The sequence below is a fragment of the Macrotis lagotis genome, chromosome 4, assembly GCF_037893015.1.
Source record: "Macrotis lagotis isolate mMagLag1 chromosome 4, bilby.v1.9.chrom.fasta, whole genome shotgun sequence".
Taxonomy (NCBI): Eukaryota; Metazoa; Chordata; class Mammalia; order Peramelemorphia; family Peramelidae; genus Macrotis; species Macrotis lagotis.
In genome coordinates, this window is record NC_133661.1 from 270,613,995 (window position 1) to 270,678,393 (window position 64,399).

At 35.6% G+C, this 64,399-nt stretch overlaps 1 protein-coding gene across 1 annotated transcript; it reads left to right on the forward strand.

Moving 5' to 3' along the window:
* Positions 1–27,324: 27,324 nt before the first annotated feature.
* On the forward strand, positions 27,325–60,690 carry LOC141522511 (glia maturation factor beta). The gene is made up of 7 exons (XM_074236004.1): positions 27,325–27,459; positions 36,853–36,949; positions 38,875–38,924; positions 40,568–40,617; positions 40,966–41,048; positions 54,201–54,274; positions 55,363–60,690. Exons 1-7 carry the CDS (start codon positions 27,325–27,327, stop codon positions 55,432–55,434), a joined length of 561 nt encoding a protein of 186 aa, XP_074092105.1. The 3' UTR covers positions 55,435–60,690.
* Positions 60,691–64,399: the final 3,709 nt, after the last annotated feature.

Below are 64,399 nucleotides of genomic sequence, written 5' to 3' on the forward strand. Positions count from 1 at the left end.
ATTGGAATATGCATGTAACTTATTGAAAATAAGAACTTATATAAAATAACTTATTCTCCAACTCCCTCCCAGACCTTTTATCCTTAATTGACATCTGGAAAAAATAAACTATATAAAAATATATTTATGTTTCAAGACAGTGGAAGCCTTTTTTGATCATTAAATGAATCAAATGGAAATATTTGAAGTAAAAGATAAGTTTTCTAGAGCTTTTAAATCTTGTATATAGGAAAGTTAAATCCAGGGGGAAAGATCTCATAAATAAACAAATATTTAGAGTAGCAATGTTGTCATAGTAAAATAAATTAGTAACAAATTAGGTACTTATCAATTAGAGGAAAGACTGAACAAGTTGTGGTATATGAACATATTCAAATCAACATAATCTCATTGATCTGAAAGTTCTCCCCAGAGATGCAAATCATGACCCATTCTTTCCTGCCAATCCTATGCAATTCTTGTCCATGTCTTTTCATAAGTATGCCATAAAGGTTCACCTAAAATGCTGGGGATTTCTACTTTTCTTCTCATATCATGAGGAAGTAAATGGAATACTTCTATCTTACCATGTGACCAATCTATCTTCTCTTCCTCTAATTCCTATAATAAAGCATTTAAAGGAATGAATATAAAGAATTCAAAGAAATTAAGCAAAATTTGTGTAAACTGAAGCAAAGGAAAACAATTCAATCAATTTAAATAATGACCATAATGATGCAAAGAAAACAATGATAAAAAAAAAAATTGATTCAAGAAAACTGAAAATGGAATAGCTCTTTCCTCCCAAGAGAGAACTGGATGGAACTGGACTCCAACATGTGAATGACCTGAGTCAAACAGAGCAGGCTTGAACCAGGAGAGTCAGGAATTAACAAAATTTTAAATTCAAAGTGAGGGAAATGATTGCAAGCAAAGAGATGTAAATATGTTGGAGCAGCCTCTAGTAGGGGGGACCTGCTTTAATATAACTAATACTTGACCTGTTTTAGTGTTACTAATCCTTGATACTTATACCTATAATGACAAAGTGAGTTGTAGTCTTGACAGTGAAGGGTAACAATAATGAGTCAAGTTTGATTGATAGCAAGGTTTCATGATCAGAATTTGTCCAAATGTTTATCACTAAATGAGGATATAAAAAGGAAAAACCTCGATCCTAATTTATTAAAATTGGTTATTAATAGAAAAAATAGTCATTTTTCTCACTATTGTAAAAAGAGAAAGAGGTTACATTATTGTGAAAAGTCAGTGCTATAAAAAGAAAAGCATGAATAAGTATTTTTTAAGTTGGATAGAGGAAAAATGAACCAGAGAAAATATTAGTGAAAACCTCCATTTGTTGGTTCTTGTCCTTCCTTATTAAAGGAGACCAAAATGATATAACTATGTCTGAGTTAAATTACAATGTGTTCAGCTTTGGATGATCAGACCAATACAAGCTTGGAATGATCTACCACAGATAGGGCACAAATAGTCCATGTGAACACCCTGAGGTGCTTACTCTAAACTTATATATGTTATATTTCCTTTGAGCTGCTTCAATTCTGCCTTCTTTATAGAGCACAGCATCCTCTCTGATGAGAGCATGCCATACTGGGTGATCCTGTGCCAGTTTCTTTCATTCTGTCCAATCATAGTTCTGTAGTTCTTTTTTTTAATTTTTAAATTTTATTTATTTAAGGTAATGGGGTTAAGTGACTTGCCCAAGATCACAAAGCTAGGTAATTATAAAGTGTCTGAGGTTGCATTTGAACTCAGGTCCTCCTGATTCCAGGGCCAGTGCTCTATCCACTATACCACCTAGCTGCTCCTCTATGATTGTTAAGAGAGAGCTTCAAGGTGTCCCTATATCACCTCTTCTGACCTTCTTGTGAGTGCTTGCCCTGTGTGAGTTCACCATAAAATAGCCTTTCTGGCATGTTAACTTCTGACATTCCAACAATGTGCCCAGCCCATCATAGCTGTGTTCTCTGTAGTAGGAGTGCTTGGTAGTTTAGTTCAAGAAAAGACCTCAATTTCTAGTAGCTTCTCCTGACAGGTGATCTTCAAAATCTTCCTGAGACAGTTTAAATGGAAAGGATTCAGTTTCCTGACATGGCACTGATAGACTGTCCAGGTTTCACAGACATACAGCAATAAGGTCAGTACAATGAATCTGTAGATCTTTAGTTGGTAGTCTAATACTTCTCTCCCACACTTTTTTGGAGCCTCCCAAATACTGAGCTAGCTCTGGTAATTGTGTGTCAACCTCATTGTCAATGTGTACCTCCCTGGAAAGGAACTTACCTCCCAAGGTAAGTCCACAGAACTCGAAACTTCTCCATTTACTGTAACTGATGGTTATACATGTAGATGGTGTAGTGCTGGCTGATGGAACAGCTATGTTTTCTTGGCTTTAATTGTTAGGCCAAAATTAGCACAAGCAGGAGAGAAATCAATCCATATTTTATTGTATTTATTGTAGCTTAAGAGGCTGCTTTGAGTGTACAATCATCTACAAAGAGAAGATCATACACCAGCACTCCCTTCACTTTGGTCATGGCTTGTAGACTTTTCAAGTTGAAGATCAGTGTAGTAGCTGACCTTGATGTTGTGTTCATCCTCAGTGAAGAGATTTGATAACATGACTGAAAATATCATGCTAAGAACGTAGGAGCAAGGACACATCCTTGTTTCACTCCATTGGTGACAAGGCACACCAACATGAAATTGACATACAATACTGTTGAACTTCTTTGAGAAACCAAATTTTGACATAATTTTCCATAAACCCTCATGAATGAAAGAATCAAAGGCCTTGATCAGATCTACAAACATTGTATACAGACCTCTGTTCTATTCCTGGCATTTTTCCTGGAGATGTTGGACAGCAAATACCATATCAACTATTCTTTGATCCTTTCTGAATTCACACTGGCTCTCAGGAAGGTGACCATCTTCCAGGTGAAGGATGTCCCTATGGTTAATCAGCACTGAGTAGATGAGATGCACCACAGGTCTTTGGCCCACAGACTTCAGAGCATCATAAAAGAACTTTGGTTTGTTACTATCTTCATAAAACTGAATTTCATTTTCCTTCTTACTTAGTCAAGAGTCTTTTACTACATCTCTCTAAGCTTCACTTAAGTACTTTATTTTTGATGGAATTAAATACTGTGGATGAACTATCCTGCTAGTAAACCCTATGATGTTCTCATTTTTCATTTGGCAACTTCTGTATTTCTCCATCATTTTCACAAATCAGTCTTGATGTTTGTAATTTCTCTGACTCAGATGAGCAAATGCAGTGCAGTACACCAGATCTCTGAAAATTGCCCACTTTTTCTGCTCCACTGTTGCCAACTAGTTTTTTGGCTCAGTTTTCCCTCCAAGTTAGAAACAAATTTTGTCTTGAGATCACCACTTCAGTTGAAAGTTGTTGTGTTCCTGCTGGCTAACTTATCCTTTACTCAGATTAACATTGAAGAGACTGGAGACAAATATAGAAAGTTCTCCATTTATTCAACCCCAAGCAAGTGCTTAAATACCCTTTTTCACTCCCAATCATGAGGCATTCTCTAATTACAGGTCAAAAAAGCCCTGGACAGCAGGTATTAAAAGTTTACTTAGTACTCCTACACACAACAGTCCCTTACAAATCCCCACTTTTATTTTTGAAGCAAATTTCCTGTAAGCCATCTGCAGGAGGGAGAATTATTTTCAGCATTACTGATACACCATGCATGGGGAAGATCCAAATCATTGTAGGGCTTGGAAGTTTATCAAACCCATCAACAATATCCTACACAGCATGATCATGAGGGAAGCAATATGAATTTCACTTGCTATTTATCCCCAAATCAACCAAATTCAAAACCCAAACCTAAAACAGTAACATTTAATGTAAATAATTATATCAATTTTAACATCAAAACAGATCAGATTACAAAATTTAGTACAAATATCTCTTTCCCAAAAGAAATCAGTAAATTATAGGATCCAATATTCCCAAATTCCTAGAAATACAATTTATCCCAATATAATTTCCTTCTGAATTACACACACACACACACACACACACACACACACACACACACACAAACACACAGGCACAAACAGAAACAGTACCTGGCCAGCACCAGATTTCAGAATATAGAAACATTTTCCCACCTCTCCAGGCCAGTGGAGAAATATCAAATGTCCTAAAGATGTTTAAATACACATATACACACACATATATTTTTGAACACACCGATTAAGACCAGTGAAGAAAAATAACTTTTGGAATCAATCAGAATTTTTGAGGAACCTCATTTATATTCATGAAAATCTTGAAATAGCTAATCAAAAAAAATTTGAATACATCCTTGAGCAACTGCACAAAAATTCAAAGTTAGCTACTCTTCTACAGAGATATTAGCCATAGGCACAGGCTTCATTCAAAAGATAAAAATCTAAATTTCCCAGTCCCAGAAAAAAAAAAGTCTTCTTCCCCTTTTTTCTTGACTAATTGACCACGAAGCTTCCCAATTAATAGCCTAAGAAAAACATGGTCATTTCACAAACTCCCCTCTCCTCCCCAAACCAGGAAAAAGGCATAGGGGTCCCTTGATTTTTAAAATAAACTTTTTTACTTTTGGGGGGTCCTTGCCCTTCCTGCATCAAAGCATGCATACCTTCTGAGACATAGGTTTGAGTTTCAAAGTTCTAAAAAGGAAGATTTCCCTTCTCCCTCCCCCCTCCCTCTGTAGAGGGTGGGAGCAGCAGAGAATGAGAGAGAGCATTTGAAAGTTGCTGCATTTTGTGAACAGTAGCCAGCACCATTACAAATTGTCCAATAGCATGTGACATTTTTGCTCTCAACACAGGAAGTGCAGTTAGTGTATACTTCACGGATTTCTGGTGCAGGAGCAAAGGTAGTGGTGTGCTTGGTTGTAGGCTAGAGAGTGGAATCTGCTGTGGCTTCAGGAATGGAATTTATCATGGGCACTAGAGTGAATATCAGGGTCAGCAGCATCAACAACAGAGTCTCTGAAGTTGACCGTAGGTTTAGGGGTTTGGGTCGTGCTTAGCACACAGAGTGCAGCCAGGCAGGCAGTGGTGGCCAAAAGGAGTGGCCAGCAGGTCCCCATTCATGGAAATGGTGCTCGGTCAATGGACTGCTGCTGAGGAAGAAGCTCTGTCCCCCTGTGGTGCCACCTCAGAGACTTCACTTCCCAACTCAACAGCAGCCCCAATCAAAGAATCTGTGCTAATTTTTGCCCCTAATTGATGCAATATATCTCTTGCCATACTATTGTAGGGAGTCCTTCAACTATGAAAGGAGTGGCAGTCCCTGCTTTATCTTCTTTTCTCCATTTCAAGGGTTGAGAGGAAATTTCTGTTTCCTATCGACCCCCAAGGCTTATTAGATTAGTATAGGCAGTTTGTTTGGGCAAAGCTTATAGCCAGTTCTGCATGGGGAACATAGTCCAATCTGCCCCAGTGTCAGTCAAGTGTAGGAAGGCAATTCCTTCTACTTGGATAACACAAAGAGGTTTTTCTGAAGAAATCATAGTTGTAAACATAGTTTCATTGTTGTTTCTCAGTTTTGGCCATTTTATCAGCTCCCTTTCCTTCCAATTTATACCAGATGCTGAAAAAACATGTAACTGAGCTATACATTGTTTTCTCATTTATGTAGCTATCATCATTGTTAGCATTAACTATTGCAATAGAGAAAATTTCCCCACTTATGTGCTTTACCAAAGGTATAATGTGAGTGTACTCTGGATTTGGTGGAGCCAAAATGATTTCAAATTCCTTATCTGTTAATCGTAAGGGGTGAATAGGTACTTCAGTAGAAACATGTAGAGGCACCCTAAATTTCCCAGCACTTTTGACCACCAGTAGTTTGATATGGGTCAGCGTGCTGCCAAAGCTGCATACTGGTTTTTCCATTCCATTCTCTTCCTGGTCCTGAAGTGTCATACCCTATGATTGTTTTTTAGGGGCCCCTGGGAGAGGTCCCCTTTCTTCATTTAAATTTCCTTGTCTACATTCTGATGCCCAGTGTCCTGCCTTTTTACACTTTAGGCACAGAGTTTTAGGATGATTGTCCTGACCTTTCTGGGTTTAGTTCCTTGGGTACTCCAAAAAATTTTATTTAAATGTCCAGGTTTTCCACAAACAAAACAAGTTCATTTCTCTTTATTTTCCATGTTCATATTATCAAATGCCTCTGCCATTAATTCCATATGCTACACCTGAGAACCTACCCTGTCACATTTTTGAATCATTTCCTCAATGATGGCATCCTTTCTTAAGCCAGTCATTGCTTTCTGACAATCAGCATTTGCATTAGCCCATGCTAATTGTTTTATTAATACATATATTCCTGCTGCATCTCCTAAAGTTCTTCCTGCTGCCTCCTGTAACCAGGCAAAGAAATCTACAAAAGCATCATCATTTCTTTGTCTGATTAAGTGCAAATGGTTCTGTCCCCAAGCATTCTTTACACAGGTAGAAATTCTTTCATATGTTTCTAACTCATAATATATTTGGTCTGAATTGTTGAGAACCTGACCTGTGCCACTTAATTGTTCATAATATGTGGCAGCATTGGGACCTTGTGCATGCCTCAAAGGCATCTGTCTACATTGTTCTATAAACTCCATCATTCAAAAGACACATTATCCAGGGGATAAATATGCCCTAACTATCTGCTTCCAATTGTCAATATGGAGTATGCAAGAGTATCCAATTATAGCTGGACAGAAGGTGATCTTGTCCCATATTCCTAAAGTGCCTTCTTTAAATCTCTGACTGCTTTTATATTTACTGGCTCATGTCTTCACTTAAGGTTTCCTGAATTAAAAGGATCTGGCTCCTCAATAACAGGATATGACTGAAACTCAGCTCCTAGATCCCCCAAATTTTCTCCCTGGTCTTTTGCCCTTTCAGTGGCCTTTTGTAATACTGAAGTTTCTTCACTAAGTTCTGTAGGACCAATCCTAGACTTTTCTTGATAATACTTATTTATTTCTTCTGCCTTAGGCCATGGAGATGAATACACTTTCCCTTTACCTTCCATTTCCTCCACACCTCCTTGTTCCAACTTCCTTAATATCTGCCCCATGGTAACTTGTTACTGCTCTAAAGTCTTTTGCTCTGGGATGTGACCTGGAAGCTTTTTTCCTTGATTTTATCTGCTGGTCCTTATCCTGGACTCCAATCAGATAGCCCCAAAATCAGCTTTTTTTCTTGCCTTCGTGTCCCTGTTTGGCCACCATTTGTTTTGTTCCTGCCAGCTAGCTTATCCTTTACTCAGATGAACTTTGAAGAGGTGGGACACAAAGATGAAAAGTTCTCCATTTATTCAACCCCAAGCAAATGCTTAAATACCCTTTTTCACTCCCAATCCCGAGGCATTCTCTAATTACAAGTCAAATAATACCTCACTGGGGTGGTTAGGTGGTGTAGTGGATAAAGCACTGGCCCTGGAGTCAGGAGTACCTGGGTTCAAATCTGGTCTCAGACACTTAATAATTACCTAGCTGTGTGGCCTTGGGCAAGCCACTTAACCCCATTTGCCTTGCAAAAACCTAAAAAAATAAAATAAAATAATGCCCCAGTGCTTGCAGACAGCAGGTTACTTAGTACTCCCACACACAAAACTCCCTTACAGAATGTGAATATTTAGCTTGGAGAGGATGAATCTGTAATCAGTCCAGCACTCTGCACCACACATTGCCTTTGTCACTCTCACATCCTGTCTCTCTCTTTTCCTTATAATCACATAGTCTATTAGATGCCAGTATTTGCTATGTGGGTACATCCAGGAAGTTTTATTGCATTTAAGTAAACAGAAGACAGTGTTTGTGATGAGAAGGTCATGAGATGTCTTCAGTAGTAAGTGATCATTCCTGTTGTTGTTTCCAAATCCATTCCTCCCAAGGACTCCTGCCTTGTCTGGTAGTCTGAGACTACTCACATTAAAGTCACCCAAGAATAATAAGCTCATCCTCTTTTGGATTCATTGATGATAAGGGTCTCCAGGTCTTCATAAAATTTTTCTTTGACTTCATCAAGGTTCATCATATGGGGAGCATATTCACTGATGATGATGATTTGGTGTTTTCCTGGAAGTAGCAATCTCATTGTCATGAACTGGTCATTCACTCCTTTAAGTAGGCATTCAAATTGGTTAACTAGATTTGTTTTGATTGCAAAACCTACTGAGTTTCACAGTGTTCCCTGTCACTGTGGCCACTCCAGAAAAACATGTATCTAGCCCTGACTTCAGTAAGCTGACCTTCATTTGCCACCCTTGTTTCACTCAGGGTTACTATTTGGATAGGATATCTACCTGAGTTCTGTTCCAAGAGTTGTTTGTCTTTCTGGTCTATTGAATTTTGTATTATCTATGAATTTGTATATATTCCACACTCCAATGGTGAATGGAATCTTCTTTGAAGAAGTTTTTGTAGATTTTTTTTGTATCTCAATGGATGGCACTGTGGGATCCCCACCTGTCATGGTAATCAGGTCAGGGTTGGGTAAGCAGATAATTTTTAGGGCACCATTTCTAGCCCCTTCCTCTCATCAGGAGGTGAGCAGTGCAATCCTTAAAAATGTTTCTCAGTCAACCAGGGGTCTGCTGAATTCCATTGCTGTTTTCAGTGTGGAAACAACCCTATGGTCTGGACCACCTATGTGCAGGGTTGTGACTATAGCTCCCAGTGTATCCCCTCCTGCAGCTTTGTCACTTGTATGTTGATACAGGACTATGAGGAAAGATAAAGTATTATGGGTGTCTTTTGATGTCTGCACAAACTGAATTTAAGTGGAGTTGCACAAAGTCATCAGTCTCACTCTTGCTTCATAATCCAGTGGTAAGACAGAGTCAAGACAACTGTGATTGCTCTAGATGTCTAACCAGGCTCTAAACACTCAATAGCACCTGCTTCAGCTGCCTTCATGGTCCTCAACAGAGGAAGACTCCACATGCTTGGGGTAGCTAGTCCCAACAACTCACCACTGAGTTTGGGAATCCCTCAATTACCCTGAACCTAGTTTAGCCTGTCTTGCTAAAACAGTTTTCTGGGTTGTGACTACACTGTGCATTCTATAGTTTCTTGGAGTCATAGGTAAGAGTTAGGAGATTCAGGTAGACATCAAAGGTAAGCAGCCCTCAAAAGGGCTCAGCAGCCCTCACATGAGAGATACTAGTCTTCCTTGAGCACACCCTAAACCTAGTATGGCTGTCAGCTTTGTATGCATACCAAAGTTACATTTACTGCTTATTTTTCAAATTTTTGTCAAACCCTCCAGAACATAATCCTTCTTATTCCCTTCAAGACTTAACTGCATTTTTTTGATTGAGTTAAGTAACCTTTTCAAGAGATAGTTATAAAGAAGTTCTGATCTAATGTAGTAAATTGGGAAACAATCTTTACAACTAATGATTCTGACAAAGGACTCATTTCTAAAATATACAGAGAACTGAGCCATATTTTTAAAACAAAAAGCCATTCCCCAATTGACAAATGGTCAAAGGATATGCAAAGGCAATTTATAGATGAGGAGGTCAAAGCAATCCATAACCATATGAAAAAATGCTCTAAATCATTAATTATTAGAGAAATACAAATTAAAGCTTCTCTGAGGTACCACCTCACACCTCTCAGATTGGCCAATATGACCAGAAAAGGATAATGATCATTGTTGGAAGGGTTGTGGGAAATTTGGGACACTATTACACTGTTGGTGGAGCTGTAAACTCATCCAACCTTTCTGGAGAGCTATTTGGAACTACGCACAAAGGGCAACAAAAATGTGCATACCCTTTGACCCAGCAATACCACTACTGGGTCTATATTGTGAAGAGATGATGAAAAAGGGTAAAAACATCACTTGTACAAAAATATTTATAGCAGCCCTGTTTGTGGTGGCAAAGGGATCTGCATGAACTAATGCTGAATGAGACAAGCAGAACCAGAAAAACACTGTATACCCTAACAGCAACATGGGAGTGATGATTAACCTTGAAGGACTCACTCATTCCATCAATGCAACAAGTGGGAACAATTTTGGGCTGTCTGCAAAGGAGAATGCCATCTGTATCCAGATAAGGAGATGTGGAGTTTGAACAAAGTTCAAGGACTATTCCCTTTAATTTAGAAAAAACAGGAATCTAATTGTCTGATCTTGTTACCTCTTAGACTTCTTGTCTCTTCTTTAAGGATATGATTTCTCTCTCATCACATTCAATTTGGATCAAGGTACAACATGGAAACAAAGTAAAGACTGATAGATTGCTTTCTGTGGGGTAGGTGGGGGAAGGGAAGTAAGATGGGGGGAAAATTGTAAAACTCAAATAATATCTTTAATAAAAATAAATTAAAAAAAGTTCTGATCTCATAATAACTCTACAGGTTTTTTTCTTCTTTCTCTCCTGAATATTTGGAAAATATTTACACTGAAAATCACAATGGAGATGTAATTGTATCTTATTAGGCACAAAATGCACAGAAATAAATATTTTGGAACAAAGATCCTAGAAGGCTGTGTATAAAGATTATAGTGATTAGCTTGGGAAGAGACATGATGAAAGGTTGAAGGAAAAGTCATTTGAAATTAGATAAAAATGTCCTTTATCTTGAGAATGGGAAAAATGCTGGTGCCCAGATTTGCCTCAGATCTTTCATTCTAGAGTCTGTGACAATGATGAATCCATTTGCCATTTCTCTCTGATTAATACCTAGGGTGAAAAACAATGAGGCATTCCAATTCTAAATGGACTAAGATCAATGAGACTGTCCCTTTATAGATATTTTCCCTTCTCTCACCCTCACTCATAATTCCCAAAGTTAACTGTTTATTCTACAGAATCTAAGGAAAATTATTTCCTACTCTTGCAGTCAGCAAATTAGCTATATGGTAGTTGTTGTATCCCCAGTGAATAATGCTACTTAGTACTTTAGCACTCTTACTAGCACTAATCTATATTTTAATTGTTATTTGGGAACTATAGAGATGGAAGGGAAGAGTTATTACAGATATTTAGAATAAATTTATAGACTCTTCTAGCATCTTCTATGTCGCTAGAAAATGAGAAGGCAACTAAGTCTTCTTCTAAGCAGTTACCACCCAAATCTGATGCTTAAAAGAAAGCCTTTAGCCACTCCAAGGTGCTAAGTAGAAGGATTTAGTCAAGGACAAATGTCAAGGACAAAAGGAGATAGTGGTAAGGAGAGCAATTACCTCTTAGTGGGCTATCCTGGGTTCCTTGACTCCCAGTATTTAAATATGTGTAATTTTTATTTGTAAAACTACTAGGGGTGGGGGCATTAGAGCTTGTCAATTAATTCAATCAATTGATCTACCCCCACTTAAGGCAACCAATAAGATTTTGCTCCCTGATGCTTTTGTTGGGTAAGAACTCTTACATTAAGAAAATAAATCTATAATTACCTGGGAACACATCTTAACTGATATCTATCTATCTAATCATTCAAAAGCTTTAAAGTAGGAACAACAGTAATTATAATAGAAGTCCTGGAAAGTATAGAAGGAAAGGAAATGAATCCAAATTGTATAAAATCAGCAAGTTCATTTCAAACTGAAATGTTTATTATCTGGCAGCTTAGTTATGGAAGCTGCTCTAGCCAAGTCCCTAAGAAGAAATTGTTTGGGGTAAAAGTACAAAGGAGAAAAATACCTTGGCCTTTCCTCCTAGACCAGTGGAAGTCTTTGTTTCAGTTGGAAAGTCATACCATTTGAATTTTTCATCAGAAAACTAGCAGCACCCCTGGAAGTACAAGGACCACCAGTGGTTTCTGCATTGTAATTTGGTCCTGACTCTTCACAACCCCATTTGGGGTTTTCCTGGCAAAGAGTGGTTTGCCATTTCCTTCTCCAGTTCATTTTACAAGTAAAGAGCTTGAGACAAACAAGGTTAAGAGTCTTGTTCAGAGTCACACAACTAGTAATTGTCTGAGGTCACATTTGAACTCAGAAAGATGAGTCTTCCCTACTCCAGGCTCAGCACTCAATCAACTTCCTTCACCACCTAGCTACCTACAGTGTTTTTGTAGCTAAAGACAAATAATAAACATTAAAGAAAGTAGTTTCATGACATTACAAGTAGTCTAACAGAAAAGTTGCACATGAAGAGATCATAAGGTTCATACTGTTCAGATTTCATAGGCATACAACAATGAAATCAAGACAGTGAATCTGTAAACCTTCAATTTGGTAGATGGCATAATACTTTGTCTTTCACACTTTCAGTCTGAGCCTTCCAAACAATGAGGTAGCTCTGGAAATATGTACCTCAATATCTTCATCCATGTGTACATCCCTGGAAAGTATATTGCTAAGGTAAGTGAACTTATCCACAGCATTCAAAATTTTTCCATTTGCTGTACTCATGTTTCCATGTATAGTTAATGTGGTGCTGGTTGGTATAATGCAGGTTGGTGGGGATCCTCTGTTTTCTTGGTATTAAAGCAAAGAACACAGAACTGATCCATATTCTGCTGCATCTTATCTTCAGATGCTACACTGATGCATGATCAATTTTGAACAAAAAGTCAACTTTAGTTGACTCCACTTTAGTCTTGGCTTATAGCCTTTTTAAGTTAAATAATTTACCATCAGTACAGTTGCTGAACTTGATGCTGGTTTTAGCCTTGTTGAAACATCTGACAACACTGATGAAAACATCATGTTAAAAAGATAACATTAGGGGCGGCTAGGTGGCATAGTGGATAAAGCACCGGCCTTGAAGTCAGGAGTACCTGGGTTCAAATATGGTCTCAGACACTTAATAATTACCTAGCTGTGTGGCCTTGGGCAAGCCACTTAACCCCATTTGCCTTGCAAAAAAAAAAACCCTAAAAAAAAGATAACATTAAATTTGGGAACCTCAGTAACTGAAAGGATGGTGGTGCTCTCAAAAAAAGTGGGGTTTTGAAGTCTATTTTAGACTTGTGAGTCTGAAGTGCTCACCTGTCAACCTGTTAAAGAGATCTAATAGACATTAAAACAAAATTGGAATTCAGAAATTTTATTATAAATTTGGAAATTATCTACATGGTTGATAGTTGAATACACAAGACCAATGAAATCACCTACAGAGATAACATAAAAAGAAAAGAATTTGTGAGATTCAAAGAATAGGGGAGCTAACTTTGAATAATCCAAGTCTGGAAGTCTAGGAATATAAGTGCATTGTGGATTTTGCAACAGCCCAGAATTGATACCCTGTGTCACAACTCAGTTGTAGCTTGGATAAGGGCTCATAAAGCATTCATTTGGACATAACTGATGCTATATAAAAATAGTGCCAAGTGAGACCACTTTCTCTAGAGCCTGGAGTGGTATAGGGTGGTATATGCACCCAAGGTGTTGAAGAAAAAAATGTTTGTACTTTTGTTATTGCTTATCTTTGAAGTAACTCTCCTTTTGTAAAAGTTATTAAAAGAAAAAGTGAAGAAAAAAGGATCAAGGACAGCATACTAGGGTAGAATCATGAAAAGAGAACTAAGGAAATAAAATAAAATAAAATGTGTTTTTAAGTATGTTTATGTAGGGCTAAGCTAAGATGGCTACTTGAAGGCAGCATTTTCCAGGAAACTCCTTCTCCCCAAAACTCCAAAATCCAACAAATTATGACTCTAGCCAAAATTTAGAGTGGCAGAACCCACAGAAAGACTGAGTGATACATTTTCCCAGTCCAAGATAACTTAGGAGTTCTGCGGGAAAGGTGTGTTTCACCAGGACCAGGAATTTGAAAAAGCTGGTTGCAGCACAGCCCCAGAATGGCTTGAAGGGGCAGGGAGAGAATTCTGCTACACCAGAATGAGTATGGAGTGAAGGAGCATCAGCCGCAGAACCCCCCAGAGCATAGCCCACAGACAGTAAAGGGGTCAGGGAAGACTGCAGAAATTTCTCTGCTCTCTCTCAGGTTTGTCCCCCCCAAAAAAACCCAAAGCCTTGGAAGTACTGTAAATTAGTCTTGGGCTGAGGAAATGAGTAAACAACAGAAAAAGAAGAATCTGACCATAGAGAAATACTTTAGTCCCATGGAAGATCAAAACACACAGTCAGATGACAACAAAATCAAAGCTTCCATATCCAAAACCTCCAAGAGAAATAGAAAATGGGGTTGGACTATGGATGAGCTCAAAAAAGACTGAAAAGCAGTTAAGGGGGTTAGAGGAAAAATTGGGAAGCAATGCAGAAAAATCATGAAAACCAAATCAACAGTTTGGTGGAAAAAATACAAAAAAAAATACTGAAGAAAATAATATGTTAAAAACCAGCTTAGGCCTAATGAAAAAAAAAGCAAAACAAAAGGCAAATGAGGAGAAGAATGCCTTAAAAAGAAGAATTGACCAGCTAGAAAAGGAGATAAAAACAGATCTCTGAAGAAAATAACTCCTTCAAATGCAAAATGAAACTAAAGGAAGATGATGACTTTCCAAGAAATCAGAAAGAAATAAAACTCTTCCAAAAAAGCCAAAAATTAGAAGAAAATGGGAAATATCTCATTAGAAAAACAACCAACCTCAAAAACAGATCCAGAAGAAATAATTTAAAAATTATTGGATTATCTGAAAGCCATGATCAAGAAAAGAGCCTAGACTTCATTTTTCAAGAAATAATACAGCAAAATTGCCCTGAGATCCTAGAAGCAGAGGGTAAAATGGAAATTGAGGGAATTCATGGGTCACTTCCTGAAAGAGATCCCAAAAGAAAATCTTCCAGGAATATTATAGCTAAATTCCAAAACTCCCAAATCAAAGAGAAAATTGTAAAAGCTGCCAGAAACAAACAATTCAACTGCTGAGGCTCCATCTGGCAGCATCTACATTAAGGGCTCGTAGGGCTTGGAATATGATATTCCAGAAGGCAAAAAATCTTGGTTTACAAGTGAGAATCAGCTACTCAGAAAAACTGAACATCTTCTTTCAGGGGAATAAATGGACTTTCAATGAAACAGGGGATTTTCAAACTTTCCTACTGAAACAACCAGAGCTGAACAGAAAGTTTGATCTCCAAAGTATAGGACTCTGGTAAACCAAAGAGGAGGTGGATGAGAAGGACTAACTATGAGAAACTTAATGATATTGAACTGTTTGTTTTCCTGCATGGGAAGAAGATATTGATAATTCCTATGAATTTTCTCATTTATAAGAGCTGTTAGAAGGAGCATATATAAACAGGACACAGGAAGGAGTGGAATATAATGGTATAATATAATAAAAAGATGGAGCCAATGGGTGATAAAGGAAAGTACTGGGAGGAAAGGAAAGGGGATGAAGAAGAAGCTAAGAAATTTCACATAAGATTCAAGAAAAAGCTTTTTCAATGGAGTGGAAAGGGGGAAGGCAAGGGGGAATGAGTGAGCCTTCATTCTCATCAGAAATGGCTCAGAGGAAATAACATACACACTTAATAGGGTGAGGAAATCTACCTTACCTAGAGAAAAATGAGGATGGGATAAGGGGGAATGGGGGGGGAGGGAAGGGGGGAATAGATGATAGAAGAGAGGGAAGATTAAAGGAGAGGGTACTCAGATATAACACACTTTTGGACAGGGCCAGAATAAAAGGAGAGAGAGAATAGCATAAATGAGAGTGGGGAGGAATAGAGTAGAGGTACAGCTAGTAATAGCAATTGTGGGTAAAAATATTGAAGCAACTTCTCTGGTGGACTTATGAAAAAGAAAGCAACTCACCCAAGAGACAGAGCTACTGTTCTTGAGGTTTCTCATCTTCTTGGGGAGGAGGGGGTTTTATGTTTACTCTTATAACAAAATTATTGTAATAATAGTAATAATAAATTAACATTCGCTTGCAAAAAAAGAAAAAAGTATGTTTATGTAGAAGAAACAAGAAAATATTTTATAAAGTAATGTATGATTTCAAATAACTTTTCTAAATGTGTAATATAAGGGGCGGCTAGGTGGCGTAGTGGATAAAGCACCAGCCCTGCAGTCAGGAGTACCTGTGTTCAAATCTGGTCTCAGACATTTAATAATTACCTAGTTGTGTGGCCTTGGGCAAGCCACTTAACCCCGTTTGCCTTGCAAAAACCAATAAATATGTAATATAAATCATTAAAATTAATGTTTCCATCACATAAAGACATGAGAAAACTTATTTTAAAAGTCTACTTTTCTTATATATATCTTCAAAGATGCCAGATCAAAAAATTATTTTTTTAAATACAAAAAGAAACAATAGTAAGCACATTCATCTAACCCAAGACTACACAAAAAATCAGCCAGAACATTGAGGGCTTTGATAGTTAGTGCCTGACAGTAAAACTAACAATGGTAAATAGATCTGAAACCTTAAAGTGTAGGGATACTACAAGAGCTCCTGAAATCTGCAGCACTCTGTTGAGGAGAAGAAAACTTAAAGCCAGTCTGATCACAGATATTTTAGGGGAAATAGAAGAGCACAACTGGGATACTCCAAGGGGACCTGAAGACTGCAAAGTTCTGACCCTGGATGATGCAGAGAAGTCTGATACTTGACAACATTAAGTGCAAACACACCAGGAGAAGTAGAAGTCAGTGGCAAGAACTCAAGAAAGTGAGGGTCAAAGAAAGCCTGACTATCCATCCAAGTGTTGGGGAAGGGAGGAGTGTGGTCTTGGCATAAAAGACCAACATCAAGAATGGAAAAAAAAACAATAAATGCTGAGAAGAGAAGAATTCTACAACTACAAATAAAACTTCAAAGAAAAAAAATGTCTGCCACAAGGACTCCAAGAATAATAAAGCAAGAAACAAAAAAGTGAAAAAAGAGTTCTGGAGGGAAAAAAAGTGAAAGAAAATATAATGCTTAGAACAAAGCTTAGAAACTTAAGGATAAGAGAAAAATTTATGAATGAATGGGATAGAGAACATTGTGAGATAATGTAAAGTGGATAATTTTGATTATATTAAACAAATAAAACCAATGTATCAAGGAAAAGCAGAAAGAAAAGCAGAAAATTGGGGGAAAATTTATAGACAATTTCTCAATTAAAGGTGTCATTTTATATATATATATATATGTGTATGTGTGTGTGTGTGTGTATGTATGTATAAAATTTGTCAAATTTATAAAAATCTGTGTCATTCCCTAATTGCTAAATGGTCAAATGAACAGGCAGTTTTTCAATGAAGAAATCAAAACTATAGAAAGTCATATGAAAAAATGTTCTAAATCCTGTGTGGCCTTGGGCAAGCCACTTAATCCCATTTGCCTTGCAAAAACCTAAAAAAAAATGTTCTAAATCATTACTGATTAGAGAAATGTAAACCAAAACATCTCTTATCTATCAGATTGACTAAAATGATAGAAAGTGAAAGTGACAGATATTTGAGATGTTGAAAAATTGGAATAATATACTTTTGGTGGAACTGTGAACTGATCCAACCATTTTGGAAAGCAATTCAGAATTATGCCCAAAGAGTTATAAAACTGTGTATACCTTTTGATCCAGAAGCATCACCATTAGATTTGCTTCCCAAGGTGATCAAAAGAAAGAAAAGAAAAGAAAAGAAAAAGAGCCTATATGTTCTAAAATAGTAACTCTGTGAAAAGTTGAAGGGATATCCATCAATTGGGCAATGGCTAAATAAATTGTAGTATATAATTGTAATGAAATACTACTGTGGGGTCCCTATTGGTGAAAGCCATAATGTGTAAAAGTCATGTAGATTTACAAGCAAAAATCTCTAGCAGTAAAAGCCATGTATAATGTGAGTTTCCCAGTAAAAATTTCCATCATTGAAAGCCATAATAATAATAATAACAATATAGAATCCCTATCAATGAAAGCTATAAATAATATAAACCAAGATTAACATAAACCAAAAGAGGGGTGGTTAGGTGACACAGTGGATTGAGCACCAGCCCTGGAGTCAGGAGTACCTGAGTTCAAATCTGGCATCAGACACTTAATAATTACCTAGCTGTGTGGCCTTGGGCAAGCCACTTAACCCCATTGCCTTGCAAAAACCTAAACAAACAAACAAACAAATAAATGAATGAATAAATGAATAAATAAAAGTAGAGCAATTGATATTTAAAAAAATAAATGAACCAAAAGAAAGTACACTGACCACAACACAACTGTAACATAACCAATATATTTTCTGTCCATTACCTTGCCTTACTCCAGCCCAAACAGCACTGATAGGGCACCTGGGTGTCTGGGACCTGAGCCCAGTGCTGAGTAGAGTAAACCGAAATATATCAGCCAATCTGCACTAACATACTCTATAACTTCTCCCTCTGTTTGATTTTTATAAGTACCATGGGGCTGGGGTGGGGGGGCAGTGAGGGGGAAGGGAGTTCAGGAGTTTTGGGCAGGGGATTCAATATATTGTCTGGCTACCACTCCTGAATGCTCTGATGTGAATATCATGTTGGACCTCTTGTTTGGGGGAACTTTGAATATCCCACTGTTGGCAAGACAATTACTGTAATATAAGAAATGTTGAACTAGTTGACTTTGGATAAATATGGGCAGATTTCCATGAAATTAAGAAAAGTAAAATTAGTAGAACAAAGAGAACATTACATACAGTAACAGCAATTTTGTTTGAAGAATAATGGTGAACAATTAAATTATTTTGAGTATTATATATACTCAAATCAATTACAAAGTACCTATGAAGGAAAATGCTACTTACCTTTAGAGAAAGAATTGATAGAAATATGCATAGTATAGTTTTACTCATATTTATAAATGTGTCAAATGGTGGCTTTCTCTGGTGCAGGATATGGAAGGAAGGGAGGGAGACAGTTCAAAACTTAAAATGTAGCAAAAAAATAATTTAAAAAAAAAAGAACATGGTGCATCTAGGTAGCACAGTAGATAGAGCACTGTCCCTAAGTCAATAGGTCCTGAGTTCAAATATGACCTCAGACATTTAAGAATTAACCAGATGTATGACCTTGGGTAAATCACTTAACCCACTGACTTGCAAAAAAGAAAAAAGAAAAAGAAAAACAGGCAGTAGAAATCCTTACTCAAATTAACAGACCTCTCCTTAGATCTTTGGTCATTCTTTGCAAAAAAATTATCTTCACTCCACACCCTGTATGCAGGTGACCTAGGACCTTCTCACTGGAAGCAGCAGTGGGATTCAGCACCCCTCTGGGTGTCTGAGCAGTTTTTGAAGGATTACACTGCTAGAACCAGAAAAACACTGCACACCCTAACAGCAACATAGGTGCAATAATCAACCTTGATGGACTGGCTCATTCCATTAGTTCAACAATCAGGGACAATTTGGGGCTGTCTGCAATGGAGAATACCATCTGTATCCAGAGAAAGAACTGTGGAGTTTGAACAAAGACCAAGAACTATTTAATTTAGGAAAAAACTGATATCATATTGTCTGATCTTGCTATCTCTTATACTTTATTTTTTCCTTAAGGATATAATTCTCGCTCATCACATTCAATTTGGATCAATGTATACCATAGAAAGAATGTAAAGACTGGCAAATTGCCTTCTGTGGGGGGTGGAGGAAGGGAAGTAAGATTGGGGGAAAATTGTAAAACTCAAAACAAATTAAATTCTAAATCTTAAAAAAAAACACCAAAAAAGTACAAAAACTTCTTCAAAGAAGAATCCTCTTACCATTGGTTCATGGAATGTATGCACATTCATAGACAACACAAGATCCAATAGACCTGAAAGATGAACAGCTCTTACTGTAAGAGAACTCAATAGGTATCATATCAAATAACAACCCTGAGTGAATCAAGGCTGGCAAATGAAGGTCAGCTTATTGAAGTCAGAGCTGGATACACATTCTTCTGGAGAGGCCACAGTAAAGTGGAGCACTGTGTAGCTGTTGTAGATTTGCAATCAAATTAAATCTAATCAACAAGTTTATATGTCTACCAAAAGGAGTGAACAACAGCCTCATAACAATGAGATTGCCACTTACAGGAAAACACCACACCACCATCATCAGTTCCTATGTTCTCCCTCATGAAGTCAAAGAAAAATTTTATGAAGACCTGGAGACCCTTATCATCAATGAATCAAAAGAGGACAAGTTTATGGGGCGGCTAGGTGGCGCAGTGGATAAAGCACCAGCCCTGGACTCAGGAGTACCTGGGTTCAAATCCAGTCTCAGACACTTAATAAGTACCTATCTGTGTGGCCTTGGGCAAGCCACTTAACCCCATTTGCCTTTCCAAAAAAAAAACCTAAAAAAGCCCCTAAAAAAACCTAAAGAGTTTATATTCATGGGGGACTTTAATGCTAGAGTAGGCTCAGACTACCAGATATGGAAGAAAGTTCTTGGAGGGAATGTAGTTGGAAACAGCAATAAGAACAGTCACCTACTACTGAAGACTTGTGCATTTCATGACCTCATCACAAACACTATGTTCTGTATACCTAAATGCAGTAAAACTTTCTGGATTACACCCTCACAGCAAAGACTGGCATCTAAAGACTATGAGATTATACAGAGAAGAGACAGACAGGATGTGAGAGTGATAAGAAGGCATTCTGTTAGTCTTTACATTGTTTCCATGGTATACAATGATCTAAGTTGAATGTGATGAGAGAGAAATCATATCCTTAAGGAAGAAAAATAAAGTATAAGAGATAGCAGAATTACATAAAAAGATAACAGGTTTTTTTCCTAAATTAAAGGTAATAGTCTCTGGTCTTTGTTCAAACTCCACGATTCTTTCTCTGTATACAGATGGTATTCTCCATCACAGATACCCCAAAATTGTCCCTGATTGTTGCACTGATGGAATGAATAAGTCCATCACTGTTGCTCATCACCCCCATGTTGCTGTTAGGGTGTACAATGTCTTTCTGGTTCTGCTCATCTCACTCAGCATCAGTTCATGCAAATCCTTCCAGGCTTCCCTGAATGCCCGTCCTTCCTGGTTTCTAAAAGAACAATAATGTTCCATGACATACATATACCATAATTTGTTAAGCCATTCCCTAATTGAAGGACATTCACTTAATTTCCAATTCTTTGCCACCACCCAAGCTAAATATTCACATTCAATGGAAGCAACAGCCCCAAGACAAGGTGACTACCAAAAGAATTAATATCAAGGGATTAGAGTCCTTTTCTGAACAGGAACAGTTAATTGCTACCTTGGAGAAAAAGTTGAGTCAGCACAGTTGGCAACAGCAGAGTAGAAAAAGTGGACAGCTTTCAGAGATTTGATGTACAGCACTGCATTTCCTCTTCTGGGTCAGAACATTTGCAAACATCAAGACTGGTTTGATGAAAATGATGGGAAATACAGAAACTACTGAACGAAAAATGAGAACTCCACAAGGTTTACCAGCAGGATAGTTCATGAATTTCTAAGAGGGCAGCATTTAATTCCACCAAAAGTAAAGTGCAAATGAAGCAGGACTCTTGGTTCAGTAAGAAAGCAAATGAAATTCAGTTTTATGCAGCTATAATCATTCAAAGTGCTTTTATAACATACTGAAGGCTGTTTATGGGCCAAAGACATATGGTACATCTCAACAACTTAGTGCTGATGGAGTCACACGATCCTAAAGAGATAGGCTGAACACTCCCATAGTGTTCTTATCAGACTATCATCAATCACTGCAGAAGTCACTGACCATTTACCTCAATTTGAAGTCAATCAGTCCCGAGTTGAAGTTCCAACTGAAGAAGAGGTTCTGAATGCCATTAGGCTTCTTTTTGTGTAGCAAAGCATCTGGTGCTGATTGTATTCCAATTGAGATTTATTGGGGGGGGGGGTGTCCATTGCTCATCCAAAAGCTGACTGAGATTTTTCAGGTTATATGGCATGAAGGCGTTATCCTCCAGGAATTCAAGGATGCCTTCGTTGTCCATTTTACTACAAAAGTAAAGGAATAGATTGTCCTGTATCAACCAAACACAGGGGTGATTTTAGTCATTGCCAGTAAGATTCTCAATAAGCTGGACACCTGACAGTCAGTGTGGCTTCAGAAAGAGTTGAGGTACAATCAATATGGTGTTTGCTGTACAACAACTCCAAGAAAAATTCCAGGAGCATTACAAAAGTCTGTATACAACATTTGTAGATCTGACCAAGGCCTTTGATACCGTCAGTCATGAGGGCTTATGGAAAATTATGTCAAAATTTGGTTGCCAGGAGAAGCTCACCAGCAATTTCATGATGGACATGCATGCCCAGATTCTCAATAGTGGATGATGCTCTTATGATTTTCCAGTCACAAATGGAGTGAAATAAGGTGGTGTCCTTGCTCCCATGCTTTTTAGCATGATGTTTTCAGTCATGTAAGTGTTTTCTCTGAAGATAAATATGACATCAAGGTCAGCTAGGACACCAATGGCAAATTCTTGAACTTGAAAAGGGTACAAGTCAAGACCAAAGTGTTGGTGCATGATCTTCTGTTTGCTTCTGCTAATTATGGCCTAACAATTAACATGAAGAAAATACAGATGCTCTATCAGCCAGTACCACACCATCCATATGTAGAACTATTGATTACAGCAAATGGGGTAGTTCTGAATATTGTGGATACATTCATTTACCTTGGCAGTGAACTTTCCAGAGAGGTACACATTAATAATGAGGTTGACTCAACATTGCCAGATTCATTCAGTATTTGAGAGTCTCTGGAAGAAAATGTGGGAAAGAAAAGTTATTAGCCTGACTACCAAACTGAAGGTCTACAGAGCCTTTTTGCTTATCTCATTGTAGCATGCCTGGAAACTGAATTGCTTCCATTTAAATTGCCTTAGGGGGCAGCTAGGTGGCACAGTGGATAGAGCACCCCACTTAACCCCATTTGCCTTGCAAAAAATCCCCCATAAATAAATAAATAAATTGCCTTAGTTATATTCTAAAGAGCACCTGGCAAGAAAAGATACCATTTACTGAAGTCCTTTCTCAAGTTAAACTGCCATACATTCAAACTTTATTACAGAGAATGCAACTATTACAGCTGACAACATTTTTAGAAAATCAACTATACTCTTGCCAAAAAAAAGATTTTATTTTAGTTTTTTTGCAAGGCAATGGGGTTAAGTGGCTTGCCCAAGGCCCCCACAGCTAGGTAATTATTAAGTGTCTGAGGCTTGATTTGAACTCAGGTACTCCTGACTCCAGGGCCAGTGCTCTATCCAGTGAGCCACTTAGCTACCCCCAAAAAAGATTATTTTATGCATAAATCACACAGAGCAAGTGCTTACAAGAGGGTCAGAATAAGCAATACAGAAACACCTCTTTTAAGAACTTTAGAAGTAATTGTGCAGCATGGGAGATAGTGGCATAGGACAACCCAGCATGGTGTGCCTTCATCAAAGAGGGTGCTGAGTACTATGAGCAAGGCAGAATTGAAGTAGCTCAAAGAAATGTGAGATACATAAGTTTAGAGTAAACATTCCAGGTATTCACATGGACTATCTGTGCCCAACCTGTAGCAGAACATTCTGAACCACTGTTGGACATACTGAAATTTGTCTGTAACATTGTGATGTCATTTTGGTCTTCTTTTATAACAATGGACAAGAACTACCAACCAGTTCTCATTTGTCTAACTATCATTTCTATACAGATAACTTATAGATCTGTATATCTAATCCGGGGGGGGTGAGGAAGCTTTTTTCTGCCAAGGGTCAATTGGATATTTATAACATCATTCTTGGGTCAAAAATTTAATTAATTCACCCTTAAGAAGCTTCTAGATTTATTGAATTTTGAGTTCTGCCTATGGTGATCTTGGCAACATAAGACCAATATGGGTGAGAGATTTTCCAACCCTCTGAGTTTTATTACCACATCATCAGCTGCCTTTTGAACATTTTAAATAAGATATCCTAATGACAATTCACTATTTCAGTAAAAGGAATCACTGGTGATCTTTGCAGAATCCCAGATTTGTAAACTCAAAAGTCATCTTTGACTCTCCACTCTTCTTCACCAGATGTATTCCAACACTGCTGTCTTTATAACACCCCTTGATTCAGACTCCTTCCCTCTACTCACAGAGTTAGTTCTCATCTTAATTCAGGTCCTTATCATACTTTGCTTGACTATATTTTTCCCCCCTCAATAAACTTCAGTGACTTCCTATTGACCCCAAAATGAAATATTTAATCCTTAGCTAATCTCTTTAAATTTCTATTTTTTAAAAGTTGCATAATGTTCATAACTCTTAATACAATAGGTACAGGGACTGGGCTTGTGATTTCATTGATATAGGAATATCGCTGGTGAGGAAACTCCCTCTACCAATGCGGTTCCTCTTTTTTATAATTTACAGATTTCACAGCAGCCTAGAGCACTGAGAAGTTAGTGTCTTTCCCGGGGTCACCCAGTCAGTTCAGTAGCACTGAAGGTAGGGCTTGGCCTCAGGTCTTTCTAGCATATGTCAGATTACCTCTATTTTTTACAAAATGCATTCATCTCCAGAAAAGGAAAGAGAATGTCATTCTTTTATCCAACTGGGTTTAAGTATTCCCTCAATTGTAAGACTGAGTTTCATAGCTGCACTTTCCCACATATTAAGGTCACAGGCTCAAAGATTTAAAGAGGGAAGGAACCTAGCAAGGTATCAAGTCCAACCCTGATACTTCATAGATGAAGAGATGAAACAAAAGAGGTCATGTGACTTCCCCAGAGTCATAGTGCTATTAAGTGAAAGGCAGGAATACCCTTTGATGCAACAAAATCACTACTTGGTCTATATCCTGAAGAGATCATGAAAAAGGGTAAAAACATCACTTGTACAATTCGTAACGGCCCTGTTTGTGGTAGTAAAGAATTGGAAATCAAGTGAATGTTCATCAATTGGAGAATAGCTGAACAAATTGTGGTATATGTATGTTATGGAACACTATTGTTCTATTAGAAACCAGGAGGAATGGGAATTCAGGGAAGCCTGGAAAGACTTGTATGAACTGATGCTGAGAGATGTGGAGAACTAGAACAACACTGTACCCTAACAGCAAAATGGGGTTGGTGATCAATCTTAATGGACTTGCTCATTTCACCAATGTAACAATCAGGCACAATTTCAGGATATCTGCAATGGAGAATACCATCTGTATCCAGAGAAAGAATTGTGGAGTTTGAACAAAGATCAAAGATTATTACCTCTAATTTTAAAAAAGTTATCTCATTATATAATTTTGCTATTTCATATACTTTATTTTTTCCTTAAGGATATGATTTCTCTCTCAACACATTCAATTTGGATCAATGTATAGCATGGAAACAATATAAATACTATCAAACAGCCTTCTGTGAGGGGTGCAGTGGGGTTGAGATTAGGGGAAAATTTTAAAATTAAAAAATAAATAAAGTTTTTGAAAAATTGAAAGGCAGGATTTTTCAGTAGGGTCTTCCTAAACTCAACTCCTAGTGGTGTCAAACTCATAGGGGAAACAAGGGTCACATATATAAGAATCCCAGTGAGCCTATTATTTGTCCCCTTGAGACTGAACCTGAAAAATAGAGGGTGGTCATAGTATAGTGAAGAGAGACCTGACCTCACAATCAGGACCTGCTTTTCAAGTTCTGTTCCTTATACTAGCTGTGTGACCCTGGGCAAGTCACTTTACTGACCTTTACTGGTGAACAAAGGGTCAATTCCCCCCAAATACCTATAGCACCCACCCTGTAGGATTGTTGTGAAGTTCAAATAAGTATCTTAAGTATTTTTCAAATCTTAAAGTACTATAGAAATGACTATTGTTATTTGTTAGGGACTGTTGTGTGGGAGCACTGTAAACTATCAACACCAGAGTCTTATTTTACTAAGTGCCATGAGAGGAGGAGTGGATTAAGGGACAGGGAAGGATATTTAAGCACTGGTATTTGGTTCAATAAAAGGAGACCTTGGTGTAGAAGGAGAAACTTGCCTTCCTTGTCTCCCACCCCTCCAAAGCTCACCTAGGGAAAGATTAGGGGAGTCCAGAAGGGGACTGAACAGTTATTAAGGCAAGATCACCATCTTAAGATGTCTCCCTGGAGATATAACAGTGTCAGTGCTCCAAGTATCCTTGCTCTGAATTTTTAAGGGCTGTATGAACTGAAAGGGACCACTTCAGAATAGTGCTATTATATTATTCTTACTCTTCTCCTATTTGCACCAGGCCTTCTAAGGGTTTATATGTTATAGGATCATCAGCATTTAGAACTAGAAGGGGCTTTAAATGAGATCTAGTCTAACTCCGTCATTTTACATTTGAAGAAACTGAGACACAGAGAGGTTGACCAGCTTGGCTGGTCACTATACATGGTAAATAGCAGAGCCACAATTATAGCCCTATTTCTTTAAATCTAAACACTCCCCACTATGCTAGTCCCCATCATTTTAGTTTTTTTTATTCTTTGTGGCAGTGACTTTTTGCCTTAAATTTTACTACAAGATAAATTAGAAAAAATTAACAAAGGGAAGGCACTAAGAGGGGGTAGGTTACATGTAGCTTGAATATAATGAGTTAAACTCTTAGTTTCAAAGCTAACCTATTTGTCTCTTTTAGAACTCCCTCCTATGTATTTTTAAAAACTGCTACCATGACCCTCTTTTGCTTTTCCTGTTTGTTTTTGGCACAGCTGTTGGTAGTCCTAGTCTCTTTTCCAAAACCCCTTATTCCATATAAGAATGGTAAAACAATATATCTACACTTTGACCATCTCCAAAAATATTTTAATGTATATCTCAGTCTTTTTCATAAGTCTCCCCTCTCTACAAGGCTCTGGAATAGTAAGTGGTCAATGCATTGATCAGGTTCTTAAATCTTTCAAAATTGCTTCTCTTTACAATGTTGTAATTATTGTGTTCATTGTTCAAGTTCTCCTCACTTTGCATCAATTCTATAAGTTATATTATTCTGTCTGAAACCATCTCTTTCATCATTTCTTAAGGTGCAAGAACTTGCTCTTAAATGAAAAAATATATAAACTGTATTCTTTTATACTGGTCATTTCTTTTTATGGTTGTGTAAATGTAGTAGCTGCTAATTTTGGTTTTCACAAATTTCAAGTTTGGCTTTTATATCATTTTTGTATTATTAACAGAATGATATTAACCCAATAGATTTTCAGTTTTAAAATTAGTTTTTTAAAAGTAATCACGTAAAACCTTTTAAAATAAAATACTATATTGGTGCATAAAAATTCATTTATCTTTATGGTTTATAAATAAATAAAAACATGAGGGGATGGGTCTCAAAATTTCCTATTGAGCATGCTCAGGATCAAAAAAATGGAGATAGTGACTGTAGAGAACAAACACCAACCAGTAAATACAAGTGGAAATCGCGCATCCGCTAAGTCTGAGCCGCACCGCACGCCGTCGCGCGTTCCATCGCGGGCTCCTCCCATGTCCCGCTCACTGATTGGATGGGGGCATCGGGCCTGGCTCGCCGGTTGCCGGAAGGAAGGCGGCAGTGATTCCATTCTTGAAAGGACCCTAGGGAAGCCTGCGCCGGGGTGGTGGCCTGCCGGAAGGAAAATGGTGAGTTGCCGTCCGGAGGCGGGGGTGGGGGCGGAGGGCTGGCTTGGCCGGGCTGGGCCTGGGCAGGGTCCGATCGGGAAGGACAGAGCTGCCCCGAAGGCGCGGCGGGGCCCTCCTCCGCCTGGACAGGCCTTGGCTCCGTTCCAGGGGGCCCTGGTCCTTAACGGCCGGCACAGCCTCCCCCTGCCAAAGGGCGGGCCTCGAGGCCTTGGCTCCCCGGCTGCTGGGAAACGTGGCCTCTGGCGAGACCCGCCCGGTCCCGGGTCCCCAACCTGCTGCGGGCTGCTAGGCGCCTTGGTGGGGCAGAGGTGGGCAGAGGTGGGCAGAGGTGGGCAGGGGAGCCTGGAGCTGGGGCGGGCCCGGGGAGCAGTCGGCCCTCTGGTCTTAGGGTTCGTCCCGGGGCCTCCCCCGTCCCTCTTTGGGGTTCTCAACCGCCCTTTCTTTCACTTTCTGAATCCAGAAGCCTAAAGCTTTGAGATGCCCGAAATACCGGCAGAAGTTAATTGGTGGACTCCGGTGACTTGGGTCTCGTGTTCTTTAAGTCTTGTCTTTCTCTTCCGGAAAAAAAAAAAGTTACAGAATTGAAGTAATTTCTCGATAACTCTCGTCTCAATTATCTGATTATTTTAACTCAGATTATGCGGGAAATTGCATTAACTTCATTTGACTCATTTTAGCTCTTAGATTTTCTTTCCAGTGTAGAAGTCAATTTAGAAATTTTGAAAAGGATAATTGTAGCTAGCATTTCTATAGAATTAAAGCACTTTACCAATATTTTCTTAACAATAGCCATATTTAGTCCCATTTTTGCAGATTATGAAAACTAAGGCAAGATGTTGTGAATTGCATAGTATCTGAGGTTGGATTTGAACTCACTTTTGAGCACCAGATAAATGCATAAGATGGGCAGTTGAGATTCAGGTTATCTATTTTACCTCAGAAATCTTAAGATTTAGAACTGAAAGGAATCTTAGAGGATAGCTACTCCAATCCCCTTCATAAAACCTAGGGATTTTAAGTGAATCACTTGAAGTTACAGAGAGTAAAGGCAACTAAGAGAGTCAGTGGATGGAGTGCTGGGTCTGGAACCAAAGACATGAGTTCAAATTTGGCCTCAGAAGTACTGAGTAAACCCTGGGCAAATCATTTAACCCTGCTTGCCACTGTCATCAAATGAACTAGAGAAATATTTGACATTTTTTGCCAAGAAAACCCCAAATAGGGTCAGGAACACCCAGAACTGAACAACAAAAGCACAAGGCAGTAAAGGACAGAAGTGGAATTACTAATCAGGTTTCACTAAATCTGGAGTCAATGCTTTTGTCAAATCACACCTCCCTCCATATCTGCACACTAGATTTTTTTTTTGGCAAGGCAGTGGGGTTAAGTGACTTGCCCAAGGTTACACAAGTATTTTTTTTTTAGGTTTTTGCAAGGCAAATGGGGTTAAGTGGCTTGCCCAAGGCCACACAGCTAGGTAATTATTAAGTGTATGAGACCGGATTTGAACCCAGGTACTCCTGACTCCAAGGCCGGTGCTTTATCCACTACGCCACCTAGCTGCCCCTAACACCAGTATCTTGAGGTCAGCTTTGAACTCAGTTCCTCCTGATTCCAGTGCTAGTGCTCAATCCACTGTGCCACCTAGCTGCCCCTACATTAGATATTTAAATATTTTTATTTTATTCATAAAAACAGTTTGGTTCAGTGAAACTACAGGTCCATCCCAGAAAGGAAGATATACAAATTAAGTCACATTCTTTTTAACTATGGGGAAGAAAAATTAAAACATTATTCTTGGTTTTCCTTGAGCACCTATTGTGTTCAATCTAGTTTTTTTTGGTTTTGTTTTATTTAGGTTTAAGGCAAACGGAGTTAAGTGGCTTGCCCAAGGCCACACAGCTAGGTAATTATTAAGCGTCTGAGATGGGATTTGAACCCAGGTACTCCTGACTCCAAGGCCGGTGCTTTATCCACTATGCCACCTAGCCGCCCCTTCAATCTAGTTTTGAAAGATTATAGTCTCTAAAATTATTTTAATCTTAATTGGACAGCTCTCCAGTGTGTTTATTAATAAAAACTGTAATAATAGTCTCCATATCTCAGGGAAGAAGAAATAATGACATAATCTCTAGCTTTCAAACTTCACAATCTCTGAAAGAAAAGGAAATAAAGTTGGGGAGAAGTAAAGAATGAGTCATTATATAAGTTTCAGAAAGTAACAAATAATGTCTCAGTTTTCATCACAGAAGCAGAGTGGAGTTGTCTAGCCTCTTAAATGTAATATAATACCCATTGAATGAGAAGTATTGATTCATTAGTGATGGTGGCTGATATAGTGTATCACTTTATAAATATATTGAGTTATTGTTAGAATAACAACCTTAAATGCCAAAAGTTATGATATTTAAATTTTTGTTTAATTGAAAGTGAAGATGGGGATTAGGGTGGATAATATGGCCTAGATCTGCCACTGACAAGGGATACAAGAGGGGGTTGTAATAATAATAATAATAATAATAATAATAATAATAATAATAATAATAATAATAATAAATAACTGTGTTCCAAGAACTGTGCTAAAGTGCTTCACAGATATCTCATTTGATACTCAAACAATTCTCAGAGGTAGGTCCCTTTTTTAAAATCCCATCTTAAAATCATTAAAACCCGTTCATAAGCATGGGGAATAATAACTTGCTATAAATAAATTTAAAAAACAACAATAACAACATTGAGAAGCACTTTAAAAAGAAAACATGCTTTTTTGTAATCATAGAAAGATCTGTATGATTGAGAGGCAAAATGTGAATGAAAAATCATTTATTAAATACTTGGTATATGCTAAACACTGATGATACAAATACAGAACCAAAGATTTCCTCTGCTCATAAGTTTACAGTCTAATAGATGCAGACAACATGAACTGAAGAATGCATTATGGAAAGGAATGGGCGTTTAGGTCCTGAAAGTTACTGGGAAGGTGAGAGGGACCATAGGGTAACAGCTTGACATATCCCTGACAGAAATCATGGGAAAATTGATCTGATAATTATTGCAGACCTGAAAAAATAGAGATAGGATAAGGAGGACATCTAGTGAGGCATGTGGTGAGTAGATGGCCTTGGAGTACAGCAATAAATGAAATAGGGCTCAGCCCTTCCTAAGATAGTAGGCTAGAAAGAATACTTAACGAGCATAGCACCAAGGTCAATTCCAAAGATGAAAGGGTTAAAACATTCCATTTAAAGTTTCTCTTGGTTACAGGGCATTTGATGAGTAGGGAGTGAATGTAGTATGACAGGGGTATCTACAAAAAGACCTGATTTCAAGCTTCTGACATATACAACACATGTTGCTTGTGTGACCCTAGGCAAGTCATTGAACTTTTAACTTGGTAAGACCATAAGTTGCAGGGAAATTGAGTTTCCATTGATAGGGGAACTTTCCTCACCAAAAATTCCCTTTTACCAACAAGATAACAAGTTGACCAAAAAAAAAAACTAAAATTAAGCTGCAATACTGACAAGGTTGGAAGTACTAATTTACTAATTCCCAGAAAGTATTTAGCTCTGCCTTGTATTGCTGTTAGGTAGATATTTGAATATAATTTTAAAATAACTAAATTCTATATTATTTGCTCTAGCCCATTTCTTAATAGTATTTTAGGTTTTCCAAAATTATTACCTCCTACCTTTTTTAATATATCTTTTTCTAATATGCTTTCCTATGCTCAATTTTTTTATATTATTGCTATTCATTTGGAACCTTCAGTAGTGATAGCACTTGATGGGAGGTACATTTTACATTTATTTGTATAACTGAATAAATGTGTTTTGGGTATATGATAACCAGAAGAGGAAGTGGTAACAGTTCTGTTAGGGGTAGCCCTGAAATAGGCCAGAACCCTATTAGTTTAAGTTTGATGTTGCAATGACATGAAGCACTCTTAGGTCATTTAGCAGTGAATAAAATGAGGTTTACTTAAGCTATAATACAGGAAGGGTATTCGACAAGGATACTCTAAATTAGAACTTAGCTTGGGTAGACACAACCTTCCCCCCTTCTCCTCCCCTTACAGAAACATGCAGTTTGGGAACATTCACCAAGCCTTTATATGGTTAGAAAACAGTCATTGAAAGCAGAATTTGAGTCTTAGACCCCCAGGCCTTAATTGACAGTCTTGTCACCTTTCATAGAAAAGGCCTCTCTATGTGGCCAGGCAAGCAGTGATCCTGGTAGAATGATTCTGTCACAAATCCTACCTAAAATTTTAATTTTTTTAACGGATGGTTACCTACAAATAATTTAAAAGGGGGGGGCAAGGGGTTAGATATTTTGGCAAATAAATTAAAGACTTACATTCAAAGTACACTTAATCTACTTGTGTGACCTGTTGCAAAGCACTTAACCATCCTGAGCTTTAGTTTCTTCTATAAAATGAGGGAGTTGGATTACATGACCTTTGAGGCCCCTTTCTGTTCTAAATTTAAATTGATCTGGCTAATTATGTTAATGATTGAATTCCTTTAGGTTTCTTTTATGATCACACATAATGGACATAATACTTGTTAGCTTCTGAAGATCAGAATGTTTAATTCTTTTCTTTAATTAATATTTGTATGTTTCAAAACATTTTAATTCTTCCATCAATTCAATTTTAGAGCAGTAAATATTTATAGAGAGTAAATATTAAGAACAGTTTTGAAAATTGAGAGATTTATAATTTTGGATTTGAAATAAAGACATGATGTCTAGGGATAATTCTTTAATACTTAAACAAATAAATGGTTTTTCCATATGGTTATTCTCTGTAGTAGCATAAATATACATTGTGTCTTTTATCCAAGTTCTACCATAAATCTTCCAGAGGATTCAATCAACATTCCAGATTGCCTTCTGGATTTCCTGACTGTATGTAGGTTGTCTGAAAAATAATTATACAACCCATCTGGTAGTCTTTTCACATTACTGGCTCACTTTATTTTCTGGTCATTTATCTATTTGATGATGTCTTTAATAATTTGCTGGTATTAAAAAAGAAAACCTTTGCTCAGGAAAAAACTGAGGGTAAAATGGTCATTACATATGAAAGGGTTCAGAGTGGTGCCTTTGCTTTTTTGCTATCAGTATTTATGTGTGCAATAATGTTATATAGTTTTAATTAACCCATAATAAACATGGGATTTTAAAAAAAGATTCCTGGGGTAGGTGGGTGGCACAGTGGATGGAGCACTGGCCCTGGAGTCAGGAGGGCCTGAGTTCAAATCCAGCCTCAGACATTTATTAATTACCTAGCTGTGTGACTTTGGGCAAGTCACTTAACCCCATTGCCTTGAAAAAAAAAGATTCTTGCAAAGAAACCTCAGGTTAAAGATAATACTAATAATGCAAATAAGTAATCAAGAGAATGGGTACTCCTAGTATTAACTCTTTGTCAGCCACATTGGATTTGGCAAGTTGACTACCTAAATAATGAAATTAACAAAAAAATCATTTGGAAAATTGTTTAATCAGCATAGATAATAATGCATCTCTTCATTGTGAAGCTACTTGAGCTATCTTTTTCACCTTCAACAATGATTAAAAGTTATGAAATAAACTGAACTTACAGTCAGACTAGATCTCTGTGTCACCAAGTATTAAGCCAGGGTTTTAAAAAATAATGAAGCATATTCAGTTACAATGATCTTATAAACCACTATAGTAATAAAATTTTAATGAAGACAAAAGATTTTTGTGCCAATTAGAAATAAAATTATTTTAAATTTCTATTTTCTATGCAAAATTCTATTTTCTAATGCATGTAATTTATTAGAATGGTACATGTTTATAAATAATATGTGGGAGGGTTCAAAAATTTTTCTGGCCAGAAAAAAAAAAAGATCAAAATCAAAGTATATGTTCAGTTGTGTGGCCTCTGGGTGTCTTTTTATCTTAAAATTCTGCAGGTAATTTCTCATTTGATCTCTACTCAGAATATCTGCCATAAAACCATTTTTGATGAGAATACCTTTTATAAGTTACCTCTTGCTTCTTTGAACGACTCAACACAAGCACAGGAGTCCCCTTATTGGAAGAGAGCTTTTATTGTTTTTAAGATATTTTGCTCTATCAAGTCAGATCATTGTAGTCAGCAAAAAATAAGTTCTCTGTAGTTGTATGTTCTCTGCATCTTTCAGTAACTTACATAACTAAAGATTAGGTCTTTTGTAGAATTTTTTTGTGAAGGAACAGTTTTTTTTTATACCTTCCTCAAAGACACCCTGAGTAGATAGTTGTTATTCTCCTAAAGATATTTCTAAAGTTGGAATGATAGGCACGAGTTGATTGCTACTGACATTTTCTTAATTGGTTTTGTTTTTGCTTTTTAAAGTAATAATTGTCTATAATTTTCTCTAAGTGTTGTTATCATCTTATCATTCAGATCAACAACTGACCCCTCAGTGCTCTCAAAAACAACCTGCACAAATCTCCTATTTTATATTTGATCTAGTCCAGATGCTCTTACTCTGTTAGCTTTTCTTAGCACTATTTCTACTTCCACAGTAGAAACTATGACAGTACAAATATGATGGCTGTAGAGCTTTCCATGTCAAAGATAGAGGAAGAAGTTTTATTATAGAAATTTTTCCATGGGGGGGGCATTAATTCTTAATTTCTCAAGATGACTAGTCTTTTTTCTTTTTGGTAAGGCAATGCAGTTAAGTGACCTGTCCAAGGTCACACACATAACTACAGAAGTATTAAGTGTCTGAGATCTAGTTTGAACTCAGGTCCTTCTGACTCCAGGACCAGTACTCTAGTTACTGCCCCAAGATGACTAATCTTAATGGGATATCTCACCAAATTTTCTGAAATTTTGTTTTCTCTTGTTACTGCCAGTTTTATGCAATAATATTGTATGTAATGTTTCACTCTCCTTCTATGAAGGATTTTTTTTAACAGTTTTTGGTCTAAAACGGTACTACAGTATATTTCCCCTTGATAAAGAGTTCAGTATTTTCTTGTAGAGGTCATCCTTAGATTTTCTTGGGCCCACTATACTAATTGGTCTATTATTTCCTGGAAATGATAATAGTCTGTGTCGATGTCTGTCTTCTATTCATTTCCCATTTTTCACCATCAGTGACTTTAAATATGGCAGGTTGGTGCAGTGTCTTCTAATTGTATCGATTTTAATCTTCATTCTAATAAGTGGATGGTCAGGCTATACATAAATGATTCAAAAATGATTCCCACATTTGTAACTGTTTTCTGTCATTTAGTTAATTTCATTTTTTTGCTATTATTTAATGTTATGTACTGAATCTCCTTTGAGTAGTCATAATATGCACATCTGTTTACATTTCTTAATTGTGAATCACATTTTCCATTTTTTGTTTGCTTTCTTTGATGTTTTTTCTTCATGACTTCCTTTGCATTGAAATTATTAAGTATTAAGGTATATTTCAATTTAATTTGGAAACTCTTAATGAGTTCCTTTTAGACTCTACTTCCTTTATCATCTTCATTAGAATTTGGCACACAAATGAGTTATTTTGGGGAGTCTTTTTACAAATGTAACATAATAGATGTTCAGGTGCTCTTTGAAATAATTTTTCTTGTTTTCTTTTGGATGCAAAATAAAACCACCTCTATCTACTCCATTATGTGTCTTCCTGAACAACCTGATTTAACTTTTCATTTAACTGCTACTTTTGTCTTCCAGTTTCACTTAGAGTGTGAACGGCAATATTCTTATGATTCATTTCCTCCAGTAAGTCAACTAATTGGTCCCTAGACAAGGATTTCACATTTATAGTACCAGCAGTTAAATTAGTGTTTACAGATAGTCTAATCTCCAGAAGGAGGTGAATAGGCAGGAAGGCCTAAATTTAAATCCAACCTAAAGATGCATACTAACTGTGGGGCCTTAGGAAGGTCACATAATTTGTCTGCTTCAGTTACTTCATCTGTTAAGTGTAGATAATGATATCACTTCATATTGTTGTGAAGAGAAGAATATTTGTAAAGTGCTTTGCAAACTTTAGGTGCTAAAGAAGTGCTATTATAATTGCCATTTAGGACTGAGCCATTTGTATTTTTCTTTGCAATGACCATGGAATTTAACATCTAGTGACTGGTCTATCTACTGGTAATTAGTTCATTGATAATTATCTAGTCTGTTACTAAGATAAGAATTGGAACCTTTCTAGCATGGTGAAACTAAGTCAGCCTTTGGGATTCAGTTATTTTTCACACTTCAGTGATACATCTTGAGAAGAAACAAAAGGCAATAAATATGTCCCCTAAATCTAGAATAAATTAACCTTTTTAGTTTTCCTAATAATTTTAAAATATTTTCCTTTACTGGTTCTGTCATAAACTGGAGATCTGTTTTTCAGCTACTCCAGAATGATAGCTATTGACTACTTCCTCAGAAATCTCTGGAAAAGAAAATTCCATGATCTTCCTTGATAATTATTCTTGCTGTAGTTATAGTTAGGAAGTATTTTCTTTATGATTGCTATTTAAATCCCTTCAATTGAAATTTTAATCCTCTTCTTTTTTTCATTACATAGAATAGTTCTTTAATTTTCATAATATGTAAGAAGTATCCTGTCCTAAGGGACCTGGATTCTAATACTGGCTCTGATCTTTGGGTGACTTTGGACAAATCATTTAATCTCTCTAGGTTTTAGTTTCTTCCTCTGCAAAACAAGAGAGGTTATTAAACTTTCTTCCAAGATTCACTCTTAAATCTGTGGATTTGTAGTATCTCCAAATTTTCCTCCTCTATAGGCTATGTTGACTCTCTTTAGTCTTCTCTAATGTAGTTCTATTTTCCAACTCTTCAATAAAGGGTTATTCTTTTCAAAGACCCTTTTGGAATTCTTCAAATACTTTAATTGTGGATCCAAATCTGAACACTTTATAGCTAGAAATCATTTTTTTGTGTCTATGTATTCTATGCTTTTGTATATGTACTTTTTTCTCCCAAATATTGCCTTACTTAGATTACTTAGATTGCCTCACTTAGATCCTTGACCTTTCCCCTTTTGCTGAATGGAAACTTTCTAAAGACTTAATGTTTTCAGGATTTTTCCTCCCTGTGGAAATTATTCAATATATGTCATCTGCCTTGATCAGGGCAAGAAGGATTAAGTAATCCAATCCATCTCCATGAAGTCTACCATATCAGATAGAAAAAAAGTTTAAGTGGACAAATAAGATAGTTAAAATTAATAAAAGGTAAAAATTACTCTTCAGTTATTTCACTTTTATATATTTGGCATTTCTATTCATTTACTGCTAATGTCTAGCTGTGTATAGATTGCTTATTTACATGTATGGTTTTTTAAATTACATACTGAAACTATTTCATTTATATGTGTGTTTTTTTTTTCCCAGAGTGAATCTCTGGTGGTTTGTGATGTTGCTGAAGATCTAGTGGAGAAACTGAGAAAGTTTCGTTTTCGCAAAGAAACTAACAATGCTGCTATTATAAGTAAGCTCAACTATTGTCAGCAAAATTTTAGTCTTATACTTGTTTACTCCTTCACTAAAAGCCACAAGTCATGTAATAAATTTTTCTAAAGTAATTTTACTTCCCAGATTTTTCTTTTCATTTTACTTTTTACACCAAAGCAACAACTAAAAGTCAGAAAACAGGAAAAGAACGATTCTCCACAAATGTATCAACTCCTAGTAAATACTAGTTCGTGTTCCTTGCAAGTGGTTTTTGGCTTCCCTTCTATTTGAAGCTTCAATGTAATAATATAAAAAAAATCATGTGTATCTCAAATACTTTTAAATGTTTTGTTTTTATCTGAGGATAAAGGAGATGTTTTACTCTAGATATAGCAATATTAAAAAGTTTGTTAAGTATTCAGCATGTCCACTTTTTTTTTTCAAAAGTAAGCTACTATTTATCAGCAAATGCCACTTTTTCCTAAATATCCAAAAGGTGAGAATAGTGTGGATCTTGCCTTCCCCATTTCTCATCAAAAATGAATTTGAGGGATGGCTAGGTGACTCAATGGATAGACCATCCGCCCTGGAGTCAGGAGTACCTGAGTTCAAATCCAGCCTCAGACACTTAATAATTACCTAGCTGTGTGGCCTTGGGTAAGCCACTTAATCCCATTGCCTTGCAAAAAACCTAAAAAAATAATAATGATGATGATAATAAAAATTTTTAAATGAATTTGAGGAGCAGCTATGTGGCACAGTGGATAGAGCACTGGCCCTGGAGTCAGGAGTACCTGAGTTCAAATGTGGCTTCAGACACTTAATAATTACCTAGCTGTATGGCCTTGGGCAAGCCACTTAACCCCATTTGCCTTGCAAAAAACCCTAAAAGAAAAAAATGAATTTGACTTTAAAGACTCTTCTGCTGAATGAGAGTCTGAAATTGTATTATTTGGTAATCATGGTAAAAGGTGAAGTCAAGAGGGGAAGGGAATGCAATAAATTCTGTAGTCTGCTTCTCTACTAAAATGCTTGTGGCAAACTAATAGTAATAACTTTGCAGCTATACTTAAGCTACAGATTAAAAGTCTAAACCAGTCTAAGCACATTTGTGAAAAATGAAACTGCACATTTTATTGATATAATAAATTCAGCTTTTACCTTAGAAGAGAGGCTGTTCTAAATCTTTTTGATTTCTATTTGAAAGTTTGCTATATCAGTAAGCAATTTATAAGGGAAATTTACTTCAAATAAAATAAAGTTAGGTTTTTCCCCTGCATTTATTAAAAACCTTAGTACTTGCTTGCACCAAAGAAGGTGAACTAGGTATTTTACAATTCATATATATTTGAGTTTGGAATGTATGTTGATCACCATACTTGAATGTAGTTATCTGATGCTTGGGGAATTTCACTTCAAATAAAATAAAGAAGTGGCATTACTACCCTGACTCAGAAAGACCAAGTAAGCCATTCTTATTTTCCATATTGTACAGTTTTCTTTCTTTATTGATCAACCTTCGTCTACGGTTCATTCATTCCATGCTGGATGTAGCTCATTCTGACTGGTGCAAAATTTGGCTTTTTTCTAAATCTTTCCAGGATTAGAAAAGAAAATTTAAATATTTGGACTTTAAAAGACTTTTTTGTAAAATATATTGAGGTAACTAAAATAGCAATATTCTAAATAAGTAGATTAAGTACTGCTGGTTCATAAAATAAACCATTACAGGTACTATCAACAAATTTGATAATCTGTGAGAATCTTATTTTCAAGGATTGTCTATATAAAAATATAACTATCCCAAAGAACCTGTATTAGGCTAATAAGTCATCAGTTAGTTTGACTTTTGTGTTTCCATTGTAGATACTAAAAAAAAAATTAAGTTCAAGGGATGGGAAAATTTTATTCACATTAGATGTATGCAAATTCATATATCTGTATGTTATATTTTTATTATAGTGAAGATCGACAAGGATAAACGGCTGGTAGTCCTGGATGAAGAGCATGAGGTTGGTCAAATCAACTAAAGATAATCTTTTAATATAGTTCAATTATGTTATATGAAAAATGACATCTTTGCTATATATAATTTCCCATATTCCTGATAGGCTTAGAGTGAATATAAATAGCATTTATTTCTGTTTGACCAGAAATCCTGAGGATCTTTACTTACTAGATTGATTGGGGGGGGGGGGCCCTAGGGAAAAGAGACCATTCTTTGTCTCATTTCTTTCTTACCTAAGCTTAATCACCAAATGATTGTTGCCTCAGGCAAAGTGAGACCTGTTAAAGATGGTCAAGGGCAACTAGGTAGCTTAGTGGATAGAGCACAGGCCCTAGAGTTAGGGGGACCTAAGTTCAAATTTGGCCTCAGTTATGTGGGTCACTTAACCCCATTGCCTTGCAAAAACCAAAAAAAAGAAAAAAGGTCAAGGTTTCGGGCCATGTCATCCTGCTATATAAATTGACTTACGGGGCTAGCTAGGTAGTGAAGTGGATAGAGCACTGGCCCTGGAGTCAGGGGGACCTGAGTTCAAATATGCCTCAGAAATACAATAATTACCTAGCTGTTTGACCTTGGGCGAGTCATTAACCCCATTGCCTTGCAGAAAAAAATTCACTTACAGTGGCATCACCTCCCTGGTCTTCTTGGAGAAAAAGACAAACAATTTCCTCATATAAAATTTAATTCTTTCAAATGTGTGGTCACTACATGGAAAAAAAAATTGTAATAATTACATTGCTTTGCCAAGTTAAGAAAGGAAATCCCCCCCAAAAAATAAATAAAAAATTAAAAGAAATGAGATCCCATTTAATAAACACAATTGAGAAAGAGTTCCTTTTTTCATATGTGAGATGTGACAAGCCCTTTTATCTTTTGCTGAGCTGCTGCTCAACCAGTATGATTTGGCTTTCTATAAGTTACAGAGAGGAATAGTGCCTGGGATTTTGTTGGTATAGGAAACTCTCTACCAATTCAAGTCATCAGTCTACTCAGCAATTTAGGGTTTTTTAGTAGTCAGATTAAGTGATAGGTTACTAAACTAGAATTTGTCAAATGCCAGATTAAACTAAATTGAGTCTTCCTGCCTCCTGACTTCATTATCCTTTTTTGATCTTAGTTTAGCTGATGAATTAAAACTTCATTCTAATTTGACTTTAAAAAAAAATCAGGGCAGCTAGGTGGTGTAGTGAGTGGATAGAGCACTGGCCCTGGAGTCAGGAGTACCTGACTTCAAATCCAGCCTCAGACACTTAATAATTACCTAGCAAGCCACTTAACCAAAAAACAAAACTTGGTGATGTGAAAATGTATTAATTTTTTTTTTATTCCAGAAGAAATAAATGAAACTTATCTGGAGAAGAATGTTCATTCTTTTCATCCGACTATGGGGTTTTTAAAGTTGAAGATCTAACAAAGTTTATATTTCTATCAGCCTATCATTTAGTCAACATAGTTAAGGTTAGAATAGATAGTTGACTAGATAGAATGGAAGAGGTTAGAATAGAATTCTTTACTAATCTAGTCAAATTCTGCTTTACTGATAAAGGTTGTAAGTCTATAATTATACTGTAATACTGTTGCATTTATCCTACTAATTACTTATCTCCAAGATCCTTCTTAAACATTGCTTTTTTGTTGACTTGCCAGGGTATTTCACCTGATGAACTTAAAGATGAGTTACCTGAAAGACAACCTCGATATCCTTTTTGGTTTTGCTTTTTGAAGTTATTTTTCCCTTTAGGAAACAAAATTTTGCATGCATGCGCACGCGCACACACATACCCATACATATATGTATATTTCACTCATTCTATACTTTTAAAAACTATATTATTGTATATTTTTATTGTAGTTTTTAATAATATTCCATTCTTAAGTTACTCTTTTATAAGATGGAAGAATGTAAAAGGATGTAGTTGGGGGCCTGGTTTAAATTGATTGAAAAGAACACAGTTCTTCTAACCTAGTGTTCTTTTTAAAAAGATTCTTACTCATACTAAAATAGTGTGTGTGTTTTTTTCCTATTTCCTTAACTTAAGAAAAACCTTCATTGTATATAGTTATAAATATCAACATGATGATGGAAGAGTTTCATACCCTCTGTGCTTTATTTTCTCTAGTCCTGTTGGTAAGTGTGATTCTTCCATAATGTACATATGTAAAGAAATAACTCCTAGTAAAGTCAAGTCAAATTATGTTGAATGATGTACTAGAAACTGAAACATGCTACATTTCTTAAATATCATGTTGGATATGTGATATGTGAATATCCCTGTGTAGCAAGAGTTTTCTTAAAGGTAAGCCTATATTGAACTTCATTCAATTTATTTATTTATTAGTGAAGGATATCATGAGGCAGTCCCGTGGCCTAGACTTTATGAATAACCTGAGTGCTAGATAAGACATTTAAAATTTGGGCTTTCTTAAGTAGAAAAGGTTAAACTTTAAACTCTACTTTTATTTTTTTAATTGTTAAAATTATTTGAGTTATACATTTTTCACTTGAATTCGGTCAGTTACTATAAATTTTAAATTTATTGTCAGATTCCAGAGCTCTTTTAAAAAATTAAGATCATAAAAAAAAAATTTAAATTGAGATCATCAGGGCAGCTAGGTGGTGCAATGGATAGAGCACTGACCTTGGAATCAGAGGACCTGAGTTCAAATATGGCCTCAGACACTTAAATAATTATCTAGCTGGTAACCTTGCCTTGCAAAAAAAAATTAAGATCATCAAAACTAATTTCTCAAGACTTTTCACAACTTGGTCAATCCATTTGCAGATGTGCTCTTTATATACTGGACCACTTGAGTTCAGAGTAATTTTTGATCTCTAGGGAATAAATAATGGACAGATATATAGCAGGTTTTATCTTTCAAAAAACTGGATTAATCTTTTTTCCCTCACTCATCCTGAGAGATCTGTGTTAATTTGTAGATTTACCATTTATGGTAATTTGTAGATGTCCTAGTTATAAAAGCATTATAAGTTTTTAAAGTATATTATATATAGTATGTAAAGTGTATTATGTATTGTGTAAAAATATGATGAAAGTATGTTCTTCAAATTTACATATTCTTAGTTTTTAAAACTATATAGTTTTTTCCTATAAAAGTATTTTTTGTGAAAAGTATGGATACTATATATATATATATATATACAGTTCAAATATTACGATAGGTAATTGCTTTTGAGATTTAAAAAAAATGAAGCAATTGTTACCAAAATAAAATGTTTTTTATTCAAAGCCAATTCTAGATTTTTTTCTTTGCAATTCAATTTAAAATTATATGACTGTAATTTAAAATAAATTTCACAAAATATTCTGATGTGCAAATTAGTAATACACAGTTAATGATTTTGTTTTGTTTTCTGTTAATTTGATTGTTTATCTACATTTCAGTTGTTATTTATATATTTTCTTGGGTCTTTTCTTTTCCCTTACCTAATTGATTAGACAGTTCAATGTAGTAGTTGGAACAAAGGCTCCCTGAGTTCAAGCATTTTAAGAATAATTTGAAACTTGATCAGATTTGGGGCGGCTAGGTGGGGCAGTGGATAAAGCACCTGCCTTGGAGTCAGGAGTACCTGGGTTCAGATGTGGCCTCAGACACTTAATAATTACCTAGCTGTGTGGCCTTGGGCAAGCCACTTAACCCCATTGCCTTGCAAAAAAAAAACTAAAAAAAAGAAACTTGATCAGTTTCTCTTCATTTCAGTTTCTTCATTTCATGGAGCCATTTGATGGAATGTGCATTTCTTTGAAGCTATTATTGCGAAAGAAGGGGATAATTTTAGGGGTCAAAATAAAAAGCAAGGAACTGTTAACACTTAACTGGATATACATTCCTTAGTGTGGACAGAATTTCCATGTAGTTCTGCCTCTTACATTATCTGGTACGTGTCAGGAAAATGGCTTTGGATTATTCTTTCAGGCAAAGAGTCAGAAGACTCATACAAGTGTTTATGGTTTTCCCCCTTCAGATTTGAAATGTGACATGCTAACTCAGAAACTATAGGGAAAGGGGAAATAAATTTCCAGGAAAAAAAATCTTATTGAAAAGAATAAATATAGATAGATAGATATTTCTTGAATGTGTAAATACCTTCTATAGAAAGCAATATATACTTTCTTCATTCTTCCATTTAAAAAAGCTATTGATTCATTTACATTTCCAAGAATGAAGGTTGATATTTGCAGTTATAGAGTTCTAATAAGCAAAACAATCTCTTTTTATGCATAATGAGAAAGGACTGTAGAACTTCAGAGATTAGGCATTAAGGAAAATATTATACTAATAAAATTTTCTTGGTCCTGTCACATATCTTCCAAATCTAATTAGTTACCAAATCCTATAGATTCTTCCTATGTAATATCTCTCTATTACAGAACTTCAGAATTAGAGACATCTGGCCATTTGTTCAAGTCATACCTGAAAGGATTCCCTACCATAATATATTTGAGAAGTGGTAATCTATGATATGTTGAAAAATTGAATGAAGAACTTACAACTTCCTGAGGTAGTCCATTCGGTTTTGGTATATCTCTAATGATTAGAAAATTTTTCCTAGATTTGCCTTTTTAGGAATTCTGCTCATTACCCTGACTCTACCATCTGCAATTTAATCCCTCTTCCACAAAAGGGTTTTACCCATCTGACTTCTCCAAGCTATATATCTCCAATTCTTCCAATTCCTCCTTATGTGATATAGGCTCAAAACTCTTCACTCTCCTAGTTGCCCTTCCCTGTTAGTTTCTAACTTTTTGAAAGAGAGGTGTCAAGAACTACATATAATTATACAGATGTCTTCTTATCAGGGAAAAGTACAGAGGGGTACGTACCATCTCCTGTTTCCTAGAAGCTTAGTATTTACCTCTCTTAATGTAGTTTAAGGCTTCATTAGCTCTCTTGGCTACCACTTCATACTGCTGACTCATTGAACTTGAAATCTACTAAAACACCCACATCTTTTCCAGACAAAAATGCATAAACATACTTATTTGATCCTTTATTTTTGAAGTTGATTTTTTTTGAAGGTGAGTATAGGTCTAACAAGTTAACAATGAACCATTAATGACTACCCTAGAATCTTACCATTCAACCAATTGTTTAGTCTCCATATTTTCCATAAAAAATATATACTTTATCACTTAGAAACATAGGAAATTATATCCATAGGATTTCCTTCATCCACCAATTGAGTAACCTTGGCAAAAGGAAATAAGGTTAGTCCGATAAAGATTTTCTGGTTCTTGAAATCACCCCTTTTTATAGTCACTAACCATATTTGGTAAAAGTTGTACATGCACATTTGCAATCACATGTTCTTAGAAGAGAGTAGTTATTTCTTCCTTGTGCCATCATTCTGAATATTTTCTCCCTGGCATTGATCTTCTCTTGTTGGTGAGATTCATATCCAAAATAGAATTCCCTTTTGTTTCTCTATTTATTGAAGGATGAAATAATAAGATATTATTAGCTGCTCTGCTTTTTGGCAGAGAAAGAACCCTAGCAGATGTCTAGATAATTGAAGTCTCTTGTTAGCTACTTTTAATTCCCACTACCACCACATGAGTTTAGTCCCTTAGCCATATATGTTCTGGACTAATGTAAAAACAATCACAGTTGGTCCCCTTGCTTCTGATCTTTATCCCTTTCATTCCATCTTGTACATTGTCTCTAAATTTTTATACCCATTACTCACCTTTTTCAATTGAGCCACATTTTCTAAAAGAATAATGGTCAAGCTCCGTAACCTGCCTACTCATAAATACTTTTTTCCCCAAAAAAATACTTTCAGTATAGGACCCAATCTGATTTTCTGACCCTAAATCCTCCATAGCTTTTTTTACAAGTAAATTTATCCATTATCCCCTAAATATAATAACTGATATAAAGGCCTTAATTAGCTTTGTAGATATTCTCCTTTGATCTTCACAACAACCTTGTGAAATACATGCTATTGTTATTTCCATTTTTACAGAAGAGAGTACCAAGGCTTAAAAAATTTAAGTGATTTTCCCTAATGATACTTAAGTTGGAATCAGGGCTCTACTGACTCCCAAGTCCTAGAACTCTTTCCACTAGATCATGCTACCTCTCTAACATAACAATCTGTACTTTACCTACATTTTCTGGTACACATATATTTGACAGTGTCATCTCTAAATGTGTGAACAAAGAATGATATGTGCAAAATGGTGTTTACAAGTAAATGCACTTCCATCAAAGTACCACTCTAGTCCTGGTATTGGGTTAACTCTGGATTCTCAAACTCTGCCTTTATGAATCTTTGGAAACGCTACTTAGCTGAAAGGCTCCAAGTGCTTCTCTGATTACAGATTGAATGTTTTTCATATCAGAACTTGAGAAGAAAATCACCAGAATGGCTCAAGTGACAAAATTTTCAGCCAGGTCAATTTACTGATAATCTACTATATCAGAGAATTTGTCATCTACATCCAACCCAGTATCATGGCTCCTTGAACTATTTAGTATATCAAAGTCAACAAACAGCTGTTAAGGACTTCCTTTGTATTAGCCAAGGAGGGAGAAAACAATAGCAACTAAGTAGATCAGGAAGAACTTAGTGGAGAAAAATAGCACCTGAGCTACACATTAAGGACTGTTTCCTCAGGCTCATGGTGATGGGGAGTTGGGAACATCATTAGAGGATACTGAAGATTTTGAGCAGATAAATTGCATGGTTAGGCTTGTCATAAGGAGTATTTATTTGGCAGCTTTGTAAAAGACTGATTGCAGAGGGGAGAAACTGTAACTAGAAAACTAGTAAAGAGGCTGTTGCACGTAATCCAGAAGAGCAGTAATAGGGGCCTCAGATTTTCAGCCTCTAATTTAGAAAGTCCCTGACATGTACCAAGTATTGTGCTCACTGCTCAGTATAAATGCAAGATTTTTATAGGGGGTAGGAGAGAGCACTAACAACTAGGGTGAAGGAGGGGAAAGATAAGGGAAGACTCAAAAGGTTAGAATGTGATTGGGATGAATTTACCCATAAAATGGAAATAGCAGACCAAAAATTTGAATTAAGCAATATGTTGTCTTCAGGAAACACAATAAGAGTTAAAAATAAAATAAAGAGCTAGAGTTAAATTTAATAGGTAAAAAAAGGGGGGGGGATAGTAATCATGATCTCATACAAAGTTAAAGCTAAAATAGATTTAATTAAAAGAAAAAATAGGAAAACTATTATGTGTCACCAGTATTCAGTATTGTGTTAGACCATTTAAAATAACTAGATGTTATAAAATATTTAAGAATATACCTACCAAAAACTGACTTGGGAACTACATAAACATAAAATATTCTTTATACAAATAAAATCAGATTTAAATACCTGAAGTAATATTATTTCATGAGTAGGTAAAAGCCAAATTAATTTTTTAAAAGGACAGTTTTATCTAGCTAATCCATTTCTTCAATGTTATCTCAATTAAATTGCTAAAAAATTATCTTACTGAGGGGCGGAACCAATATGGCAGCATGAAGGCAGGAATTCCTGGAAACTTGTTCGCAAAAAATTCCAAAAGCTGTCAAATTATGACTAGCCAAAATTTAGAGGGGCAGAACCCACATAAAGACTGAGTGATACAATTTCCCAGTCCAAGACAACTAGAAGGTCCACAGGAAAAGTCTGTTTCACAGGGACTGGGACTTGGAAAGGGCCAAAGCTCAGCTGCAATGCAGCACAGCACAGCCAGGCCAGAGGAAACCAGCTCCAGCCTTCTAGGAACAACCCCACCTGGTGCCTGGGTCTGTGGCAGAGGGGGCAGTTCCTAGACCTCTTGGCCCAGGGATCGCCAAGGACAGCCTAAAGGAGTGGTGAGAGAACTCTGTTGCACCAGAGTGAGGACCCAAAGTGAATGCGGAGCAGAGCACCAGCCTCAGAACATCCCTGTGTAGAGAACTTGCGATGGGAATTGGGGAAGTCCCAACACTAAAAGAGTGCAGCTCACAGACAGTAAGAAGGTCAGGGGGAGACTGCCGAGGTCTCTCTGCTCTCCCTGGAGCAGGACTCTGCTGTTTGCCCACACTCAGATCCAGGTTTCCATCTGAGCTCCCATATAGGAGCAGGGACCCTCCTCACAGCTCCAGGCAGAGGAGTGGGCCTTTGGTTGTCCACATACCAAAGCACAGGTAAGAGAGCAGTCTCATAAGACCTTGGAGCAATTAAGATCCCAGTGGGAAGTCCCCCCAAAAAAACCAAAGCCTTGGAAGTGTGGTAAATCAGTCATAGGCTGAGAAAATGAGTAAACAGAAAAAGAAGAATGTGACCATAGAAAATTACTTTGGTCCCATGGAGGATCAAAATACATACTCAGAAGATATCAAAGTTGAAACTTCTATATTCAAAACCTCCAAGAGAAATAGAAAATGGGCTCAGGCTATGGATGAGCTTAAAAAAGACTGAAAAGCAATTAAGGGAGGTAAAGGAAAAAGTGGGAGGAGAAGTGAGAGTGATGCAGATAAATTACAAAAACCAAGTCAGCAATTTGGTGAAAGAAATACAAAAAAAAAAAACTGAAGAAAGTAATATGTTAAAAACCAGTTTAGGCCAAATGGAAAAAGCAACACAAAAGGCAAATGAGGAGAAGAATGCCTTTAAAAAGCAGGAATGGCCAGCTGGAAAAGAAGATGAAAAAGCCCTCTGAAGAAAAAACTCCCTCAAATGTAGAATGGAACTAAAGGAAGCCTATGACTTTGTGAGAATTCAGAAAGAAATAAAACTATACCAGAAGAACCAACAATTAGAAGAAAATGTGAAATATCTCATTGGGAAAACAACTGACCTCAAAAGCAGATCCAGGAGAGATAATTTGAAAATTATTGGGCTACCTGAAAATCACTAAGAGGAAAAGAGCCTAGACTTCATTTTTCAAGAAATAATACAGCAAAATTGCCCGGAGATCCTAGAAGCAGAGAGGGTAAAGCAGAAATTGAGGGAGTTCACTGATCTCCTGAAAGAGATCCCAAAAGAAAAACTTCCAGGAGTATCATAGCCAAATTCCAAAACTCTTGAGTCAAAGAGAAAATACTAAAAGCTGCCAGAAACAAACAATTCAGCTACTGTGGCTCTGTAGTCAGGATTACACAAGATCTGGCAGCATCTACATTAAGGACTCGTAGGGCTTGAATATGATATTCCAGAAGGCAAAAGATCTTGGTTTACAACCAAGAATCAACTACCCAGCAAAACTGAACATCATCTTTCAGGGGGAAAAGATGAACTTTCAATGAAACAGGACTTTCAAACTTTACTTGTGAAGCAACCAGAGCTGAACAGAAAGTTTGATCTACAAGTACAGAACTCAGGTGAACCATAGAGGGGGTGGGTAAGAAGGACTAACTGAGGAACTTAATGATGTTGAAATGTTTTTATTCCTACATGGGAAGAAGATATTGGTAACTCATATGACCTCATTTATAAAAGCAGTTAGAAGGAGCATATATATACACAAGATGCAGAAGGGAACTTATATGGTATAATATAGTAATAAGATGGAGTCAATGGATGATAAAGGAAAGTACTGGGAGGAAAAGAAAGGAGAGGAAGAAGGGGCTAAGATTTTTCACATAAGAGTCAAGGTAAAGCTTTTTCAGTGTAGTGGAATGGGGGGAAGACGGGGAATGAGTGAGCCTTCATTCTCTTCAGAAATGGCTCAGAGAGAAAATAACATACACAGTTAGTAGGGTATAGAAATCTATCTTACCCTAGAGAACGAGGAGTAGGTAACAGAAGAGAGGGAAGATCGAGGTTAGAGGATACTCAGATACAACACACTTCTGAGCAGGGACAGGATGAAAGGAGAGAAAGAATAGAATAAATGAGAGTGGGGAGGAACATAGTGCAGGAAAATACAACTAGTAATAGCAACTGTGGGAAAAATGGTGAAGCAACTTCTCTGGTGGACCTATGATAAAAGGCAACTCATCCCAGAGACAGAACCATTGAAATCTGAACACAGACTGAAGTAGTTTCTTTCTCACTATTCTTGAGATTTCTCTTATCTCTTTGGTGGGGGGGGTATATTCACTCTCACAACAAGATTAATAATATAAAATAAACCAAAAAGTAAAAAAAAATTATCTCAGAAAAAATAATAACAAAATTCATTTGAAGAAGAAACATTCAAGAATTTCAAAAAATACAGGGGGAAAATGAGTAAAGGAAGTATATTCAGCACTATCAGACCATAGACTATTTTATAAGATGAGAACATTGGTGAAGTATAAAATGGATGATTTTTTTAAATTTTAAAATTTTTATATAAATAAATGTAACCAAGAATAGAAGGGATATAGAAAATGGGGAAGAAACTTTCATAGACAATATCTCAATTAGAATGTGATTGTTTTAGAATACTGCTTAATTTAGAAAAACATGGAAAGACTTGGACCTATAAAGGATATTGCTAACCAACTCCAGAGAAAGAGATGACAGGTGGAAGTATGCATGGTATGGTTTGACATATATGTATCTGAGTGTATGTATGTGTGTGTTTATAGATATCTATATGTGTGTTTATTCCCATTCAATTGTAACCTTTGGGGTGAGGGAAATGAGAGTATAAAAAATAAGAGGTACACAGAAGGAAGCAAAGAAAAGCTAGTTTGAAAAAATGTATAGTATTATATAGGTTTTCTTTAAATGGAAATTCATTGTTTTATATTGAATTCTCTTCTCCTGCTGTATTCATAAAAATGCTCTATTTTTCATCTTTTCATGAATCAAAAGATTTACCCAAAAAACCAAAAAAAATGCTTACCTGCAAACTATAGTACCTGATAAAATAGCTGTGTCTATTTTAGTTGGTTCATATTGTTAGGACATTTTTCTCATTGTCAAACCTTTGCATCTTCTACCCACCACTCCTAGTCCTAACTTCTGTGACCAAACAACCAGTCTAGTTTTTCTTTAACATAATTGCCCTTCAAATATTTGAAGACGTCTCTATTTCCCTCTTGAGTTTTCTCTTCTCTTAGCTAAACTACCCCAATTCCTTCATCCTCTTGGCATGAACTTAAGGTCTTTATATTACAGTTTCCCCCTTCTAGGTGTTCTTCAGATTATCAGTCATCTTTCTAAAAATGCAGCATCCTAAACAGAACATAACCCTCTCGTTGTGATCTAATGAAGGAATAATAAAGAGGGAAATTAGATTTTTCTTAATTTAGCTTATGATTTATTATATTAACCCTTTAGGTTATCATATCACAGTATCAATTCATATTCAACCTTACAATTCATGGAAACACCCAGATCTTTTTTAAAAAAAAAACTGTTGGCTAATTATATCTTTTCCTATCTTGTACATCATGAAACTTTTTTTTAAATATAAGTTACTATTAAATTTTATTAATTTTAGCTCAATATTTTATCTAATCTGATAACATCCTTTTTATCCAGTGTGCTAGCAGTTTATCTCAATCTTGTCTTTTGCAAATTTGATGTGTACTCTATAACTTTATCCAAATAAATGATAAATATGTTAAACAGAACAGGATTTAGCATTAATCTTCCCTGCTATGAAGCTTCCTGCTCATGTTGTTTCCTTCAACCAGAATGTGTGTTCCTTAAAAGCAGGGACTGTCTTACTTTTCTGTTTTTATCCCCAATGTTTGGAAAATAGTAAGCTCTTCTGAAATGAGTTTTCTACTATCCAGAGGCAGAGAAAGAACTATAGCATCTATATGCAAACCAAAGCATACTATTTTTATTTTGTTTTAATGGTTTTTCCTTTTTGTTCTGTTCTTTCAAAATATGACTAATGTGGAAATAATATTTAACATGATTACATGTATAAACTTAAAAAAAATTATTTTCTGTTCATCCATTCAAACCCTGGATCCTTAACCAAAATAACTTCAGACCATTGGTGAGTGACTACTCTTAGAGCCCTACTATTCTGCCAGTCTGAGTCTATCTAACTATATCATTTTTCTAGCCTACCTCTCTCCATCTTTTCCACAAAAAATGGAGAGAATTAAATGAGTGGCTGCTATCAAGAAAAACTGTTTTCCTCTTATACAACAATTTAGTAACCCCATCAAAAAAAAATGCTGAATTTTTTTTAATTTTAGTTTTCTTCTCTAGATGATCACTAACCACTTCTTTAATGATATTGGACTTTTGCCATAAACCACAGTTAAAGTCAATGGCTGGGGCAGCTAGGTGGTATAGTGGATAAAGCACCGGCCTTGGAGTCAGGAGTACCTGGGTTCAAATCCGGTCTCAGACACTTAATAATTACCTAGCTGTGTGGCCTTGGGCAAGCCACTTAACCCTGTTTGCCTTGCAAAAAAACCTAAAACAAAACAAATAAAGTCAATGGCTTAGAGTCTTCAGATCATGTTCTCTTCCTTTTTTTCGAAAATCTAGATATTTATCTTTCTGCAGTTCTATGGTATTTCTACAATTCATAATTTTAAGATATCATTGAAGATAGCATATCATTCACAGTTGCTGACAATGGGTTTATCTGGTATATCACTGCAACTGAAGGGGCTCACTGGTGACATTTTTAATTCATCAAGATCAAAGGGTTGATCTGTCACTACCTCTTTTAAGCTGGATATAACTCCCTGCTAGCCATTGTTCCATTCTTTCTAGGCCACAGGTCATTCTTCACCACAGAGATAGTAGAAGGAAAATAAGAATGAGCATATCTTGCCTTCTCTCCATAGTCAGTTATCTACAGGCCAGCTGCCCTGAGTAGTGATTGTATCTTTATTACTCCAGGATAGCTTTTTTAAAAAATTTTTTCTGATTTTATTTATTTAAGTCAATGATGTTAAGTGACTTGCTCAAGGTCACACAGCTAGGTAATTAAGTGTCTGAGGCTGGATTTTATTTTTATTTTTTCCTGAGGCTGGATTTTAACTCAGGTCCTCTGTACTCCAGGGTTGGCGCTCTATCCACTGTGCCACCAAGCTGCCCAGGATAGCTTTTAAAAATATAAAATGAAACCTTGTTTTGTTATCCTTAGCTTTCTTCACCACTTTACTTCACACCAGAATTCTACAACACATTTATATTTATCTTCTGTTCCAGTGTGTCTTTTAAAAATCTAGTTTGGTTTGTGAATTTTCTGTGTATCCATACCAATCTCTTTTTTCTTTCTCATCAGAATTGATTCAGTATCTTCAGAATTTCATTCTTTAGAATAAAACCTTTCCTTGCTAGGTTTTCCCCTATAGCTTTTGGTCCATGGGATCCTATCTGTTCTTCTGTATTTTTTGAAATCTGCCATCCCAAAATCTAAGGTGCAAGTTGAGGCAGCATGATGTGAAGCATAGAAAATTGGCCTTGGAGCCCAAAGTACTTGAGTTCAAGCTCAGCCTCTCATACATACTGGCTGTGTGACTACTTGTAAGTCACTTAACCTCTTAATGATGTGGTCAACTCATAAGACTACAAATTGCAGAGGACATGCCAATATGCAGTAGCAGACAGGCTTTCCTCACCAGGATAATCTCTATACCAATGTATATACCAACAAGCCTAATCTCTATCTTTATGTTACATATTTGTTTATGTGCCTATAAAACCTCTAAAAGAACGAATCATTTTCCCAATTATCTTGTGGAGAAAAGACTTTTATACCTTTTTTTTTAATCATCCACGGAATCCAACAGCACCTTGCAAATTGTAAGGCTTCATTGTGGTCCATCTGGATAGGTCAGTTGAGTTTTGATAGTTGCTAAAACTTCAGCTATTCATACTGCATAAACTAGAGAATGGAATTGTATTTTTGTTAACTTTAGGATTGCAAATCAAAGCAGCAATTGTCTGAAATTTGACTGCTTTTTATATTTACTATGAATGATATTAAATATAATTGAATTGCATCTTTTGCAGGCTCATGTGTAGACTAGTTCTTTAGTATTCTCTCCAGTGGTGTATGTCATGTCTTATAAATAGACTTTGATTTCTAAAGTTGATCTTGTGAGTTATTCATATTTGGAACTTTTTTCTCAGTGTAAAATTAAAGTAGGAATTTGAAGAGAAAAATTTGACTCTTGTTCATCATTGCTAATCAAAAATTCTTTACCAATTTATCTTAATTCAGAATTAGAAAACGACCTATGTTTGAATCCTACCTCTGACATTTAACTTGTATTGTGACCCCGGAGAAGTCACTCATCCTCTGAGTTTTAGCTTCCTTATCTGTAAGATGGGGTAATGATTTATAACACCTCACAACCATAAGAATCAAATGAAGGTGTTTGTAAAGGGCTTTTCGCTATAGAGTACCACATATAAAGAGTGATATAAGCCTGTCCTTCTGTTATACCTCATTCATCACTCTTACTATACAACCAATTTTTGACCATATATATCTTTGATGTCTCATTTGTGTGCTTTAATGAGAACTTCAAAATATGGCACATGTGAATTTGTATTTTTCTATTCTTTTTTTTAGGTTGGTTTTTTTTTTTTTTTGCAAGGCAAATGGGGTTAAGTGGCTTGCCCAAGGCCACATAGCTAGGTAATTATTAAGTGTCTGGATTAAGTGACTGGATTTGAACCCAGGTACTCCTAACTCCAGGGCTGGTGCTTATCCACTGCGCCACCTAGCCGCCCCTTCTATTCTTTTTTTAAAAAATATTTTGCTTATTTTTTTTCCAACCTCATGCTGTGGTAGTTCAACAGTCTTTTTTTTTTTTTTTTTTGCTAGGTTTTACATTTTTTCCCCTCCCTCCCTTCCTTTTCTCCTCCCCCTGACAGAAGGAAATCTTATATAGTTATACATTTATTACATAGATCCATATTAATCATGTTGTGAAAGAAGAATCAAATCTGAACAGGAAAAACAATTCCTAAGACAACTTTTTAAAATTGAAGATAGTAAGTTTTGGTTGCATTTAAACTCTGGATCCCTCTCTGGATATGAATGATATTTTCCATCGCAAGTCTTTTAGAATTGTCTTTGGTTATTGTTCTGCTAAAATGAACAAGTTCATCATAATTGATCTTCACCTAATGTTACTGTTGGTCTGTATAATGTTCTTCTGATTCTGTTCACTTCACTTGGCATCAGTTCATAAGTCTTTCCAGGCTATTCTGAAGCCCCATCCCTCATGATTTCTTATAGAACAATAGTATTCCATCACATTCATATCCCATGGTTTGTTTAGTCATTTCCCAACTGATAGGTTTCCCCTCAACTTCCAATTCTAAGTCACCATGAAAAGTAATTTTCTTAACTATCAAAAGAAATTCTTAATTTATCCTCTTCTCTTTTATGAACTACAGGGTGTAAACCTGAACAACAGATGATGTATGCTGGGAGTAAGAATAAACTAGTTCAAACAGCTGAATTAACTAAGGTATCATTTTAATATTTGATTTCTTGTTGAGAATATGCTCACTAAAGTCATAACAGAAATCATTTATTATTGACATTTGAATGAATCCAGTTCAATGAATAAGCTACTTTCCATGCAATTAACTATACCCAAAATTAGATGATTTCTTAGAACCCAAGATTAAGTCTTGGTATATTTAAGAATATTAATGATTTTTTGAGAACATACCACTTTCCTTATAATGGGGGATTGATAAAAGATTTAATAATTACATTTTGTTCTATTTAAGACTAAAATAAAATATTACTTTTTCTCAAGTTCATTTAACTTCCTATATCAATTTTTAGTTGATAGGTTTTTAATAAGTTATATTAATAAATGTAAATCAAAATTTTTTTCATTTATTTTTTAATATGGTTTCAGTGATCTTTCCTCCTTTTTCAGCTCCCTCCTATCCCCCTGCTTTGCTTTTAGATTTACCACCATTGCTATTCACCCAACAGCCTGTTTGAATGTCATTTATGCCATTTTTTCTTCTACTTTCTACCCTGAAGCAGCATCTGGTGCTGTCTGAGGGATTTTTCAATCAAGAGTAGGCTAGACCCAACTAATCAACCATATGAAATGATTCTAGTCTGCCAGAACTAGGGAAAGGTAGGACTACCATTTATTCCACATTCTGAGGAATATTTCTTGAAATATAAAAAACTTTAAAAGTTGTGATAGTTTGGTTTGTGTGAAGTGTTCTATCAAAGTATACCACAACCCAGTAACTTCCATTGGCTATCTCCACTCTTAAAGTCATCTGAAACTTGAGTGCCTTGCGTTATAAAGTTTTCAGAACAATTCTTCGGAAATATTTTAGTTTTCAGGCTCATATTATGTATTTTTAATAATAACTTGACTTATACCTTTTCCAATCCTTTCAAGCCTTGGTAAATACTTTAATTCTCCAAACATAGAGTTATCAGTAACTGAACATTCTATAAGAGGTCCAGTTTGCTGTTAATAGAGCAAATTATGAAAATGAAACTGAAGTTTGATATGAACACTGTACTATTTAATTTCTTCTAAGTTTCAATATTTAACTTAAGCTTTTGTCTTTTAAGGTATTTGAAATAAGAAATACTGAAGACCTAACTGAAGAATGGTTATGTGAGAAACTTGGATTTTTCCACTAAAGTGAATATGCTATTACTTTTAAGTATTTATGTACTAACCTGACTATACTGGAACCAGACATAAATACGTATTTATGCCTAAAAATGCACTGTTATTTACAATTTTGTTTCTTGCAGTAACTAAAAAAAATCTTCATTTATGTAAAGTTTGTACAAAGGAGGAGATTCTTATGGTAATGAAAATTTCAAAAGTGTTTCCTAATGTTTGTAATTGTTTAGAGGAATACTTCTGCAGGAAATTTTTGCACTCTTGTGACTAATTTCTATAACTTTTGGTTCAGAATTTGTTACCATTTTCAGACACCATTGGAATGTGGGTATTTTGCTTGTGATGAGCAATGGGTGCCTCCTTTTGACTGAATATTAGCATAGTGTTACTTGTCAGATATGTGAAACATTTAAAGGCTTGAATGACCCAAATTTGAGCCATAATAATATGACTTTAGAGTATCATGTATTCTAAGTCCTTTTTCATTAAATCTGGAATTTATTTAGTTTACTACATTTTTCATCCATAACCTCTAATATCCATAATTATCCAACAATATTAAGTTCTGTGGAGTTATAAACTTGAGTATTTTTTGATGTCATATGAGTGTTAGTCATTTTAAACCTGTTAATCCTGTGCCTTTGATTTGTTAGCTTTAAAATTAATCTTGAGAATTTTACACTGCCAGACTTGGTGAAAATAATACTTTTGTAAAGGGTCCAAGTAAAATGTTTTGTAGTGTCTAATTCAATAACTGAAATTTGTAATAAAACCAATTTCATTTCTATAAAGTCCAGCCATTTCCTTGCATTAGTTGAATACCTGGCAGTTTGAAAGTTAGAATTTTGTATTTGTCTGTGATTTAGAATTATATCATTGGGAAGAAGTATTGATCTAACTTGGTTGTAGTCAGCAAAAATTTGTCAATGTCAATCAAATTCATATTGATGCTATTTTACTTTATTAGTTAGAAAGGCATTCCAAGCTAAATGAATACTTGAATAATTAAGCTAGTCTCCATACATGTCATTAGTATAAATTCTATTATAAAGGATACTTTAGAATGTCTTTAAAACATTTACAAGTAGACATTTTACAAAGATTTGCCAAGATGTCCTCAATCAATAATACAACAACCAAATAAAATGATTCATCTTAGAGCTCAATCATTTTAAAAAAAATAGCAAAAATGCTTTTGCAGTGGATTCTATTTCATAATTTGTGTCTTTCTTTCAAATATATGTGCCAATTCAATTTAGAGGTATTAATATTTTCTAATATTACTAAATGAGAATATTTTGTAACCTAAATAATTTACCATGTGTCTTCCCTAATAGAAAAACGCAAGATTAAAGGAAATAAGGTGGAAAAAAGAAATGAGATTTTTTTCTTCTTGTAAAACTTAGGATTCTTAATTTCTTCCAGATAAAATAATACTTCCATGAAATTTAAATATTTTATGAATTTTTTCATTAAATACACAATTTTTACTCTTTGGAACTCTTCAGAAATGAAATACCACTTAAATTCATAGTATCATAGATCTAGAGCTGGAAGGGATTTTAGAAACTATCTTGTCCAACCTTTTCATTTTACAAATGAGTGACCTGAAGTAGAGAGACATTCAGTGACCAGTGGGAGTACAGTATCAGGAGTTTTACCCTCTCTACTAATATTAGTCTGTTGGCCCAGATCACAGCAATAAAAGGAAAAAATGGTGTCAAACAATGCATTTCTTTTTCTATGATATTAAAATATAGGAATTTTTTTTCCTTTATACTAAGATCCTTTAATCATTGCTTTCATTCTTTTTCTAGTTGTGCCATTTTTAAAAAGCAATTCAGATTCTTTAGCCTGATTTTTTTTTTTTCCCTTTATGACTAATGGCATACATCCATTTAAAGGCAACTAACTAGCTGTGGTAATGGGTTCAACAAAAATTATTTTTTTTCCTATGAAATAAACTTTCATAAGTGGTCATTAAATCTCCAACCTTGGCCTTCTTAACTTAGGGCTTTATATGAAAAACACTTGAGCTAAAATGTTCCAAGTTGTGGTCAAATTTCCCTTTTTCATTTCATTATTTTATGGTTCCTTTTTCCAGAAATAGAATTAGTTGTCAAGGTACTAACAAGAAAAAAGCCCTGATCCTGTGATGGATTTATAGGAGAAGTCTGTTAAAATTTTAAGGAACAATTACTACCAATACTTAACAAATTATTCTCAAATAAAAACACTTTTTAATGATCCCACATTTTGTGTTTCTTTTAAAATAATTTTCATATTACTTTCATAGTGTTGTTTGGAAAATCAAATGAGATAATATGTATGAAAAACTTTATGTACCTTAATGTTCTATGTAAATCTTAGCTATTATGATTATTATTAAATTTCCCTTGTCACAGTCTATCTTTATTCCTTTTTTCTTCAAAGAGTCACCACAGAATTCATTATTCCATTTATTCCATTCCATTTAAATATATTTCCTACCTTCCAAATATAAACTGCTCCCCTCTAGTTCATAATCAGACTTTATACTTAATAGTTCCCAATCCTTTCCTCATCTGGTAGCACTTTTCAGACATTGAGACAATGAATATTGGGAGGGTTGATCAAGAAATAATTACCTCACAGGCATGACTTTAGTTACCATATAAGTTAGCATTAATTTTGAAATAGTTGACTTTATTTAATTTTTGCATTATTACAAGAAAGTAGGAATTAAATCTCCTTTTATATTTAGTTTATGTGGGAAAGTTTATTGAAGATTATACCATGCCTAGTAAGAAGTGAGTAATAGGGTGGCTAAGTGGTGTAGTGGATAGAACACCTGTCCTGGAGTCAGTACAACCAGAGTTCAAATTCAGGCTCGGACATTTAATATTTACCTAGCTGTGTGACCTTGGGCAAGTCACTTAACCCCATTGTCTTGCAAGAATCAAACCAAAAAAAAAACCAGTAGTAAAGAAGTGAGTAATAAATATCAGAGAGTTGGTCAATTGATTACTGTATTGTAATTGGGTAGCATTCTTCTTTTTTCTAATATTGGAGCAAATCTAAGGAAAAAGTCTGTTATCAATATATTATACTCAATTTTAGGATTTTTTTTAAAGAGACATCAGTTTTGTCTTATTGTTTCTGTAAATGTCTACTACAAGCCTAATATAAATACCTTCTTCTATTTAAGCAAATGTTGATGCAATTACAAATATTTTTGTAGTTATATAATACTAATAGCCTTTGTAGCAAAAGATCTTACAACATTTCTTTCCCCTAATAAAAACTCCTATTTTCAGGAGTCATGCTGATGAACCTTGAATAAAATCTCTGGTATTGGGCCAAATATGATTTTGCTATTTTCAAAATTTGTGGAGTTTTTGTTATGCTTTTACTCAATAAAAATGACTAGATTAATTTTCAGAACTAAGCATAATTATAAGTCATTAATCCATAAAGTTGGACTAGCGGTTTTGGATGTTTTCAGAATAGTTTATGTGCTAATATTTGGTGGAAATAGAGAGCAATTCGTGTTTTATATTTCTTAAGTACCATGTATTTATCTCTGTTAATTCAATAAATTAGCATGACCTTATTGGAATCTGGGATTTGAGACTTTACATCTTAAAAAAGGTTAAAATGAATCTCAAAATCCTCTTGTCAAATTTTATTTTATAATTGGGGGGGGATTAATTTTTATTTAGTAACAAAGGGTCCCAAGTAGAATGTATTTAAACAAAACTTATGTTGTTTTTTCTTAATTACTTTCTACATATAAAAGTAATTAGATAACTGCAATATTTAGATTTAAAGGACTGAATTTAGGTTTTTTGGAGTTTTTTTTGGTTTTTTTAGTTTTTTTTGCAAGGCAAATGGGGTTAAGTGGCTTGCCCAAGCCCACACAGCTAGGTAATAATTAAGTGTTTGAGATCAGATTTGAACCCAGGTACTCCTGACTCCAGGGCTGGTGCTTTATCCACTGCGCCACCTAGCTGCCCCGCTGAATTAAGTTTTCATTGAAACTGCAAATTTCTATAATCACAGAAATTACTTGAACATTTTGAGAATTCTGACATGCCATTTAGGAAGCTTGAAACATTAAGCTCAGGTTCATGTATTTTAATGCCTTCATATACTTGTTTAGGCTCAACCTCCTTAAGTCAGTCTTCACTATTTCATATGCATGTTTATTTTAAATGGTCTCTAACTAAGCATGATGTATTTGTTTAAATAAAATGTTAACATGAAAGAATTTAATGTTTCATCTTTTTTCCCCCAGTATTTAAAGTCTTCATTGACTACTTAACTAGGTAATTGTGATTGGATAATTGAGCTTTTGTAACTAGGACAACTTGGCACGGTGAAAAGATTTATAAAGCTTCCCTGATGTTAAAATGGCTCATTTATAGAACGCACTCTATTTAGAAACTATTAACTTAGGCATTAAAAATTTATCTATATATTCAAGTAGAATAGAATATTGATCAGGGGATTTGATTTTGTTGTTGTTGTAAAGAAGAAAGGAGTCAAAAAGCACACTGATGGGGTGGCTAGGTGGCGCAGTGGATAAAGGACCAGCCCTGGAGTCAGGAGTACCTGAGTTCAAATCCAGTCTCAGACACTTAATAATTACCTAGCTGTGTGGCCTTGGGCAAGCCACTTAACCCCATTGCCTTGCAAAAACCTTAAAAAAAAAAAGCACACTGATTACCTCAGAAGAAAAATCCAAAATTAAGTGTATTTAGACACTTGGCATTTTTTGAGGGTTAATATCATAAAGAGTATTGAACCAATAGTTGCAACAAATTATAAGAACCTTTCCTAATCTGATAGACAACATTTTCAAGTGGATTAGTTAGAACAGGGATCTGTTTGCTACCTCAGTCCTATTCTTCAGCTTTTTATTCCTACATATCATTTACTACAGAAAATGTGGAGGGAATCTCAGTTTTTCAAATGTAAATCTACAACTTTCTCATATTATGTCATTCCCACAGAATTATTTGACTATAACGGGGGTGTCCAGCCTTTCAGCTTTTCTGGGCCCATTGCACAACAAAAACTCCTCAAGGACCACATGCAGAATTCAATATCCATTCATGAACACAATGCAAACCACAGTACCAAACTGCTGCTGGTTAGCCATAGTTGATTTAGAACAGCTATTTCAGATCTTATATATAGCTTACATTAAATTCAGGGAAAAAAAAATCAAAGTCTAAAAATATTTGTCAACTAGAGTTTACAACTTATTAAAGTCATGTCATCTAATAAAATTAAGTTCTATATCCTGTAATATTGTACTTTATATTTTATTTTCTCATTCAATTACCATTGAATTTTTTATTTTCCCATTTGAAACAAGTTAATAATGTTAGTCTTAATACAAATATTGTAGTTTTACTTTTTCTAATATATATTTGTATGCAATTGTATGTATGTCTCCTGGTTTTTCATATAAAATATAAACTATTGCATGAACTTTATTTAAAATTCTTTGACTAGCTACTACCAAAAAAGCTAGCATATAAAATAGAGACTGGAATACTGCAGTATATTCACTCAGAATCAGACACTAGCAGATGATGAATGTTTCTCTTGTGATTTGGCTAGTAATATTTTTATCATTCTACTATTCACATCAACATTTGTTGCGTGAGGCAAAAATAATGTGATAGTTACCAAGTGGCTTGGTCAAATAGACTGGCTATGACAAAAGAGTATTATTATGTTTTATACATGTATAATCTATATTAGATTGCTTTCTGGGGGGTGGGGGATGTAGGGAAGAGGGAGGGAGGAAGAAAGGGAAAAAGGGAGAAAAACATAAAACTCAAAACCTTGAAAAAAATGATTGTTGAAAACTACCATTGCTTGTAGTTGGAAAAATAAATATTTTCGGGGGGGGGGGGGGCGGGAGCAGATAATGCTTCTCACTTGTTATCAGAAAAGGAATGTATTCTTGTTTATTTAGCTATTCACTCTGGATCAAAAGAGACCAAACACCTCTTAGACAACCAAGATAAAAGACCTTGTGAAGTAGGGGAAATAGTGGACAGAGAAAAGCAGTATGCCAACAAATATAGCAGAATACCATGTAAAATAGTTAATCTATTTTGAACTGACCTAGTACTAAGGAGGCATCAAACTGTATATCTCAGACCTGTCACATATATCTTGCTAACAAAGGCACCCTATCTTTTAAGATCAGGTGAGTTGCAAGGCCTTTGCAAATTGCCCTTCCCTCTTTTTTTTAATTTTGATGCTTAAGGAATTTTCTAAATTTTTCTAACAAATCTAGCATCTCAGTCTCTTTACTTTGTTACTTGTTACCTTAATTACCTGCAGTGAGTAATACATAAAGTTTTTCCTTACAACTTTGGCTCATTCATGTTAGTGGATTCACTTGGACCATCAAAAATCTTTTGTTGCAATTAGAAAGGAAGCTGATACTGTAGGACATGTTAAAACAATACATATAAAAACAAATATGGAACAAAATGAAGTTATATTCTTTACAGAAATCTACTTTTAACAGAACCAGTGCTGTTCAACTGTTGTAAAATTTGTGGATTTTGATATATGTCAAGTGTCACAAAACAGAGGTGAGTTAGAGAACTAATTAGAATATAGGTCTTCCTAACTTCCTAGCAGATACATATACTATATATATGGTGGTATATTCACATATGTGTATAAGTATGAATAAATATAAAAATAATTTTTGATATATTTTCTCTGTCATGAATAACCAAATGTCAGCACTCTCCTATTACTGTGAATATTGGCTGTATGAAAATTATAGCACACATTATATTTAGAAACTGCTAACTTAGTCATTAAAAATCCATATACCTATATTGCCCCATGAAAAATGTTTGTTGCATTTTAATATTTTGGGTGCTTTAAATGGAATTTTCAAATTTGAGTAACACATTTGGGGAATGAAGTATTTCAGATATGTAAAGGTAAAAGCTTATGTAATTTCCAGGCAGCTAGGTGGCTTAGTAGATAAAGCACTGGCCCTGGAGTCAGGAGTACCTGGGTTCAAATCCAGTCTCAGACACTTAATAATTACCTAGCTGTGTGGCCTCGGGCAAGCCACTTAACCCTGTTTGCCTTGCAAAAAAAAAATCCTAAAAAAAGTATGTAATTTCCATATATATAAATGGTAGACTAAATGTGCTATAACCTCAAAAATATTATTTGAGGTTTTCTTCTCATTTTCCTCTTTCTCAAAAGAAGAGTGCAATATATATACATTGTGGCATGGATATCTCTCTGTAAAAGACTGAATGAAATAGACTTCCCCAAATTTTCTTAACCTCATTAAAATTAGTAGCTATCCTTATCTGTCCCTTGAACTTTTGTACCAGTAAAAACATCCAAAATCAATAATGATAAATTCACTGGTAAGTTCTGTTCAATCTATCATTTACATAAAGAACCCCCAAGTGGATTTTGTATCTCATTGTATATATAGATTCAATAAGATTCAACTAAATGGATCAAGGGCCTTCCATCCAAGATGATAGAGAGAAGCTAGGTCCTGTGCTAAGGTCTCCTGATCTTCCCTCATAAACAAAATGAAACAAACCTCTTAATGGAAGTCCTATCTACAAAATCCAGAAAGAGAAGCTTGGAGAACAACACTTACCTCAAGGTCTGTCTTTGGGGATGGGGATGTGGCAAGTGCAGGGTGCCAGCAGCCAGTAGGGGAGGGGTGAGAGACAGACTAATCTAAGATCAGCCCAGGGGGCTTTTGCTGTGGGAAACCACTTTGCTCTGAGAACCACTTCACTCTGAGAAACAACCAGAGAGTGGAGGCATGGCCATAGAACTGATAGTCTGGGACTTACAGGAAGGGCTGGAGAGAAGGTTCCAGCCTCAAGCAACCCATACTGGCCGGGAGGAGATATTCTATCCAGTGAGAAAAGTCTCCAACACCCTCTACTAGCCACTCAATGAACAAAGCCTCCAGCACCCCCTACTGGCCATCTAGAGGTAGTACACTGTAAAGTCTCTAGGGATTGAAATACCAAACTTCTGTGAACCAGCTCCTTCCCTCAATACAAAATCTTAAGAAAAATGAAGAAAGGCCAGTGTAAACGGGGGACCATAGAAAAATTCCTAGAAGTAAAAGACCCTAATTCAGAGAGATGTAGAACCCCTGAGGAGAATATGATTTGGTCTCCAGCCCAAAAAGATTTCCTTGAAGAAATCAGAAAGGAGTTTAAAAATCAATTGGAAAATCTGGGGAAAGAAACCCAAGAGAAAATTAACACCTTGAAACAAGAAAACAAGTCCTTGGAAAATACAATTGGACAAATGCAAAAAGAAATTAATTCCCTCAAGATCTCAGTTGGTCAAATTGGAAACCTCTTTCAAAAATAGAATTGAACAATTGGGTAAGGAGTTGCAAAAGGTAAATGAAGAAAATTCTTCCCCCAAAAAAGAATGGAGTCTATGGAAACCAATGACTTCATGAGACAAGAATTGGTTAAACAAAACCAAAAAATTGAAAAAATAGAAGAAAAGGTTAAATACCTTGTCAGCAAAATCACTGACCTTGAAAATAGATTGAGGAAAGATAAACTAAGAATTATTGGTCTTCCTGAAAACACTGAAGAAAAAAAAGGCCTGGACTTAAGATTTAGTGATGGAAAACTGTCCTGATATCATAGAACCAGAAGGCAAAATAATTATTAAAAAATACATCAATCCCTTCTGGAAAGGGATCCCAAAATGAAAACACCAAGGAATATTATAGCCAAATTCCATAACTATCATGTAAAAGAGAAAATCCTGCAAGCAGCCAAAAAAGAAACAATTTAAATACCAAGGAGCCACAGTAAGAATTACACAGGACCTGGCAACATCAACATTTAAGTGATTGAAGAGCCTGGAATGTAATCTGAAAAGCTAGGGAGCTCGGAATGCAGCCAAGAATCCAATATCCAGCAAAACAGCCTATGAAAT

Excerpts from the sequence above, each read along its gene's own strand:
- LOC141522511 (XM_074236004.1), top strand. The coding sequence starts at position 27,325 with ATGTCCCGCTCACTGATTGGATGGGGGCATCGGGCCTGGCTCGCCGGT. Across the intron at positions 36,950-38,874 it reads TAACAATGCTGCTATTATAA|TGAAGATCGACAAGGATAAA; the intron begins GTAAGCTCAACT and ends TTTTTATTATAG. Across the intron at positions 38,925-40,567 it reads TCCTGGATGAAGAGCATGAG|GGTATTTCACCTGATGAACT; the intron begins GTTGGTCAAATC and ends TTGACTTGCCAG.